Source organism: Nesoenas mayeri (genome assembly GCF_963082525.1).
Source record: "Nesoenas mayeri genome assembly, chromosome: 1".
NCBI lineage: Eukaryota > Metazoa > Chordata > Aves > Columbiformes > Columbidae > Nesoenas > Nesoenas mayeri.
This window is the reverse complement of record NC_137541.1, coordinates 181,155,757-181,227,845: the sequence shown is the minus strand read 5'-3', so window position 1 is coordinate 181,227,845 and position 72,089 is coordinate 181,155,757. Positions and strand designations below refer to the sequence as shown.

The 72,089-nt window shown below is 41.7% G+C and overlaps 1 protein-coding gene across 1 annotated transcript; it reads right to left on the bottom strand.

The window, feature by feature from the left end:
- Positions 1 to 26,964: 26,964 nt before the first annotated feature.
- On the bottom strand, positions 26,965 to 49,303 carry TNFSF11 (TNF superfamily member 11; the record flags this gene model as incomplete). The annotated part of the gene is made up of 5 exons (XM_080350767.1): positions 49,042 to 49,303; positions 41,390 to 41,557; positions 35,072 to 35,117; positions 34,889 to 34,987; positions 26,965 to 27,386 (listed from the first exon to the last, which is right to left on the bottom strand). The coding sequence occupies exons 1-5, from the start codon at positions 49,261 to 49,263 to the stop codon at positions 26,965 to 26,967; spliced, it is 957 nt and encodes a 318-aa protein (XP_080206893.1). The 5' UTR covers positions 49,264 to 49,303.
- Positions 49,304 to 72,089: the final 22,786 nt, after the last annotated feature.

The window sequence follows — 72,089 nt, the reverse complement described above, 5'->3', positions numbered from 1 at the left end:
TGGTAAGGTTGTGTATGTGATCAGTTTTCTCCTGCAGGTTGCATGTTCACAAACTGACAAAGCCTAGACTTTTTTGCTTAGAGGAATATGTGCTTTGTACCAAATTTTCAGGCAGTTTTAAGATAGTCTCTATAATTAGTGGTCTAATTTTGTCGTGCACAAATGACTTTACCCACCCAAGCAGGAACACAAAACTCATATTTGTGAACTCAAATTGGTTGAATGTGTGTGTCCTCAAACAAATGTACTGTGAGTTTGCTGCATACTTAATATTAAGTATGGTAGGCTCTGAAACTGCAGTCAACAAACTAATATGAAACAGTGTAAAATTATATTGGTGAAAAATAGGTGAAGCTAGGAAACAATCAAGAAGAAAAACTTTGACTTTCCTAAACTGTCTCCTTTCCAGATCCCCTAAACATAAGCAAATTCTCCCGAGAGACCTGGGAGCACTCAGATTTCACAATGTCAATGTGTTGCCCTAAAAGGATGTTAACATTTGTTGTCATGATCTCACCATTTCTTCAGCCTAGCAGGACCTATGACACCATCGCTGGACCTTGTCCTTCAGGATCACCTTGAGGCCGTGCATGGAGGTGGTCTATAAGCCCTTGTGAACCAGGGGCTTTATAAAACACCAGACAGAATAGATTACTGATAATTCCATTCACAGTCACAAAATATACTTGCACCACGCATGTTTTTCACTGTCTTGGTCTTCATACTGTGCTTGTTTCTATGTTTTATAAGCTGCCTACCAGTACAGCTCAAGTGCTGTACTTCCAGCTTGATCTTTCTTTAACAATTTTCTATTCCTCTTTCAAAGCTTCCCTCTCCCGTTGAATTGTCCAAATACAACTAAAGGAATGAATAGTGGCAAAAGCACCAGCTGGTGCAGACAGTGGTCCAAATCTTCAGGAAAAGCAATGAGAAATCATTCTGGCAAATAAGGTGTGAACCACCATGGCTTGATTCCATATATGTTTCTTGCAATATTCCACAGGGAAGTATAGCACAGTAGGAACAATTAATCTTATTCATCTATCAAATATGTGGGGGTTATACACCCTTCTGAGTAAATTATTTTATTTTATTCTTTCTGCACCCTTTAGTGCTATCTTTTCTGTATAAGTAGAAATTGCAATAATAGCTATTATTATTATTATTATATCTAATAGCATATTTTTTAAATTGAGGCTATTTTGAGTTAAACACAAAAAGCTTGAAACAGGTGAAATGATTTTCCTTAAAAAATCACAAAATACATATCAAATTACTCTTTTTTATTAAGTTTTCTTTTGAGCTAAAAACATTGTCAAGTTTCACCCTAGAGCAAATTTCTGTGGATGAGTTATAAATCTCTAAATAATGAGTTTTTTAATGAAAACAAGGCTAACTCAGTGTGAACTGTAGCAGAGCAAATTGTGTATCTATAACTGTAACTTAATGGAAAACTACAGAATATTGAAAATGTTTTCTGATTATTGCTTAATTTATCAAAATCATCATTTACAGCACACTCTAAAGGAGGCAAAAGCATATTCAAGGATGTGACAAATATCATTATAAAAAGCACCAAGCAGCCAAGTAATACGTACATAGAAGAGTAAGTCACATGAGAGGAGAAAGTATTATTAAGCCTAACATAAATCCGGGATTTCAGTGGTTATATCAGGTATACGTATGGGAGATGGTGGGAAGAAGTGAGGATGGGGGTTACTGGATGGAGGGAGGGATACAGAACATGAGCAGAAATGGGTTTGTGACCAGTGAGTTAATAACAGAGTTAATAACCTTGTCTGTAATGTTTTCTTCCTGGAGTATGCTGGGGTATGGTATAACTGCTGTATATGTAGGTATTTTTAAGTGGAAGCTTGAGGTGCAATTAAGCAAATGAGCAGGGTCCCAAAATAAAGGAAAGGTTAGCAAATTAGCTCTGAAGTAAATAGCACTCATCATTTGTGCAGCATTTTATGTTTTTGAGGCATTGTACAAACATTGACTAATGAAGGGGCTTTTTTTTTGTTGTTCTCCCTGGAGTTCACAGGAATTATGGCATCTACAAATAAGCAGAAACAAACCCAAAATGAAGTAGTGCATCATCCAAAGGTAACAGGGGAGGGAATACCAAGCACTAGCACTATTAGGTAAACAAAAAACAGCCATTAATGGTGCAGTGTGGAGCTGCTAAAGAGCAAGCTGTCCTGTTACCTGGTGCATTAACTTTGTGCATCTACAAGGGCTACATTGGATTGGGACCAGTTATTTCTCCATCAGCCCTGCCTTTGTGCATCTGCACCTCTGTGCCTCTGAGCCACACCTCATCACACATGAAAGATGTGCCTGAAGCATCACATAGTGCACCAAGAGGACTACAGACCTAGGAATTGCATCGAACAGAAGCTTACACCTACTGCAGGGAGAGCACATAAGCACCACTCTGATAGAATTGTTCTTTACTCTCTCGAAACTCGTCCACCATCCAGGCAAGAATGGCAAATTCATGGAATGGAAAACACTCTAAAGCATAACGCTTGTTGAGCTCACTTGCTAAGGGAACAGCCAGGTTCCTGGGTGTTAATTTTATGTTACTAACTCTTACAATAAAAATACATGAACTATTGTGGGAACAGGGGAAGAAACACTCGCCAGTGAACGCCCTGATAAGATGATTTTGCAAGAGCTCCTTCCAGTCTCACAAATCTTTCCGTTTCAGTTGCAAAATGATCCAGTTTTCATCTTTCTCCTGTTTTCCTCCTTGGATTGTGGAACAAGAAGGTTGAGGCCACCAGAAACTCGGTTTTACCAACTCAGTCAATATTCCAGGAACCAGCTATTTTACAGAAGGTGGCTGCCTCCTTCTTTTATCTGAACAAAACCAGTTTGGATATCTCACCACCCTGTGAGCTCAATAAATGAAAATGTAGCAGTGGTTCCTCTGCTTCAAACCGAGACCAGTCCCCCAGTGTGAATTAGGTGTGCTGTGAACAAACCTACCAAACCTGACTGCTCAGGCTTTTAGACCTACGCAGGCTTTTTGGATCCCACAGGGACTTGACACTAACCCCACACTCAGGTGAGAAGGTAGCAACTCTGAAAATGGATACTAGCAGAACTGTCGAGGCCAGGCAAAAGTGTAAGCACTTGAGTATTCACTTCTACTGAGGGGTTACGCACATTACTTGTGCCTCAGTTCCACCTATGGAGCATTTGAAGGACCTAAGTGTTTTTTTGGATCTGGGCATGAGTGTTAGAGATTATGCTAAAACCACATAAACAGGAGCCCTACATGTCCTGGAGTGCCAAATATTGAGTCCTTAGCAACAAATACCTTCTGAGCCATGAAGGCTGGATTACAGAAAGAGATGCTGAGAGCGTACAAGTCATTTTGTGACTCTAGTGGCTGCTGGTGCAAAGCACTTATTTTCAAGTGTTTCCAGGACTACAGGAGCATTGCAGCTGGTTCTGAGTCATTCTGAGCACCAGAAAAGGTGATGAACATTATAGGAAATGATCTCCAGTTACTTCAAAATATTATTCTGGAATGGAAACTTCTGTGAGCTATTTGCTCCGGGAGGTATTTTGTGGTTATTAGGCTCATTTCTGTTCTGTTTTTACAGAAATGCACTGCCTAGTCCTGCCTAGTACTCTGCGATGATAGGTGCAGCTGCATCCCATGAAGACTATCCAAACCATCATTTAAAGCAAGCCAGTAAACAAAACAACGAACTACAGCTCAGTCAGCAGATGCTGAAGATAATGTCTCATGCTGGCACACAGTGGGGTTCTTACTCCTTATGCCACTAGAGCGAGTATTCACCAAAGCGCTCACATCACCTAAGAGGACCAGCCCCAATTATCATGAACTGAGCCAGCAGATCCCCTTAGCAGCATCGCCACCATTCTGCTGGCAGCTGCCAGTTTTCCTCTCTGTCTCCATGTCTCCAGGATCATGATCTGTTCTTTCCTGGTGTGATTTGTCATCTCAGCTGTTCAGTCAAGGTACAATGTGACACAGACACATGAGGTCTTAGTGGAGATGGGGATTGTTCTCAGATCTAGGAGCTGAGACATACAAGCCAGCAGCTGGGGCTACCTGCTAGTAGTACATGCAGTGAAGACAAAACCCACCAATCTTGCATATTTTCAGAGAAAATTTTCCCAACACTGACTTCCATTCTACTGCAGTCTAATATCTCAAAGAAAATGGTAGAAGCTTCACAACTTTAGGCATTTAAGCCTCAACTGCTGAATAAAACTTAATGAAATAGACTGCACCAAGCAGCTTTACTTTGGCACAAAAATGGCCTCAGCATAAGTGCTTGCCCTCTTGCACATCCTGTGATTTCTGATAGATTATAGTTAGCCTAGTAATTAAGGTAAAGAAAGTAGTTTAAATGGGAATCTAAAATGAGAATTATTATAAACAGTGCAGACTATATTAAGGGATTATAGTAAAAAGGAAAAAAAAAAGCCTCAGGAGGATTGAAGTGTTAAATAGTAGTTAAATGGCAGAGAGAGAGAGAACACAGTCTATTGCCTCCTTTTCTTTTTTTTTTTTTCTTTTTCTTTGTAATCCAGATTTATCAGCAATTTTTGGATGCTTGATGCCCTGGTGCATGAAAATTGGATGCATTTTTGTGAGATTGATTTCCTCAACAGAAATGGGATCAGATGAGGGAGTTTTGTCACTTCTTACTGCCAACCAGCCACTAGGACATCGGTGGGGGTCTTGGTGCAGGTCTTACGCCTTGTTTTTCCCTTTGCTGAGAGAAAATGGTTGCAGGAGGGAATGCTTGTGCTATCTGGCTCGAGCTGAGCAGTATTTTGAACAGCCCTCTTCATTTCGAGTGGGCACAAAACAGTCCTTTTGGCATCTGGTGTCAACAAAGAAAGTCTTAAAAGAAAGAAACAGAGCACTTGTCTGAAAGTGAAGTATAGAGGGCACCTTATATGCCCCCATGGCATGGTAACCCCCCCAAAATAAAATAAAGATGGATTTCATCAGAAAGCCGTCTATGACCACAGCTGATTTACGAGGTGAGTCACTGAAGCACATACTCTAAAAGAAGGCTGTGCCCAGAAAAATTGGCTACATGTGGCAAACCACACGTCAGCCCTGCCTCAAATTCATCCTTGCTGGCCATGCTCCTGTGTCCTCTCCCAGGGCAAGCCAACTCTCGTCTCAGGCTTGGCAACACCTTTGACAAGATTTTAGCTTAGATTCAGCTAATATACATCAAGCTATTTGCACTCTGTGCGTTTGTCAGTTGAATGAGGAAAAGAGACCAGCTGAGAATCTGTGTTTAAATACCATCTAGCCTGTCAAGCAAGAGTGCTCCTCAGTCGGGGGTGTTTAAATAGGAATTGAGGCGCTTGCTGTAAAACAGCAAGGTCAAAGGCACTCCCGCCCCGCTGCTGTTGGAGCCCTGCTTCCATCTCCAGGCCCTGGGGCGACAAGTGCAGAACATCTGAGAGGAGCGGGACGCAGCTGGGAGAGCGGAGGAAGGCCTGCTGCTGGGGCAGATGCCAGCTCCTGGGGCTTGCGTTTCCCCAGGCCAACATCCCTTCTTGTTTTTCCTTTGCTGCTACCCACCACCAGTGAGCCTTTCTGCCTGTGCGTGTCTGTAGCTTCAAAATCAGCCGCCTCCCGTGTTTTTCCCCATGCTCATCTCCCAGGTCTGCCTTGCAGGCGTGGGAACAGGGGCAGCACCAGAGCACCCACCACCTTCGCACACCCTGCTCTGCACACAGCCAACTTGCAGCAACCTAGCTACACTAACCCTTACAAAATCATTCCAAGAAAAAATAGCAGTGAGTGATTTTAAAATGCCACCACACTGCTGCACAGATATGCTCTCTGTGGCTGAAGTTTTCAGTGCTGCCATTCACTTCCCAATAGTACTGAATCTCACAGCTCCAGCTCCATGTATTACTTTGAAAATTTGCCCACATGTATCTTCCAAGATCCATCAGCTCAGTTTACTGACACAATCAAATGTTTACTGCTTTCAGCGCTGCAGAGCCAATATAGCTGAACAGCAAGCTATATCTGTTTCTTGCAGCATCATCAAAATTGCCAGCTAAGTTTTGATTTCTGATGCCTTATTATTGCAATGAAGATGTACAGAGAGGAAAAAAAAAAAAGTTTTCATTTCCAGATACTCATCTCATTCTTGAAACTGTCATTGAAACAAAAAATACCCACCTCCACCATCCCAAAAAAGGCAATATATTTTTACTGAACAGTAAATCAGCATCTAAACACAAGAATAAATTAGATAAGGAAGAACTAATAGGTCATTTTTAATTTTAAGTCCATGTGAAACTAAATTCTCAAAACCAACAGTCAGTATTGTGAGCACAAATTTTGGCACACATGACTGTAGACAGTTAATAACTGAACATTCTGAGGTAATCCATAGCTCGCCTCTTTAGGCATCCTCTATGTATTTAATTGAAAGTACAAATAAGCGTGATCACAACTGCTCTTTGCAAAAGCAAGGCAACCCAAAAACAGGCACCTCATGTTGAAAAGCAAGGCACATCCCAATGAAGCAATCGCCAGGGCACAAGCCAGCACTGTGTTCACACACTGCCACAAATGTAGCTGGTTTTAAGCAGCAGAGTGTCTTAGTCCTGCACATCTGAGCCCACAACACTTCATTCAGATCCATGTTCATGTCGCCCTGAGCAGGAGCAGAGTCAGGAGGGAAGGCAAGCGGGAAATATTATGGACAGGAGGTGAGCAGAAGGGGGATGCAGATGGAAGAGCAATAAATTTAGGACAAGGAGGTTGCTGCTAGTGATGAAGCCCCATGGAGGTCCGAGGGATCAGAAAGATGTGTACGCAATTGTAGCTATTACCAAGAACTCAAGCTTTAGTCTCAAGCTTTACGTCTGAGGGTTATTTGTTCTGCTGCCTCCTGTACTGGTGTTTTGTTTGTCTTTATCTTCATTGAGCAGCTATAACCAGTGCAAGAGGTACTAGGCCTAGGGAAGGTTCTGGCAAGAGACAGAGGCAATGGAGTTTGTATTGCTATTGGGTCCTCACTAGTTGGCATGTTCTGGTTTCATGTAGTAGTCACTACTAACATAATGAAGAGCTGGAGGGGGAAAATGTGGAGTTAAAACCACTGTATTCAGGTATTCTGATACCTGAAGTTTGTTACCTTGGAAATGGCTGGATGTCAGTGTTAGGTGAAGCGATTCCCATGTTGAGATTGTAAAAAGCTTTAATTTGATAAAATGAGGCATTATCTTTGTTGTTGTTATCATTATTTCTAGTGTTGTTATTATTATGATCGCTTACTTGGCACACCTTCTAGTTTGAACTGCCTGGAGAAACCTGACAGCTGATATGGGGATTAATGTTGTCATTTGCTATGGTTACCAGTAAACCTTTCATTAAATTCATATCTGCAAGGTAAACTGTATTTCCACGTTTGCTCTGGTTCTATGGCTGCAGCAAGCTGTTAAGGTAGGACTTGGGATTTGGCTGCTCAAACAGAAATGTGGGCAACTGATTCATTGTAATTTGGCAGTCATGCTATTTGGCATTTGTTGGGTTTTTTTTCAGCACATATGGATAATGATTACTGCACAAGCAGAGATGTTTACACTGACTTTCAGGGACCCTCAAGGCAGAACTCTGGTTCTGATCTATCTCTTTTCAATAATTCTTTCTCTTTTTAACTAACTGAAGCACACTATTCAATCACCAGGCATTAAATGAATGTATGAGATTGAAACATCTACATTGAAAAGACTAGATGGAAATAAAAGGGCAACTACTTCTTGCTTAAAGTATTAGGCAGCATCAATATGCCCATTTCCATTAAAATATTGCACGTTAAAGGTTACAGGAAAGGCCACACTGCAGCAATAGTTTGATTTGTACCACTTTTCTCTATGGAGTATCTAAGTCCTGTCTTAATTTTGTCAGATGATATGCCTGCCTAGAAGAGGGTATGCAATTAAGAATGAAAAAAAGCACAAATAAACAGTGCCATCTTTTGGGCACCGCTTAAACTCCACATTTATTAAACCCCAGATACAAGTAATGTATGAATGCTATACAGGAATGCACATATACACTTATCTGTGCAGCAGGTGACTTTATTGCCTCTTGAGAGGTGGTGATAGGGACTCAAAGCCTGGAAGTCTCCATCCAGGTCTCTGCGGCTGATCACTTTTCTGCTGTGGCATCCCAGGCTCCTGCAGCGTGGGGCGCAGAGCAATGCCTCATTCTGAAGCTGTCCATGGCACCTCACTGGTGAATGCAAGTCCTATTGAGAAGCAGGATGGATGCCTGAGTATCTCTTGAGAATTTTTGTGTAGTGAAACACAAGGAATGTGAAAGTAAGGTGGAAACGCAGTGTTTTCACTTCTGTATGGGGAAAGAACAGCTCCATGTTTTACCAACATGAAGTCCAAATGGACTACATATAATATCAGGCTGTTAACCTCTGGGATAAGTTTGCCAGCCAGAGTTGTGTGGGTAAGTGTCCCCCTGACTGATACAGGCTTTCCCACTGTGAACCATACTTCCACCACTGCTGGGCTTGACTATTACAATACATTGCAACCATGAGCAGAAATTGGGGCTTAGCCAAGATCCAGCCCAATCCAAATGAGTCTCCCAAACCACAAACACCATCAGCCCTGGGCCCCAGGCACAGCCTTAACACTTTCTGAATGCTACAACAAATTCCACTAGTTCGGAACAGCCTGGGCAAATAATTCCAAACGCGAGCACAGATTTTCAGGTGTATTCATATGCCCATTTGAACAGCAGCTGGGTACTCAAAAATCCTCTGAGAATACAATCCTACCCTGAAAGAAGAGTAGATGTTCAGCCACACTTTACTGAAAAGGTACCCACTGAGTTTATACAAGATTAAGGCTAATTACAGGATGTTAGAAACGTATTGCACTTGCCAGTGATCCGTGCATTGCAGCAGTCAACATCATTGCGAGGGACAGCACCATGGCTGGTGGTAGGTGAGCAATCAACCTCCTGGATCAGAACAAGGGATTAAGCAGCTCCTGAAGAATCCAGGAGCACTCTGGCCAAGAAGGGAATGTATAAGGAGTTATTACACCATTCAATCTGCTACCAGCGAAACGCAAAATAATAATTTGCTCCTGATTTGGGTAGTGTGCACATCTTTGATCAAAGTTGTGTTTAGTCCTAAGTGACATAACCTTTCAAAGACTTAATATTCAGTGATTCTGCAAGAATTGAGTACACTATGAAGAACAGAAGGTAGAGCCCTGGCAACTCCTTCCCTGGCCTCACTCTTTGGAGACATGGCATTAAATCCCACAGTGTTGGGAGGTCAGTTTTCTGGGCAAGTCAGGATAAAGAGGAAGGGTGGGGAACAAAGGAAAATTTCTGAGTCCAATGATGACAGATCCAATTTTGGCTTTGTATTAGGTGGTTTCTGACACATGCCTGCTCCCGTCTTCTAATGGTTAAAGCAAGCAGAGAAACATCCCTGTAACAGGCTTGGATGTGAGAGTTTCTTCCATTTGAGAACATATTGCACTTCTGTCAAAAAAATCAGTTATCATTCTCTATAAAATAAGTATCCTACCTCTTGTAACCGTCTGAGATGGTTGGGTCAATACTTTGATATCCAAAGCATTTTTAATGTTCTCCTCCAGGCCTGTGCAGTATCCATCCACCACATTAGCAATGGTATCCTTCAAAGCCCCAAGGTTATGGAAAACCTGAAGAGCAGTTCCCACTTGAGTAGGATACTAGAGAATGAAGTTTTAAAAAATAATTATTGTCTATAATTATTATCAAGCACTGGCATGCACTGGAGTCCTGCCCCCAGCTCCACCAGAGTAACTACGGGCCATAAAGCAGGATATTCAGAGACATAAGAACTCTTGACCTTTGAAAGAGTAAATATCACAGTTAGGACCAGCAGAAATACAGTCAGGCAGACAAAGCCTGAGCTCAAGATGCAGAGGAAAACAAAATAACTTCTTCTGTAGCACAGATTTTTAAAGATTTTTAGGCTCCTAAATCTTGAGAAATCAGTGGGGGTTGACTGCCTCTGAGATTTGGCTCTACAGAACCCAGGTTTCTTTGACAGACCTGTTTCTGTTCATCTCCTGTCTCTGTGCTCTCTCTCCTTTCTTTCACCTGCCCAGCTCTATGGTGGAAAGGCAGTTGTACTGCATTGCATTCCCAAAGAAAGATACAATTCCTTAACATCTGTCTCAGGAAGACCTACACAGAAAGCGATTTTTTGGGGAAAGGAGAATTAGACTATAAAGCACCATGACTTGGACAGGGGTCCAAAACTAATCTGTTGAATTTTGACATCTCTGGGTTCCCACTGCAGTTCTTTACCTGAGCTGTGATCTGGCTGACGCTTCCCTCTTTAGATTAGCTTTCTCCAGCTAATACTGTTCTGCTCTGCATTATTCTTCTTGGCATCCCCAGATGCTGAATTTGTTAATATTTCCCCAAGAACACTGAGATGTTTGAAGCCTGATGTACTCTCTTCATTTCTATAAATTGTTATGCTCTGTTGCTTACTCAGAGGAGTTTGGCAGCAGTAGCCACAGCCCAGTTGTGCACGGCACACATTGCACATAGCAGGGAGATCAGCATATAGATCTGTCTACTCTGCTTGCCAAGCATATTGTTTGCTGCTCTGCAAACAGTGAAAGGCTTGATTAAATTCAGGTTTTGTGTGTTTGCCAAGCTGGCTTGAGGTCGTAGTCAGAGGAATCAAAATCTCATTAGAACTGAAGTGTACACTCAAGAATAAATCATTATCTTTTTCATCTGCAGACTCTTCACTGCCTTACATGCATTGTTTCTGTGTGCAGAGTCCTTTATTTGAATTGGTCCTAAATAATAAACACTATATCCAGTTACTTTTTGGTGACGAGAAGACATTGTTTGACACTGTAGGAGGAGCAAGGGCTTGGCCCCTAGAGGTCCAGCAGTCACTGCTGGGGCTGCCCACCTTCCCCTCCTGCCCTGCTAGCCGGAGATGTGCAGGAGCTGAAGAGCTCACTCTTCCCTGCTGGACACTTCTAAATGAGGGAGACGAGCTCAGATACATTTTCAGGTTGTTCTAATCTATATTATCATCATGTTGACGGTACAGGAACAGCAAGGGGGAATGCCACAATGGGCATCTGCTCCAGATTACCTGGTCAATAAGAGGGAGTGTGTAATGATTTCTTTAAACAAATGGAAGAAGTCTCCTGGTCTCAGGCCCCGGTTCTCAAGGAGAGGATTTACCCACTCCAGTATGTGCTGGAAGGGCAGCGTGTGGGGCTCAAGCAAGCCAGGAGGTTTCTGGGATGTGTTGAGGGCAATTTTTTACACAGGTAATGGACAGGACAACTAGGGAAGTGCTCAGCCAATTCAGCTGCTCGGGGATAATGAAAAGCTAATCAAGGACATGGTAGCTGATAGCAGCCTTGGCTGTGGGGCCCAGGAGCCTAAGATCCTGAGCAAAGTGAGGATTGCAACTCATGCAATATTATTATGAATTTCAGGAGTGTGGACTTCATTTTTTTTTCAGGGGAGTAGTAGGCAGGATGCCATGGGAGGCTGTTTAAAAATCACAGGAGAGCTGGCTGAGCAACCACCCCACTGCACAAGAAGAGTCCATCCCAATGTGCGAGACGGAGCAGGAGATATATAATAGCAAGAGGCCAGCTTGGTTGGATAGGGAAATTAATGCACATGACAAAAAGGTATATAGGGAAGGGGGGACCAGAGACAGAAAATAATATAAGGACTTAGCCAGAACATGCTGGAGGGAAGTACAGTTGCAACTGGTGAGGAATATGAAAGGCAAAAAAGAACAGAACAGCTTGGATGGTCATGACTCTCTGGACATCTACATTCCTGAGAGATTCACTCCACACTGAGTTGTTCTGTTACAGATTATTATGTCAGCCTTGCACCAATAACACAGAGATAGCTGGAATTATTTTACTGGGAAAAGAACATCGTTCTCACAAAAAGGCAATTTTCCATGAGAAAATTTTCAATTTTGCTCAAAAATGTTTTGATTTTCTGTCAAGCAAATTGAGCAGACAGCAGCCCAGCTGCAGACTTGGAAAGCTCTTTCAGCTGTGCTTCACAGTGGCAGAAAGTCAAATTGACCAAAGCCTGCCAAGGGGGAAGCTAAAGGCCACATTCATCCTCTTTGATTTTCAGTTCGCTCATGTCCCTCATTTATGAGTGTCCAGCAGGGAACTGTGAGCAGGGCAGGAGGGGAAGGTTGGCAGCCCCAGTGGCAGCTGCTGGAGCTCTGGGGGCCAAGTCCTTGCTCCTCCTACACCCAAACGTTGTGGAAACCACGAGCTGATTTCACCTGGCACCCACTACCAAGAACCTCCAGGTGAGCAGCCGGAAAACTTTCCCCCTGAGGTTACTTTGGTTTTCGACATCCCTTTTGCAATTTTCACCTCTACTTAGCATGTTTTGTTGGTTGTTTTGTCTGTTTGTTTGCTTGTTTTTAAATGCAAAGGCTTTCCTTCTAAGGAACCACCAGTCTCCAGGACAGAATGACCACAAGTTTCTTCTGCCGAGTACTTCAGGCCACATCTACGCTGTTAGACAAAAGAGTCCCATGGCTTCTGGCCATCCTGCAGAGACATATGACCTGTGCAGAGCAGGGATCCTGCAGCAGCTTTGGAGCTCTCTCTGATCCTTTTGACACTGGTGGAGGGAATCTCTGGGCTCTCATCTTCTGGGGAGCTCAGCAGCAGCACATTTTCCCTGTCACCCTGCTCAGGGAACTGTTTGACTGTTCTGGAAGGCTTCTGTGGGGTGGCCACAGGAATCTGGGATTTGCCAGTGATACCAAAAGCTGTGCTCACCAGGAGCAAACAGGTCCATCTTGATAGCTCTGGTGGGGTGGCCGAGTCTCCTGGAAGTATCTAAAAATTTGATATATACAGTTAATGCCAAACTAACCATGGAGCCTCCATAAGTCAGCAAGATGGACAACTCCACAAGGAGCATCCTCCCACCTTTCCCACCACCTCTTTTATAGAGAATTTGGTCCCTATCTAGGACATCAGCTGTCTCAACTGACTGCTTGGAGAGCCTGGATATAGGCCTCATTTAGATGTCTGAAACCGAGGTGGCTTCAATACTAAGTCAGTATCATATAGTGCTCTTTACTCTGATTTGTGTTAAAATTCACCTCTTTTTAGAGGGACAGCCTGAGGCCTATTTACCTCTTCAGTCTCACCCACACCTCCTCTTTACATCTTCTGGTCTGGTTTATGCTTTTAAATGAGTTTTAAAAAAATGTGTCAGAAACCAAATAATTATGTGACTGGGGCTTGAAAGACCAAGGACCATTGTGCCCTACAGATGGAAGTCCATTTTTCCTAGTCAGTTAATGGAAGTGTTTCTCAGGCATCTATATGTTTAAACATTTTTTAAGGGATGTGTTTTATCAGGCAGCACAAGAACTTTCTTGGACCCATTCTTGCTGATGTGGTTCCAGGGAAACAAACTGAACATTTAGTCCAAAAGTGAAAATTTCAATTTGTGAGTCTGTATCTAGAAAATATATAAGGACATCCATGTATATATGTGTATTTCATCATAACCCTGCTGCCTAATTTACATTGACACTGTGAATTTCAGCTCCTAGATGAAAACTGAAAATGGCTTTTTGGAGAAATAACCCACAGATAATAAAGTAGAGCAGAGTGTGCACGTCTACACCTTTACTAGGAGAATTTAAATGAATAACAGCTTATCACAACTGAGTTGATTTCAAGGACCAGAAGGCAGGGGATGAGACACTCTAGTATGCGCTGAGGTTATACCAGATAACAGCATCATTTGAAACTTTACCAGATAACCCGTTTCCTGCTTCAGATTTTTATTATGCATTTCAAACGAAGAGGAAATTCTAGGTAGTGCAGCTGCCTTGCTGTGTTATGTGACTCCAGCCTGCCAATGGCTGATTTCTGGTGCAGTTTTAGCACTGTGGATGCTGGCTTGCAGTGCAATAAGCAACATAGGTGCAGATACTTCCTTGAGTTCTGCAACTGAGGTCAAATCAGATACTGCAAATATCTCAGTATCTACTCCTTGCTTAACAAGAAGCAGCTGCCAACACACTACACAGAGAACGTCCCTTAATATGGGCCCTTTGTGGTACATCACATTTGGGGAACTTTATTTGTTTTGGGGTGAGGGAGAGATTGGCAGGAAATAGAAGTCTGCTTGGATCTTGGAGATATTTACATTTTGGAGACAAAACAACAGAAGGAGGCAAGGTCTTCCCAGGGACAGTTGCTGGAGGAGTGGGGCTAACATGTCCCTAACCATGGGAGACAGGAGGACTCTGGGAGGACACGTGTCCCTTCTTAGTCATCTAAACCACTGCACTAGTGCTGGGGGGGAAGAGGGGGAGAATAAGTACCCCTCAGTCTCCCTTGAAGGGTTGTGTTGTGTGCTGTCCTGAAGAAAGCAAGCATTCCAGTGTATAGATACAGGAGTCAACAACAATAATAAAACAAACAAACAAAACCAAAACAAACCAAAACAAACAAACAAAACAAAACAAAAACACAAAACCAAAACTTGTCTCCTCTACTGACCCACTGGGGCAAGTAAGCTACTTCAGCTCTGTGTAAAATAATATTTTAGCTTTAATCACAATTTATTATGGTGATGCCTGGGATTAACTAAGGACCCCAGCAGACTATGGGCTGCACTGACATGGTGAGGGCAGGTAGGACTCACAGCATATGCAAAACAAGTCATCAAGGCAACAACCATATCAGTGCCAAATGGATGCAGAACTTCTGCAGGGTGGGAAGGGGGTTGTAGTGGGACAGGTGAGCTAAGAAAGGGTGAGGGAGAGGGACATGGTACAGAGGCGGGGAGGACCCAATCTGAGCAGAGGTGAAGTGATGGGGCGGCAGAGACGCTGTAAGGAGCAGGATGTGAGCAAGCGACCGCCAGCGCAGGGAGAGGAAAATGAAGGTGGGAAAAGTCCCTGGCATGCTTTCTCAAGACTGTAGGATTTCCCCAGAACCCAGAGCAGAAGCAAGATGTGTGTTGACATGCAAGTCAGAGAGGATTTTGAGTCAAGAAAGGTCCCCTCACCACCAGCCTGGGGTGGCAGCAGGGAAGGTACCATTTTGGGAAAATGTGGCCCTGTTTTATCTCTCCCCAACAGCCACTCCAGCAGACACTAAACTCCTGTTTCCACACAGCAGGCAGGAAGATTCAGAGGAGAAAAGCTTAACCTAGGTTTTTCTGAGCCAGTGAAGGAATTTCAGTTCTCAGCTCGCAGCAAAATTAGCAGCTAAACCCTTGAGTTCAGCTTAAAAAATATCAGCCAGATTATTCATTGTTGTTGTTATTCTGTATTCATATACTTTTGGCCAGCCGTATTATTTAGGATGCTAAACAATGTCCCAGTTACTGTTTGCTATGGCACCAAATTAGGACGCGACAGGAATGTTAAGAGGAACCTGAAGATATAAACTCTTTCTTGCACAGAAATCAATGCTTGCAGGAATAAGCAGAGAGATGTCAAGGTGTCAGAAGAGTTAGTTTTGCTCAATTGATTCCATGGACGTGGTGGGCATCTGAGGCTGTTTTTCCCATTAGTGAGTTTAAAGAACTTATAGAATATTCTGCATTTTGATTTGTAATTTCTTAGAGCTACCTGCTTTGCATGGTATTGTGAAGATTATTAATGTTAAAATGATTTATTGATGATTTTAGGAAGTGAAGTTCTAAATTTGTTCTCTGACCTCTGCAAATGCAAGTGAGTTTCGAGCTTAGCAAAGCAAACCTCCCCCTTATTTATGCAATTTATAGGAATGGACCCAGAAAAGTCTGCGTTGAATGTTCCTGCTCACAAAACTTTAAATGACTCAGTAGCAGCTTAAACCACAGGCAGCATCAGTGTTTGCACCACCAATTATTTTGAAAAGGAAATACATTTCCATTTTCATGAAGCGGAGGAAGATAAAGTGATGTTTTATGAACTTCCTCTTATGCGTCAAGCTGGTTTGGTTGATTTTTTTGGATAGCACTTAATCATGTTGGGTCTTTTCCAGAAAATGATAATTTACAAGCTTCTGAAACTCATACTCCCCCTCTTCACTAGTCAGAAAGTATGACCTAGTTTAAGTTACAGCTTGAAGATGTGACCTAGTTTTACAGGTAGCCTGCACCCACTGTGCTCAGCTCAGCATCGTAAAATTCGGAAATCTTCTCTTCGTCAAAAGTGAGCTGGACTGTCACCTTTAATCATTGCTCCTTTTTATCTAGCCCCTGAAAAGTTGACAGTATTGCCTCATTTAGAAAGAGTGGGGCAAAAATTTTTTAGAGGTACTTGATCTCCCAGATTCAGGTCCTCAGAAATACTTTGTTGCCCAGCCCCAGTGAAATAAGGCCTGGGAGGCTCTTCTCTAAACCCTTGCAAAGGATGCTCATCTGGGACCACACCTGAAGAGTGCTTCACCACAGAAGACATGGCTGGGTTGGCCAGTAGTTGAGGAGCTCAGGCACAATGAATGGCTGGCACCGCTGACAAGGAAATAACCTGGGACAAACACAGAGGGACATGGGGAGAGAACCGCTGCCTTTGTTTTTCCTTTTCACACAAACAGTAGAAGGAAAATGCTCCTTGGTTATCTGGTCTCCCTACTTCATGGCTGAGTGTTGAAGCTCCTCTAAACATTGAACAAATACAGTGTTTTATAAAAGGCCTGGACTTATTCATAGCTTTGGTGTTGTCTTAGTACAGCAGTGGGCTTATTTCCTTTGGGGCAAAGAGCACCAGCGTGCTTTCTCTCTACAGTGGGAGTGTTGATGTGCTTGAGAGTAGGGAGACCATACAGAGAGATCTGGGACAGCTTGATTGATGAGCCGAGGCCAATTGTATGAGATACAAGAAGGCCAAGTGCCGGGTTCTGCACTTGCGTCACAACAACCCCAGGCAGCATTACAGACTTGGGGAAGAGTGGCTGGAAAGCTGCCTGGCAGAAAGGGATCTGGAGGTGTTGATTGACAGGCAGCTGAACATGAGGCAGCAGTGTGCCCAGGTGGTCAAAAAGGCCAACAGCATCCTGGCTTGTACCAGTAAGAGTGTGGCCAGCAGGACTAGGGCAGTGATCATCCCCCTGTACTCAGCACTGGGGAGGCCCCACCTTGAATCCTGTGTTCAGTTTTGGCCTCCTCACCACAAGAAAGACATTGGGGTGCTGGAGAAATTTCAGAGAAGGGCAATGGGGCTGGTGAGGGGTCTGGAGCACAAGTCTGATGAGGAACATCTGAGGGAGCTGGGGCTGTTCAGCCTGGAGAAAAGGAGGCTGAGGGGAGACCTCATCACTGTCTATACAATAACCTGAAAGGAGGTTGTAGCATGGAGGGTCTCCTCTCCCAAGTAGCAAGTGATAGGATGAGAGGAAATGTGCTCAAATTGTGTCAGGGGAGGTTTAGATTGGATATTCAGAAAAACTCCTTCATAGAAAGGGTTGTCAGGCATTGGAACAGGCTGCCCAGGGAACTGGTGGAGTCACCATCCCTGAAGGTGTTTGAAAGACGCATAGATTAGGTTCTTAGGGACATGGTTTAGTGGTGGACTTGGCAGTCCTACATTAATGGTTGGATTCCATGATCTTAAAGGTATTTTCCAACCAAAATACTTGTATGGGTCTATGATTCTACAATTCTAGCTGGATTAGGCAGGAGTTGCTCAGATGGGGGAAGTTCTGACCGTGTGCAAAATCAAAAAATTTGCATCCTTAAAAGCAAAGACAGATGGTAATGGTGGGTCCTTCTACATAGAAATGGTCTGGAGCATTTTCTGGAAGCAGTTTTCTTCTTAAATGTTTTGATGCTGGCAGAGCACATCAGAGCTCTAGCAAAGGCATCAAAACCTTAATGAGTATGTCTTAACTGTGAACTACCATTTGCAGAGATCTCCACATGGTCTCCTAGCACTTTTCCAAACTTTTCACTGCATTAAATAAGCTCCTGCCTTAAACACTGGAAATAACTGAGACCACTGTTCATTGACACATCTAAAGAGGTGAACAAGAAGAGGAATAATATTTGAGAGAAAAGTTAGTATTGAATAACAAAGGGAAGAGGTGCTGTGATCAAAATGGAGGTTCTTCTATGTGGAAAGCTATATCTGATCATATGTACCACATCGGGTCTTTGGAGCAATGAGCCAGGCATCTAATGAACAGCACACTTCCTTAGCAGAAGAAACATCAAAACATGTGGCACTGCAATTTAGGAGAGATGCAGAACTTGAGCATTCAGAGGCACATACTGAGTTAATTTTCCTCTTAAAAAATAATTGCCCTACAAACACGAGTATGGGGGAGTCTAGTGATAGTTATGTCATCTTCTTTGCACATAAATAGGAATGAGTTAGGTGAACATTGTATTGCAAGGGTTACATGCGCCACCTGAATCTAGGTCACATCAAGAGATTCAAAGAAAATTTCAGAGTTTACCGATACATTTTTAGCAAGTACCGCATTTCCGAGTATGCAGGAGTTGATAATATGAGAAATACCGGTATTTCGTTTAGCCTGGCCTTTTCTCACTTTAAAATTAGTGCTGTGGTGAACTTTTGGGTAAAGTTTATATGATGCGAAACAAACACGTAGGAAGAGCTTGGGTCTAGCCCAAACTCAGCTGCCTGTTTTCATGGCTGAAGCAGCACAACACTCACTGTCACCTTCACTCCTATTTTACTCTCCATGTGAAGCCGACTGGCATGTGCTGGTCTTGATGTTCAACCCAAACTACTGACCCCAAACAAAAGACCACGACGAAAGATAGTTCATCGGTAACCATTGGGCAGCATCAGCTATAATTACTTCGAGAGGAGGAGCTGGTATTAAACCCATGGTACATTCCTGGTGTTGGTCCTTATTTTAGTGGCTCTTATAGTCTGTTATTTTTTCCTCCCTCTAATGGCCAAGAGGGAGAGGAGATCCTGCCCTGGCAGTGGGAGCTTGCTCCAGCAGACTCTTTGGTAAGCGGCCCATTCCCATTGTTGATTCAGACTGTCTCGTGTTGGGAGCAAACCCACATTCATATACTTTCTTCTTTTTTTTTTCTGCAAGAACTTAAATTACTTTTCACTGAATGTGTCTCCAGCCCATAATGGCCATAAAGGCCATCTGTGCTCCCGGGCGTTTGGCTCACAAGCAGAGGACAGCAGATGTTGACTGGAGCCTCCTCTGCTGTCCGCCTTTCAGTTTCGTGAGCATCATCGATACCTGGGCAAAACCAACAAAAATAAACCCCAAAAAACCTCCCTACCACTAAGCCAGAATTTCTGCTTGCGTCATATTTTACACACATTGCACAAGCAGAGTTGCTAAGGCAACATGGAAGTCTCCGGCAAGTCAGGTGTGTCATGTCACTTCTCCTTGACCAGATTATGGCCTCAAGAGTTAGGATGGAGCAACTATGAGCCCTTGTTCCTGTTCTTGGCCTGTTCCTGGTGCTGACAAAACATGGTTAATCTGGACATTTGGTGAGCAAAGATAACCTTTCCATCACCTGTTCATTTGTTATCGATGCTGCCAAAGTAATTTGGTGTCATCCTTTTAATACAGGCACAGAAATGACAAAGCAAGTTATAATCTTCCTTCATGGCGGATCTCACAAGAGACACAAAGATGTGTCACCAGTGAGCAAAAATTATTCCCAGGGCTTTATTAATATTATTCTCAATTACATGTTGACTACATACGCTGTATTTGAAACAGATACAAGTCATGGATCTTACGTAGAAGAAATATTACTTGCATTGTTGTTATGTTTTAAAGCAGTTTACACTGCACAGAATGACAAATACCAGCATACACTAAAATAGCCACCTCCTAAAAAACACTTGAAAAGAAACTGTCTCATATAAACTATTTATAATACTAATCTTATTGATGTCAGCAGGAAAATATCCACCAATTTCAAAGTGAGAAGCTAAGTCCTTTCTTACCAGTGCAATATTAACCGAGATTAATAAAACTGAATGAATTGTAACACACAATTTATGTATTTGGCGGGAAATTTTCACATTCAGCAAGTCTCACAGCACAGCTGGGCCGATAGAGTTCTCAATTAGCTTTTTTTATGTGAGCTGCTTTGTTTCACAGTCTCACAGATCAGCAAAATTCTGCGAGTGTACAGATGGCATTTACCACAGAACAAGAGTAAACTTGAGGAAATTTGTTTGGATTGTTTCAAATAAATCATGGGAGCATTTCTATTTGGCTAGTAGTTTTGAGAAAAAAAAATATATTTTTTTAAAATAAATTTTCAGTCAAATTTAAAAGAAGAAAAATAGCCAGAAATAAAACCAGAAATAGAATAAACAGCTACTAATCCACAGGCAGCAGAATGCTGGACCGCAGTCCAACACACTTGATATTAATTTACAATATTACTTTTCTGTATTTATATTCAGGCTAATGAGGTTTAAACAGAACTCTCTCTTCTTATTCATAGCGGTATAATAGGATTGTTAGATTTTAGAGAAAACGCAGATTCACATGAGGAGTAATTCAACCACATATTTACAGGTGACAGTAGATGGTAAAGCAGCTGCTTTCAGGAGATGGTAAACAAATTAAAAATGTTTCGTACTGCCAGATTATTCTCTAATTTATTACTGTCAGCAGTGACAGATCAATGAAGAAAAAGGCAGAAGCTCAGGCCTGGACATTTGTTGCCCACATGGGTTTATTTTAGCTCTCTCGCTGGCTCTGTTCTGACCTCCTTAGAGGACCCTTCTCAGGGCGGGCAGCACATACGCTCAGTTTCATGCGATAAAAACACAACTTAGTGGGTTGCAACTTGGTAGTATCTCCTGCTGAAGAGGGAGGCTGGCTGAAGCTGCAAGGCTGGGTGCCATTCAGTGCCTCGAAACTCCAGCCCTCTTCCAGTTAGCAGGACAGAAATAACCTAACTATCCATTTCCAGAACTGCAGTTGTTTTTCCAGAGCAAAGATCTGGAGTCCATGATGAGCGATAAACCATTAAACCAGATGGATCTTGTTTCGTTTAAGCTGTGCTACTGCATGTGATATTGTGCTGCAGAAAAAAACATAATTAGCGAAGCTCACAGGGCAAAATGTTGCAGGTAACCAGGGAGCTGCTCAAGCTTCTGTGTAATACAGAAACCATTATATTTGGGAGATGTTTATTAAAAAAAAAAAAAGGTAAAGAATCTGCAAATTGTTGCTAAATAAAGCAATGTCATTAGTTATTAGTTCCCAGAGGGAAAAATAAGTATGTCCAGGTTATGCCATTTGTCGTACATCAGTCAGCAGGGTGGAGAACCCACACTGAGGTCGGAGCAGGCACAAGAACTTGTACCAGGCCAGCAATAAACCATGGGCCAGCAACAAAGCTCTGCTCCCAGCTATGACTTCACAGCCAACATCTGTGGCAAACTGATTTTATCTCCCTCCATGGAAAGTTGTGATTCTGGCATCTGGTGGTTTTCTCTGACACAGTAAGGAAAAAATAATTCCAAAAATTTCACTCCATCAGCCCAATTAATAGCAAAGACTAGGTTAAAATCCTTCAGACTGGTGGGACATGAGGTAAAAATATTGTGTACAAGAGAGCATCTGAACTTCCCAAGCAGTTAACTTCCATATGGTCATGTTCCAGCGTTCCAAAATCCATGACCTGCTGGGAAGAGGACAGGTGGAGGAGATCCTCTTTGTGAATCCTCCCCTTATGGAGCCAGGGTCCCCAAAACTGCCCCCCAGGCAGCCTTACTCACACCTACCTGGTAGTCCAGACTTATGGACCAGGGATTTTGGGACCTATAGGATGAGGCAGCAGCTGCATCACGGTTATGAAGGCATGATAGCACCTAAAGAGTGAGCTCAAAGAAGGCATCTGCCATCCTCTGCTAAAAGAACAACCAGGGATCTCTCACAGGGTGAATAAAACAAGAACCAGAAGGCTGGAAAAATGAATCTATTATCTTGTGACTTGCAGCATGTAAGGAGATGAAAACAAGTGGAATTCCTGCTTTTCTTCTGCCATAGCCAAACATAAATTGATGGGAGTTTGGTGACATGGTCTGGGGAAAAGCGATGTGTTTCACACAAAAGGGCAGGCAATAGAGAGCGTGTGGCTCAAATGCTGAATGAGCAGCAGGAAAATATGCCCTCCCTAAACTTCATTAAATGGATTGTGAACAGAGAGCAGTAATTCAAAGATACCCAGCCCCTCACCTCCACACCAGCATAAATACTTCTGTGGAAACACTGCTAGAAACCCCAACGCATTCAGACTTCAGGCTAAAAAAACAAAGCAGAAAAACAAAACATCCAAAGCTGCCTAGAAATTTGTGAAACCTGATTTCGATATCCTCAAGCTGACACAGATTAATCAGCTCTTCACAACCAAGCTTTGCCTTGGAGCTAATCACAAACGATAACATTAGGCAAAGGCATGGGATCTGCAGGGTCAGTCCTCAAAACAACAGAACATGACAGCTGGCAAAGTCCCCAGGTTGTGATCCCAAATACCAGCAACCGGGAAATCCTGGACAAGAAATCAATACGGAGAGAGAGAGAAAGACCAAGAAATTGCCTGTGTATATGTGTACGAACACTTTCTGCTTTGATGTGAGTTTTCTCAAGGCATTGCAGCAAAATGCCGCGTGTGGTCATGTTTGTGAAGTTTTGCTGGAGACTCATGACAGCAGAAGTCTAAGCATGTGATAATTGTTTGGAGCCCTCCAAAGCCGGTACATCAAAGCAAAGGGCAGCATGGATGGTCCTTATGTCCAATCTGCTGGTTCCTTATTCCCCAGTTACTTTTCTCTGTTCCTATCCAGCTCAGCCCTTGCATCAACACTTCAAAAATCTTCTTTGCAAACATAATTCTTACTGTTTTTCAACCAAAGGCATGGCAAAGCCACCTGAACTGGGGCCAAATCAGGGGAAGTATACCTAGGTCTGACCCAAGGCTGTCGCTGCCAGCAGGAAAAAGAGCTGTAAGTCAGCGAGAGCCGGGTGAGCAGGAGACACTGGCAGCTGGAAGGAGCCAGAGAAAAGGAAGTGGGATAGACAGAAACAGAAACACTCACTGGCTGGGAAGAGCTTGGGAAGGAGGGGGGAGGAGTACCCAGGTGCCAAAATATGCAACTGTAACCCCATGTATGAAAATCTACTTTTTTAGCAAGAACACAGTAAGAATATACGGGTGTTTACATGCACACAAATACACTGAATTCCACATAAACCATTACCAAGTAGGATTTTTTTAACTCCAAATTTCAGCAAATAATCATCCTCTGTCCACAGACCAAAATTATCTTTGGAAGATTATGAAATAAGAGTCACATGTACCTTTCTTAGCCAAGAAAGCATTACCTTCTTCTCAAGGTAATTACCTTCTTCTCTTTATTAATTGATTAGCCCACTCTTTTCATTAATTGTGTCCTGATGAAGAAATCAAATGAAGCAGACAGAAAAGGATGGAGGCTTCTAGGGGAAGCCTTGGTTTTAGGAAGGTCAGTGCTAGAGCAGGTGGTTTTGCTTTATCATCTTGGCAAACTCTCCCAGGCTGCCTCAAACTACTACCTGAAAGGAAGTTGTAGCATGGAGGGTGTTGGTCTCTTCTCCCAAGTAGCAAGTGATAGGACAACAGGAAATGGCCTCATGTTATGCTAGGGGAGGTTTAGATTGGATATTAGGAAAAAATTCTTCATGGAAAGGGTTGTCAGGCAGTGGAACAGGCTGCCCCGGGAAGTGGTGGAGTCACCATCCCTGGAGGGGTTTAAAAGACATTTAGATGAGGTTCTTATGGACATGGTTTACTATTAGAGTTAGGTTATGGTTGGACTTGATGATCCTGAGGGTCTCTTCCAACTGAAATGATGCTGCTGAAGCTTTTCAACCTGTGGCTGCTCTGGTATAAAACAAAATCAAACTGCACGAACAGCTACTTGAGGAGTTTCCTGCTTCCCTTTGAATGCATGTAAGAGTGAGAAGGGACCAGGGCCAGACAGGCAGAACAGGACCTATCATGGGCTTTCTATTTTGTAGAGTCACTACCCAGAGCACAGCTCCTAATTATAACCCCCAGGGTAACCTATATGGCTCCATGGGGCCTATTTTATTACATCCCTCCCACCTAGTCTGTCACATAGCTGGACAGTTTGCATCCAGTGGACACTGGCAAAAAGTAAAAAAGATAACCTCAAATCATTTAGGCCCCAAAGCCATCACACAAATTTAAAGGCCCACGTTGCATAATGAAACTCAGCTGAATTTCTGAGCCTCAGGAGTCCTCTTCTAACCTCTGGTGGCTTGGGATGTGTAGGTAACCAACGAATTTCTTCACAGGGGCTCAACACACGCTCCAGGTGCTGTGATCTTCTCCAGCACATGCTGAGCCCGCAGCCACCGCCATTCAGGCGACACTGAGTGCTGGTGGTTCCCCTCCTGCATATAATGCCATAAACAGAGCATTTGCTGAGGTCAACTTATACATGCTAAGTCTACCTGGACTTTCAAATCATTCAAACACCCATCTCTATCTCCTCAGATGGTGACTTAACAGACATATGGAGTAGATGTTTTTCTCCCAGACTGCCATGTACATCTCCACAGTGGAGAAAAAAAGTTCTTTAAGTGTGACCTGTAGCTCCTGAAATTTTGAAACAGTTTACCCAGCAAATAATCATTTCTGGGTTTGAACTGACAACTGCTTGTGGTAAAACATAAATTAGAAGCTAAATTTCCAATCCCTGATGGTATAATCCTACGTGAAAATGATGGATGCACATTTAGAGCCAAATCAAACCTCCATAAAAGTCATTGTAGTTATCTCAAAATAGATGATCTGTGCCTCAGTTTTCTTGTGTGAGTTATACCATACCCGGTCTGAGTGTTCTGAAATCTGATCAAAATCATTGAAGCTGCATAAGAAATACAGGGATACAGAAAGATGAAGAAATCACAAAGTTCATTTTTTTCTTAGAAATATATTTTGTAAGAAAACAATATTAACATTAAAAAGAAATGCTTATTATACAGTATAAAATAATTGCTTGAATTCAACCCAGTTCCTTATTTAAAAAAAAACGCCTGAGGATTTGTATGAAGCCTCAATTCCTACAGGTTTGAGTCTTTCACTTTCTGTGATTCCTACTGCATTAAAGAGCAGGTTTTCCCCACATCACCCTTAGAGCACCCAGAGAAATGCTCCTAAAACCTCCCTCAGCCCTTCCCCAGCTATTCCCTGCCCAGATGTTCTCTAACCCTCACCCACAGGACTTGCAGCTCCACCCTCAGTTTCCATCCACCTCCCTCCTTTGGCCAAGCAACTACACAAGCGACAATGCGTGTTGCAGCTAGCGAGGAGCCTCCCCGTATTAATTTGTTGGCTAACATGAACAGTGGCCAGCCACTGACAAATAACGTGTGATGCCTGAGTTGTTCTCAGCTGTCTGGTCTCACAAAACGTCTACAAACATCTCTTAGCGCTGCCATTCACCTGCCAAAGCTGGCGGAAGCATGTGGAGCTTTACAAGCTCAAAAGGGAGACGAGGACAAGGCAACGCGATGACATGAACTCCACTTTTTCAGGAAACTAAGCTAAGCCAGTCAATGCTCAATTGCAGAATTCACAACTTGCAGATTCTGTTGTAGGAAAATATGCCTGTTCAATCACTATAAATACCCCTAATACATTTCTGTGGCTTATTATGTATGTATTTTAATTTCATGGGGGGTTTTTCTAGGTAACATCAGCTTTGTAATGTCAATTACCCTCCAGATTTGAAAGGAGCCCAGTGACCAGCATTCTGGTGTAATATTCATGACATAGGTGTGATTCCCCCCTCACAATAATACTGACATGTTTAACAGAAATCTATTAAGTTAAAAAGAACAAAGATATATATTACATTTGCTAATTGCAAACAACCTCTTTTAGCTGCAATTTTTCCCATTGGGATTAAAAAGTGCACCAGTTTGACATGTCTGTACATTAAAAACAGTTTAAAACATTAAATATACAAACAGCAAGAGATTTTAAATATTTTGTATCAAATACTATAGGACAATATAATTTACATATTTTTTACACAAAACATTACACCTGAAATAAAACTTTAGATATTACAGAATATAAAAATACATACTTTTTGTCTAAAAAACGTCTTTGCAGGTTCTGGCACAAGGTAATACTTTAAAGGCACACCATATTTTGGCAATCTAGATTTGCAATTAACTGTGCAACAATAATAAAAATGACCTGTAATTTACTTTTTAGAACTGCAAGGCCAGATGACCTCCCTCCTTCCTGGAACAGCTCTTTTAATCAGGTGAAAACTTAAGTTTAGGTGCTCTGCAACTCATTTTTGCCATGGCCTGAGCCCTCCAACCCTAATCCAGCAAGGCAAGAACGGGCTTAACTAAGCCTGTGAAAAGCCACATCAAATGCAACGGGATTAGTCATACTTTCAGTCTTTGCCATCTCTAGGGTCAGGACGCTCAACCTCAAGCAAAATTGAACCCTAAATGCAAGTTGGGAGCCAAGTTCTGTCCTGCCTTACGTTTGAGCCAAAACTAGTAAGAGTAGCACGGGTTAAAAAGTCAGGCAGAACCTGGAAACAGAAGTTCAACAATATTAATTGCTCTGATTTCTACTACACCAATGTAAAAGTCATAATGACTCTAATGAAGCCAGTGGAGACACGTGATATAAAACCACTATAAGACTGGATCAGGAGAACTATGTAATTTTACCCTTCTGTGCATTTGTGGGACTCCCTCTGGAGTCAGCACAGGGCAAAAACGTGTCTTTAGAGATATGTTGCTTATACAGATGCAATTGGGTTGCAGAAGATTTTCAGTTCTGTCATCAAGTTGTTTCTGGACCACTAACCCCCCCTCCAAATTTTCAGCACACTAAAGAAATATTCAGTCTAAATCCCTTACTTTAAACGCCCCAAAATAAGTTGCTTCTTGCGATGAATCCAGTAGCAATGGGTTTGATACCTGGATACTTATCATTTCACCAGATTTTAATTTAAAAAACCCTCCTACATTTACAGAATAAAAATGAAATTCTGAATTCCCTGACCAGTATTTGGTGCTTCCTCCCTTCATCAACACATCAGAGCGCCTCATTTTAAGGTTTGTCTTAGTCATATACACCATCAGCTGGAGCCCTCTTTTGGTCAGGTTTCCTGAAGTTTCATGATGTCGAAAACAAATGTTGGCATAAAGGTAGTAAAATCCATCTTGATTAACAATTAGCTTTCCATCATTGAACGTCATATTTGACAAGTTTGCTTGGCCTTTGTCATGATGCCAGGATGTGAGGTTCACTTTGCGTGTTCCTGAAGAGAGGGGAGAGAAAAAAAACGACCACGATTATTTATGAACACTTAACAAAATGTAGCATTTAGAAAGCAATCTCCAGGTTTTTAGAATGAACAGCAACTATAGTTATATAGGTTAAAGTGAATATTAGACAATTATGATAAAAAATCATGAGAAATTTCCTTTTTTCATCATGTAATGCCATATTTGGCTTGCTATTTATAACTGTCTGCCCTCACACCAGAACAGCTGCTGGACCATGGTACAAAACATTTGCTTGGCCAATGGTTTGATTATGTTAAGCAACCATGCAACAAGCTCTGTATAGAATTAGTGTCCTACCTAAAACTCTATTCAAGTAGCAAATGCTTGAGAGGAGTTGAAAAGCAAAGGTATTAATGATGAAAAAGCAGTAAATCTTGTTATCAGTCTTCAACCGGTAAGCATTTGAAAGGAATAACTAAACAAAATATGAAAACAAGTTAAACTGATAAGTCCCCAAAGAGAAAGTTTATGAAACCTTCCTGTATTTTATGTTCTTGTTTTTTACCTTTGAGAACACAAAAAAAAAGGGGGGGAGGGCAAAAAAAAAATCAGTATAGTTGTGCATCTGTAGTACTCCACAGTAAGCTGACTAGATTTCAGATTGCACTTCAAGTATTTATGACAAACTTTTTCATGCAAAAACGTTTTGACTTAGCGCAGTGCTTGCGTATACCAGAAACAAGGCTCCACAACTGGGTTCAGTCACATCCCAGATATCTAAAGCACAATCCTAATTATTTGATAATTGTACAAATTTTGGTTGGGCAGTTACAGCTATGCGGGAGGTTAACCCAGATTCTTTGTCTAATATCTAGTGGAAGGTCTTGGAAAAAGTGCTTTAGGAAGACACATGATTCTAGATGCATTGCTATATTTTCTCCTTTTCTTATTTTTAATTATTTATTTTAAAGGATCCTAAGTTTCAAACAAGAAACAATGAGCTGATATCCCATGCTGGAAAGAAGACAGTCAGCCTCAAGTTGTCTTAAGCTGGAGATCCATAAATTATGAAAGAAAATTATAATGTTGTCTCTGTCTCTCCATAGAAATCAAAATACATGTATAACAGTTACCAAGTCTCACTACCAAAAAGGATGGATTAATAGAATTAACAGATGTAAACAAGCATTCTTAAATTCCTTCTAACAGTTACATATAAGCCTTTTCAGCTCTGCCTGCAGGAAGGTGGCCTGGTAAACAGGAAGCTGTCCCTTATCTGTTAAGGTGACTGAATGCTCTGTGAAGAGAACAAAAAGGAACTGAGAGACTGGAGATGTTTTGATTAGTTTGTCAGCTCGGCGCTGTCACTGAAATCTAACCACAGAAACAGCTATAAATGTCCTCCAGGAACTCTGGCCTGAAAGGCACCTCCTGGGTGCTATCATCAAATAGCCACATCGTATCATCTCTGGGATGTTTCAAGCTGGTCAAATCTCAATATGTCATTTCATGTAGATCCTGGACATTAGAAAAATGGGGTTTTGTGGAGATAAGAAAAAAGTTCTTCACTAAGAGGAGGTGAGACTGTTCCACTGAAGTGGTCATGGCACCACCCTCTCAGAGTTCAAGGAGTGTCTGTACAACGTTCTTAGTTATATGGGTTAGTTTTAGGTAGTCCTGTGAGGAGCAGGGCGTTGGACTCCATGATCCTTATGCGTCCCTCCCAGCTCAACGTGTTTTATGATTCTACTATTGAGGCTGTGCTAAGAGATGGCCTGGGAGGAGGTCAGAAAGGCAATGAGAGAGAGCATTTGAGTCTTCCTTCCAAATCTGGTCATATCTGACACCTCAGTTTTGTTTTGGTGGCACAGTGTCAAGAAGCAGCCTGCAACACCAGCCTAGATCGCGTTGCTACTACAGTACATGTATTGTGCAGAGGTTTATCAACAGCATTTTCATTGAGGGGAATGCCCTGCAGCACACATTCCGCAGACCCACCTCCCCAGCTTCACCACCATCCCACTACAGCACCCACCTCATTTTGCAGCCTCTGCCTGCAAACATAGAGGAATAGGGAACAGTGGGAGGAGAAGGTCCAGCCAAGGCCCACGGGAATGCCCACACAGAGGAAACAGCACAGTCCTGAGAAAGTCACACAGGCCGTGACCCCTCCTGATGGGCCCAAGCCACTAACACACTACCATTTACTCAATGTAATACGCAGGGCACAGCACAACAGAGGAGAGTTGGCCAACTTGTCCTCCTAACCACTAGCCATTTTCAGCACACAAGACTCACTCAATTTGCTCCCTCTGAGGTACCCACCACAGTGGGTCCACACAGCCACCAGAAGACCTTACATCTTGGGCTTCCAGTGTATCTAAATGCCTACTTGGAATGTTCAGTACCTTATTCTGCCAATATCAGACCAAAAGTCTATTCCCACCAAAATTTCCACAGCACATGGCAGGGCCCACTGCCTCTTCCTTCAAGTACGTATCAAGGCATTCCTGAAAACCACCAGTGCTCACAAGTATGCTGGGGGAGAGCCACAGGTATATCAGATTAGTTAAAAGGACACCTCCTGGATTTGTTAGTGCAGAAAGATGTGAGGGGAAGTAGGGACAAGGGAACCTGAGAGCTATGAGTCTTCCCTAACTGCCAAGGGCAAGCAGCTTTTGCATGTGAGAGGAATACTTTAATAGTCCAGAACAAAAAAGCTTCTGGTGTTCTTCCACAAAGACCTGTGCAAACCACAGGCTGTCAAAGGCAGATCATGAATAGTTGCTCCCCTATGTTTCCAGTACAGCCAGGTAGATATTATACAAGCAAAATCATACAGAGAAGCCATCTTCTGTGCAGTGCCTCAAAAAAAACCTTCTGGAAACCATAAATTAAGTGAAGTAATACTAAGATCTTAAGTCTCTTAGTCTGCAATTATTCACCTGCAAGAGACACTGAGATTGGGTACCAGAGTACATCTCTGAAGCACTTGAGATAGCTAAGAAAGTTGTACAGCTTGTCATGCACAGTGTTAAGTCTGCCAGAAATACTGCCCGGGGAGGCTGGGCTACCTTCAGCATGAGGACAATAGGCAAGAAATCACTGCTTGGATTGGAGGAGAAGCACATCAGAGATATGGGACAGGAATATATATATATATGACAGAAAAGAAAGGCATACTGGTGTGCTGTGACTGACTGACAGCACACTGGGTAGGTTGCTAGGCAGGTGAGTAAACTTTTTAGTTGCCATTCTTAATCAAGTAGCAATTTTGAAGAAATCCTTAGTGGGAATGCATGATTGTCTGTTGAAGAAGGGGGAAGAGAGAAAACAGGTGCCACAGTTTCTTCTAATTGAGATGCTGAGAGGGACTGTGGGTGAAGTTTGTTCACACTGTTTTGGTGTTGAAGGGAATATGCATCATTCATCCACGGTTAGAAGGAAGGAGAGGCCAAGAGATGATGGAAGATGACCTGATCTGTTTTGAGCAGGGGATTAGCCTAGATAACTTCTGGAAGGCCCTTCCAACCTAAATTATAGTGCTGTGATCGTATCAACTGAGGCAGATGGGCATGCCCCAGCCAGCAGCACGGCACAAAGAGGCATTGCTAGGAGTTATGCCATGCAAACCGGAAGGCTTTCAGCACTTCTGGTGGTAACACATTCAAATAGGGAGGCACCAAAACAATCAGTAGCCCAAAAACAAAGGCAGAGGAGAAAACTGGAGCATAAGTGCCAAATCAGCCATACATATATAAGAAACTCAAACATGACCCAAGCCACAGGAGAGTCAAAATGCTGTGATAAAATTTACTATGGAGATATGAAAAAAATAGCACAAGTCACACTGAGAGAGTAGGAAGAGGTCAGAGAGATAATGAGTAAGATAACCTTCCAGATAAGGTAAAAAGCATTATAAAAAAAAGTGGCAAGAAAATACACAGTCTTTCTGGTAAGTGAAGACAAACCAAAACAATGTCTTGGATATTTGTGAGCATGAAGACTAATACAAATGAGTTTCAATAAAATTAATTATTAAGAAGGAATATGATGGGAGGGAAACAGAGGAGAAAGTAGCCCTGTATTGACATTTTTTATTGCATCCTCACAGTCTTCAGGTATAAAAAAAAATGCCTGGGGGAAGGACCAAAGCACTGTTTGCTCTGAAAAACTGTTTCTAGAGGAAAAGGGCAACTAAGCTGAACCTGTAGCTGTAAATAGCTCAGAATGCTACAGTGTTTCCTTAGACAGCTAAAGGTATCAATTCACATCGCAAACGATATATTTAACATTTATATTTATTTCTGTTAGTGATTTTCTCCTTTAAACTGTGAGTAATTTCTATAATCAATTTATAAACCAAAATTCACTGTTTTCATTTAAAACCTAGGTAGCATTTATAGTGAGCTCTGGTAAAAACCAACCAGCAAGCATCCAGCTTTTAACCTAAGGCAGCAAACCTAAAAATTACACACAGCAAGCCAAACCACTATGGCTTTTGCAGCCAAATGATGGGTGGGGACACCAAGATCTGGGAAGGGTTATTTTCTCCCTCCATCGCACTGCCCCCAGCTGCAAAAGTCCATTTGGGGCTTGATATTATTGTGAACCAGGTAAAAGAAAAATATTCCCTCACGGACGCTGCTCAGTGCCTGCTCAGTTCATGAAGGGTGCTCAGTGGCAAACTACTTAAAATAAAATCCTGTTTGACAGTGATGAAGACAGATGTTTTTACCCTGACATTGTTTATTCTGGATCAGAACGATGACAGTAGAGAACCTTAAAATACTAAGAACAGATCTGTCCAGACTCGTGGATGGCATAAAACAATTTAAAAGGATTTCAGGCATGCAGGGTGAGGAACCAGAAAAGAGAAATTGCCATTTGCAGTCAGAGAAACAGGATGGGAGAGAAAAATTGCCAGTGACCTTCAGGCAAATTCTTCATCCTTTATGCCTGTCATTAACCTTTGTGTCACCCAGCCAAGAGGAATACTGTCTCAAACCAGTGAGTATGATACTGGAGTGCCTCTCAACCAGTAGGTTGAGGCCTCCAGCTACGCATAAGAATGCAGCCCCTCACTGCTGCAATGCCCACAAGGACTGCAAACGCTGAGCTCATGATTAACATCCTGCAACACTCTTCCGAAGGAGATCAGGAGACACTACGTCCAACTCATCACATTGGAAAGAGGTTGATACGCTCCAAGGAGAAACAAAGCAGCTTGTTGTCCCAGACACTGTATTGCTGAGTTTCCGTAGCCCATGCTATTAAAAAAAAAAAAAGTGAAGAGAGCAAGCAAGAACAATGTCTCCCTTGCCATTACCCACAGATGTGCTACATCACACCCTAGGTGGTTAATGCAGTGATGCACAACAGTAAACATTATCAGCTGCAGCCCTGATAAAAATCCAGTTTACAGCAACATCAGGCACACAGAAAATAAATTCCCCAAAGGAAAAGGTGGATTTCACAAAGTTTGACACTAACACACTCCACTTCTGTAGATATAAGTCATTTGTCTCTACAATTAGCAAATTAATGGAATCTTTCCAAAGACAAAATGCTAAGACAAATGTACTGATATTGCATCTTCTACTACTGACCTATGTCAAAAGCCAAAATCTGATTGAAATAGAAGCTTGTCAGGAGGCATTTGAGCTAATAAGAAAGCCTGTAGAAGTGCTGACTGCCATCGGACAAACTGCTTAAACTCTCTGATTATAAAGTTCTGTATCTTGGCAGTGCCAATGCATTTGAACGGAGAAAGCATCTTATCCCTCCAGGCAAGAAGCTAATCGCTTGTGTACAGAAGTGCTTTGTCTTTAAATAGAGTAAGAGCAAGGTATTACTATGCAGGCTGCTGAAATCTCAGATTTCAAGCCTCAACACAGCATCCCCCTTTGGTTTGGTTACATAAAACAGAAAAGCAATGCACATAGCTTAATTAGCAAGGAGTTCAGCACTGCAGAACATATAGATCTTCAGAGGAAAACAGTGGTGATCAATGTCCCCTCCCATCTCGAGATCCTCCATCTGATATTTTCAGAATAAATTCTGCTTTACTTCTACCACACCAATGATGATTGTTGCATTGAGAATACAGAGAGAAAAATCCCAACTGACAGCATCCCAGGGCAAAAAAAGGAAACAGCACTAAGATATCTTAAAACTGTAAGAGTGAATCTTTTCCTCTGGAGAGTGTTCCAAGGCAGACTCATATCTTATTCTCTCATATTGTACTAGTGTGGATATCCCCAAAGCCATCCAAAGGTACTCATGGGTAGAGAATAAGAGCTCTGATAAAAGAATGCCATCCTCTTACAACAGGGGCAGATAAAATCCACAGGAACATTTTTTCCCCTACTCAATAGCTCAGAAACATACTGCATCCCAGTCCATACACTGACCAGAAACCTTGTGACTCAAAGTACAATGTTATGGTCATTGATCTTCCTACAACTCAACTAGATGGATAAAGACAGACCCTTGTGAAGCTTTGGCATATTTGAACACCAGGAAGGCCTTGGGAGCCTTGTTGTGAAAAAGTCTATACCAGTCCTGCAGCATAATAATGAATGGAATATGACAAACCCTTTTCAACATTACATTCGCAAAAGGAAACTCTTGCTATAAATTCAGCCCTATGCAATGAGAGTGCAATACACCCACAGAGGGCAGGGAACTAGTGGGCAAGTTATAATGATGACATTGGGACTGCAGTGCTAGGTTTTTGACACCTCAAAATGAAAGATGTCCTTCCTTTATGGCAAGTTCTTACACTGATGGGCACCTGACATGTGTTGTGTATCCATATAAAATTCTCAACTCCCAGATCCACTCTGAAGATAAATACTGTGTCACCCAGTACAGACTCAATTACACTTCAGCACACAAAGGAAGTGGTATTGTGAAGGGTTGAACAGGTGGACATAAGACATTCTTGAACTTCACAAAGGAAAACCAACACATTTCTTCATCTGACAACAGGACAAAAAAATACTAGACTCAATGGAAGGGAAACACCTTCCAACCTGCAAGATCTGGATTCTGGCCAATCTTTGTGCTCGTATATCTTTGTATGTATGTATGCATACATCTGTGTGTATGTATACCTACAGTTGATGTCCAGCGTGAGTGAAGAACTCCAGATGGGCCCTACCAGTTAAAGAAAATAAGAAACTCCAGAGGAGAGTATTTAATGCTCATCATCATTTCTCACCTGAAGACACCATGAAGAGGCAGGCCAAGCCCTCAGAGCTTCATCACAAAAACTGGTCATTTGAAATGGCACCTATTCAGCCCATAACAGACAGATGTAAGCTACCTGAGACAAAAGGGAGCTATCGTCCTCTTAACATGACCCCTGCTCCCTCTCATATCCTTTAATGCATCCCATTTATTCTCATTTAAAAAAAAGCCACTTCTGAAATCCCAGTCTGTTGCTGGTATTGCTGAACTATTTTAATATACTTCACTGTTTAATATATTTATAGTTGCATTGAAAGTATTCACTTAAAACTGAACTTACCAGATGGAATATTCCTATCGTCAATAATAAGATGGGCAAAAGGCTGCTTCTCAGGTTTGTTTCTCCTATACAGATCCATTCCTAATGCCTCCAGCGCAGCTAGAGATAAAACAATCACGTTACCTCAGAAAGACAAAAGTTTAGCAGAACTAAAATATTTCTTCATCATAAACTAGCACCTACCTTTTTCTGGTCTTGGCGGTGTTCTTCCCATGACACGCTGGACTTCCTAAAATGAGAAAGAGCCATTGCTCTGATGTTGTCGCGTTTTTGTAACATTACGTATTGCAGGTAGTTTGCACAATTACAACATTGTATATATATGTGGGAGTTGTTCTATTTACAGCATATTCAGATGTCTGGGATACATGTTCTCTTATTTACATGATGTTTAATATGAACACACACTTTAGCTGCCACAATCAAATTACTTCCTCTGTCCAATACTTCAGACAAGGGTGGATAGGAATGATAGTGTGTATTATCACCGCACTATTTGTTGAAGAGGTGGTGACAGGGCATTTACAACCTTTTCTACTTATAGCATTTGGAATATTTGTTTAAGTATAAAGAAACAATGACTGCTAAAAACATATCACATAAAACAACAGAGTTTATGAACTGATTTAACTGCTTGGAGTTAAAAGGTTATGAAAGAGGCATTTGTACAAAGGGACTAGTGTGTAATCACACTAAACACTAAGGAAAGCTAAGCTCTGAATTTCATTCATGATGAGATAAATTAAAACCTCCACTTTCACACTTGACTACTAACAGGGGGGGTTGCAAGACTACAAAACTTTATAATCATGGCTCACTTCTAACATGTACGCAGGAGCTGAAGAATTAAGCATTTTCCACATCTGCACTGGGCCAAATGGACTGGGTACCAGAGTTTGGAAGTATGCATTCTTTAAAACTGCAGATTAATTTTAACATGATTGAAACCCATGTTACCCAAAACCAAGAACACCACAAGTAACAGACATCAGGCACCACAAAAATCCTTGCCTTTAATAATCCACTCCTGTTTTCTTGAGAAAACATACAAATAGCAGTTTTCAAAAACCTAAGCAGCCTGTTCTTTTTACAAGCCTGGACTTCATCTTGGTAATGTTAGGTTCAGTCTTCTGTTCTGTCTCCTCCTGTGACTCTCTTCGTCTCTGTTTTCTAAAACACAGGGCTAATATTCTACTTGCTATTCAGAATACCTCATACCATGGAGCCATCAAGAAGACATTTATTAAAACAAAACATGTTGCTGAAGATAGAAAATCCTATCTCATCTTTGAAACCTAAGAGTGGTCCTTTGTTTGTCTTTATGTCACACCTATTGCTGGTCATCTGGTTCAATACCGTGTATATACAATATGCCTCAGATTTGGCCAGATCAGCAATGTTCCACTGTGTTTTCAATCACTGCGGTGTTTTAGAATGTGAAAACCTGCTTTGCAAACACCTAAAGTCCCGCTTTTATGTAATTTTGCAGCCACAGTGAAATCTGTAACGCCTCAGTAGGTGTATTTATTACTCTCACTTTCCTCTTTCAGTAGGTGTTTAAATGTTAAACTAAAATGAAAAGCCACAGCAGTATGGAAGTTGTAGTATGACTATCAAAGCATAATACTTCAGCAGACATATGCTGATTTTGTAGATAAGAATCATTAAGGTGCTTTCTGCTGTAGAGACGAGAAGAAAAGCAGAAGAATCGCAACTTCAGAAGAAGCAAAACTCATGTCCACCTCCCCCATTTACATTCACTTCCCCTCTCTGATCTTCCTACTTCAACATCAGTTCTAAGAGCATGAAAACGAAGCTCAATTCTAGGAGCTGCACACCAACATCAGCCTCTAGCCACACTTGAGCTCTTTTAACTTCACCAAAAGTAGGAAGATGAAAAAAAAAAAATCGCAAGTACTAGGTACTGCAAAAAGTGGCAGAAGCCTCTGAAGAGAAGAGGACATAAGGTAAAAGAAACTGGGGGACGGACCACTCTCAGAGATTACTACACCATATCTACTCCCAACCCTTTCCTTAGAAAGGTGCAACTCTAATTTTCTTGCTTTCTTAATGGAAACCTCTCAGATGTGGAGCCTGTTTTCAGATCCTTTCCTTCTGGAGGATGTGATACAGTACTTTTCTTGAGAGCTTACTGGGCAGATCCAAAAAGAGCATTTTAATGTACATTTTAATCTGTCTGTTGTCTAAACTTATACTAAAAAAATATCCCATGCTGCTAACTGTGCAGCCCTTGAAGTCCCTGAACTGGCAAATCGCTATCCTCCTCTTAACCTACATTTTTCTTAGGCATATGGTGTTCTGCTTCTGCACATTTACAAAGATGCTCTAGCTTGAGCAGCTGGGTACCTCCCCTTCTGAGATCTAGCAGCCTGACTCAGCTCACCTTCCATGCAGAAAGGCTGTGGTCCTCAAGAAATACAGTCTGAGCTGCTTTCTTTCTAACCCTTGGTGGTGCTGTTCATCTGCAACGTCACCACTTGGTAAGCAGAACAGCTACCCAGGAATACTCGGGTCCCCAACTCTCCTTGTCCTGATAGTCTTAAGCCTACTTTCCTGTTTCCTAGGAGCATCTGTCTGACACAACCACTTTCTTGTACACCTCTTCAAGCTATGCTACTATGCAATTAGGAATGTAAGGGTCATTACAACAAAAGAGAGGTAATAAGCATGACCCCAACACTGACACATTGCGAAAAGCTGGAGACTCGCTCATGTTCACTGACTCTTTCTTCTGTGTGCTTGTCACTGGATTAGAAGTGGCTAGCCTGTGGCCAGAAAACATCAGCAGAGCTCTCCAAACACTGGACTAGTGTCAAGTTCTTTATTTGATTTTGACAAGCCCCACAAAACTTTTACATTCTTTTCTGTTCTGTTGCCCAGGCTTCCAAAAGGAAGCTGAAATACATGAACTAGTCCCTAGATAACAGAGATGGAGCTGTGAGTCTCCTCCTGAAGAGCAAGTATTTTCAACACTTCTCTTGATTATTTTTTTTACTTCATGTTTCTACAGCTCCAAGGTGCTGGTGGTACATGACCTACCTTAGAAAAGCATTTTAGCATGTACTTGCTTCTGACCCTCAGGGACTCAAGTACCACATTTTTCAGTGGGTGTCTGAAGATATCCAGATGTCTAAAGATGGCCTCTTACTGGGATTATAAACCCCCCCTGGTATCCTTTAAGATAAGGCATGAAGAGCTAGGATTTTCCAAATCTTTAAAGTATCAACTGCATTCTTTAGCACCTGAATGTCTTCAATTATCTCATACTTAACCACAATGCACACTACCATTAAGAAAGCATAAACAGCTCAACAGAGCCTGTCACTAAGACACTGCTATAATGGCATGAGAACTACTGACAAAATATTATCAATCACTTCTCTTACTACTTTCACTCACAGAACCATGTGCTACCAAGCTGTTGAGTTATTTTTACAAAAACTGTACACCAAAATCACACCCCTCTGTTAGTCTTACAAGCTGCACTTCTACACCTTCGCATCATTTGCACCCTGCCCACCAACTCAACTCTGCTGGTCTGCTTCCCACATTCCAACCTCCTTCATATAGTCACTGTTTAAACAACAGACAAGCAGCCAGTCACAAAAATGAAAAATGTGTCTTCCTTCATCCAAATTACTTAAGAGCCCATTAGGAAGCTGAAAAACTTACACATTTTAAAAGCTAATATCATGCTTTAAGTGCCTGAAAAGTTGGGAACTGCTCTTTCCTCATCCACAGCAGGCTGAAGGTTTTAACCCTTAGTATCTCAGCACCTTCAAAACAAAAACAACTCTTGCTCTTCAAGTTATGTCCAATGTTGAGGATGCAGAGGCAAGGCTACATTTGAACATGTGACATTTGTGAACAGTTTTTCCTCTCCTTTGGCTTTACAACATCTCAGTATCTACTTTAAGCAGCTATAAGCAGCCTTTTGAGACCAATTAGAAGAGAACTCCTCTGGACATTCATGTGTTGCTTCAGCTGTGACCTTAAAGCTCCTTTATGCAGCTGTTTCTACTACCTGAGTGCTTTAAGTCCAACTAGTACCAGGAAGAAGTAACTGATTATCTTGCCGGAAATTCAGCAATTTGAAGAATGTTAATCAGGAAGGAAGTGAAATAAAAAGCACATGAACCAATATTCATCAGAAGATGGTTTAGAGATCAGCACTACAACCTCTACCCAAATGAGTAGTCTATTGTTTGCAGAAAAAAAAGGTACGCAAGGTTGTAGGATGGAAACTGTGAAATTTTAACAACTTATAGCAATCGTCCATGAAACCTTGACCTTGTCCATAACTGTGTCAACTTGAAAAGACTGCTAAGTATACAGATCTCTTTATAAGCACTTTCCTGGAGGTCTAGCAAAGTACTCTGTTGCCATGTGGGAAACTAGTTTACGCCTGAACTCCGCAAGCTGCTAGAAGCTGGGAGTATTGCCAAGGAAAGTTGCTTATGAATTGACCCAAGTCGTTTCTACTTCAGGCTCATAACAGACTTCATAAAAACTGTGGTTAGTGCATCTGGACTGTCAAAAGGTTTTTAGGGTTACATGCAAAAAAATTAAGCAAACAGACAGGCTAGGAAAGTATATTATTTGTCTGCTTGAAAGTTTATATGCAATAACATTGAAAATGTGCTTTCTATTGAGTAAGCTGCTCCCTAAGCAGTATTTTTATCCTAGAATATGTTAAGGAATTCACTATTAGATTTTGATTAAAAGAAAATCTTTAATTATTATTTTTCCAGAAGACAAATGTTTCTACACCTGACTTTGCAGTCCTACTACTCTGTTTTTCGTTGCAGCACTTTCACTTTCAACATTAATCCCTGCTTTAGATTTAAGCACTAGGTCCACAGGTGTGCAAAGAAAACAGATGAGAACCAGTGCAGCAAGCTAAAAGCTGTAACCAGACCATACACTTGAGCAAAAACAAGTTGTCTATTTTCACTTCCTGAACGGCTTGTTTTGCAAAAGACAAAATATTGAAAAATCATAAAACTTAAACGGTATTTTACTGTTCCGTTTCAGCCACTTAATATGCTGCCAGTTCAAATAAGGATACTGGTTCTTAAAACACACAGGTTAGAATCTCCTTCAGAAAAGCGAAGAACATACAGAAGATGGAAAACCCCTTTCAAGTCCCATTAGCTGCATTCCCACACATAAAGGATTAGCACAACTAGAAGTAAAATTCAGGTGCATCTCTGCCCTTCATTGTACCAAAGCCAATGAAAAGCAGAGATTGCAGAAGTATATTTTTGCCTTTACACTGTTTATTTCACATCTCTGATATACCAGAAAGATGCAAATGTAGCCCCAAGCAAGCATTTTTCTATTTTTCTCTTTTTCTCCGTGTCATCAATATATGATGACAAAGCATCCAGAACACTGATCCAGCTGCTTAACACGTTCTGTGTTTCCAAAGGAAATTCAGATTCTGATTACTTTGGCAAGGGAAATTTTATTGTTCTCAAACTAACGGTCATCAGCCAAAAAAGTTATCCCCACTCACTACTTATCTTGGCCACGGACATTGCAGCATTTAACCTCCATCCAGAATGGCAGGATATGCAGCCTCAGCTCCAGCCAATGCCTTTGTTGAGTAACCAGCAGCGAGTGACCAGAATACAGGGCTTCCCATTCACTTACTGTAACCAGCTCCTTACCCTGTCATGGGAGCTGCATGAACGAGTAGTCCAGCACCAGCACACAGAACTAGGTGTAATGCCTATAAAACGCTGGAAGATGGAACTAACACTACAGAGTTAAAACCTTTTTATTTTTCTTTTTTTCTTTTTTTTAAGCTGTTCAAGGAGGTGGATAGCAAATGGGACAAGACATGTACTTCTAGGTTTCTTTAAGTTTTATTTGCAAAAAGATCTGTCACTCAGGGTACTCTATCAAAAGCAAGCTTTAGCAGAATTAAAGTACCCTATAATTAACTCAAGTACAATTAACTCTGTAAAGTCTACACAAGTTCAGCTCTAATGTAATACAGTATCTTTTATCAAAAACTGACAGTCTTATGTAGATGTGAAGAGGCAGTAATGGACCTAGTAAGCCAGGAAAACCAAATACCACAGCAGACATTCAGCTGTTAAATAGCCCATAATTAGCACTAAACACTATCATGAACATGCAAAAAGATCAAAGGCACTAACTGCTGCTAGAGGTGATTACGACATACATCCAGCTTGCCTACGCTTCTTCATTATGGCAGACTTCTTCAGCTGACTACTTTTGTTATTTGTGTTTGGGAACAAGCTGTCATTCTCAACTGCTGGGCAAAGACTGCCTGGTTATCACGCTATGGCAAAGCAGCTCTTCTGGATGTAACTTCATGCAACTTCAGATATTATTCAAACACTGTAAAATACTTTCTAGAACTTACCTCTGAATATAGATGTTGGAAAAACTGTTGCAAGTTCAACAGTAGCACAAAACAAAGGAACACGCAGTCTGTCTGCTACTTACCTTCTGCACAGCTCTTTGGAGAGCCTGTTTCATGCTTCTACATGATTCTGGCATTAACTTCACTTCTTGATTTTCAAAAGATGCCTCATGCAAATCTGTATCTTCTTGATGTCCAAAAAGTGTTCTGACACAGTGTGCATGTTCTTTTGAAATTCTAGTAGGGTCCATCTGAAACAAATATAAAAGTACAACCATAGTTTTAAGCGTCTGTCCAAGAGACATTACGAGCATTTAAGTCAGGGAAAAATTTTCAACCATTTAAATGTTTGCCACCTAGCCAAGTTTATTATCTAAATTTTCATTGTAAATGATGAGGAGAAAAAGTTACCCACATGGAGGTTTATTTCATCCAACAAGTGTATGAGATAGGAGAATGAATTATCTTCTGGAGCTGGCCAGTATATTAGCTTAGACTGGATATCTGACTTTCAAAAGTTAAACCTAACTTTTATGGTAAAATCAATAATCCTTTATTCAATTGTTTGATCAGTCTGTGCAATATCACAATTATTTTAGCAGGCAACATACATAGCCATCCTATCTGTAAAAACTGTGGTTTTCAAGTTGACACACAAATACCAAGTAGAGTAACTTGGGAAACATTTGTACAACATCTAGCACATTATTTCCAAGAGCAGACACCAAGGAACAGAAGCCAGTTATCACTGAAATTATTTTGTGGGCAAGACATATTGCTGTGTGTAACAGTCATTAAGTAAGATAGCACAAATTTAGAATAACAAAAAGATTATAAAACCATATCATAAATTCCTTTACTTCATGGGACAAAGACTGGAAAATTTAGAATATCTGCAAGATATTTTTAGCAGTCTTCATGATTGAATCAAATATACTGTTAAACTGTAAGTTTAGAATACTCCTGAATCTCATTAGTTAGATAAATTGGAAGGATATTACAAGAATTAGGACTGTGCCTTGGCAGAGTTAATTGCATAAACATTATTTAAAACATTTCACCCTCTCTCCCCACATTCCGTATACTTTACACTTTCTTTCATAGATGGCTTAAGAGTCTCAGCGATTGTTCCCAACTAGTATTTATTCCACTTTTATTCAGGCTTGGAGAAGGGCTTGTGCACTCAAAACCTTGTTTCAATTCTCTAACTGTATCAGCTGGTCTAATAAAATATATTTACATCTATTTTTCTGCATAAGATGGAAGGAATCATTTTATCTGAGAATTACAAAAGGTAATACATCATTTGTAATCACAATGAGGGAATACCAAGACGTTGTGGATAGAGCCTGACCACGTTCAGCTTCCTTTAACATAGCACTGAACAAAACAGATCATAAAAAGGAATGTTTGCAGAATACAAAACAGCCAGAGTGAATCAAATGTTATATCATTTGTTCACATTAACATAAACTTGACTCTGTAACCCCAAGAAAGAACCAAGTTAACTTAAAAGCATAAGGTTAAGATTACAAAGGTGAATTTAAGTCTACACCAGCCAGGCAGCCATCCAACAATCACACACTGTTGCACATTTTGTTGAACATGTGTTGCACAGACAGCAACACCAGATGCTGCTCCTCCATCACTATCCTTCTGCTGGAGTCTCCAGATGAGACCTGTTTGCCCAATTCATTCAGACCAACGCCAGAACCTGTGACTTGGTTTAGTTGTCTCAGTTATCCCTGAACATTTACAATAGAACAGGTCAAAAAAGGTTCACCTGAAGATCAAAAGATGTCACAGCTTTGAGCAGAAGGGTAGAGATAAGTTACAGAATAGCTTGGAGGAAGTAATATCTTCCTAGGGTGGCCTGACACAGGTGAATCCAAAATTACCTGTGTATAGCCACTACAGCTCTATGAATTAAGTACTTAACATTACCCTAATGACTTCTGAAGTCAGCTAGTGCAGTGTAGCCCCATTAACTGTTTAAGCTGATCTAAACTAGCATCTCTGCACTCTCAACTTCTTCACCACAAAACGTCATCCCTGGTTCTCAATCTCCCCTTCTAAATCAATACTCTGGGAGGAATTTTTGCTGATTTAGTTTCCTGAAAAATTAGCCCCCTGAAACCAACCCACTTCAGGTACCAGACAAGCAGAGCCAATACAGGGACAGGCACAGGAATGAACAAGCAGGAAGGCAGCACTAGCTTAAATGACTGTGAAACTGCACCCTAAAAGCATCTCTTCCAGTATCTTTCACTAGTATCCAGAACTCAGAAAATCAACTGTAAACTGAAAGCACAAAAAATTTACCAAGAGCTGCCAAACAGCAGTTAATACAGAATAACCTAGGTTGGATGTTTCTGGTCCAGACCCCTGCTTAAAGCAGGGCCAACTTGTAACTTAAGTCAGGTTGGTCAAGGCCTCATCTAGACAAGCTTTGTGGAATTTCCATCAATGGAAATTTTCAACCTCTCTGGGCAAACTGGTCTACAATCTAACCACTTTTATTGTATAAAAACACTGGTTTTGATGTCCAGCTGCAGTTCTTGCTGTGATTTATGACTGTGCCTCTTGTTTTTGCTGGACACTCCTGAAGAGCCTGGCTCCATCTTTAGGTAGCTAAAAATGGTGATTTGATTCCCTCACCTTAGTCTGTTCTTCTTTAGGTTCAAAAAATCCAGTTCTCCATCTCTAATACACTACAGTCCCTACCTATCACTGGAGACTTCTGCTGGACTCTCTCCAGTTTGTTGATATGCCTCTGGCACTGAGGGACCCACAACAGGACACATTATTCCAGATGCAGCCTCTGAAATTGGGATTGTCAGAGACCTGAGGCAACTAGGGTCTTCAATAGGATCCGGATGTCTCTGCCCCCTCCACACATATCACAAGAGGGAAGATAGAAAGCCACAGCAAATAATTGCCAGTAGATACTCATTTTTATCAGTAATTCTACTAGTGAGAGACTATTACCCCAGTTTGGGATTTCTTTAAACATATCTTCTGAAAAGTAGACAGGAAATCAAGGTTTTACAACATAAAGATCATAAAATTTGTAAAAGCCTGGGCATCCAGCATGACAGATTATCCACAGCGTAGACTTTGAGCTATCACCCATCAGCAATCAGTCAAATGTGTCACAGAACACTCTGCTAGAACAGTAGCAGCCGATTGTAAAGAAGCACTTACTAGGATTACAGTTTATCTGTTGAAGGCTTAAGACAGAAAACCAAAGTGTCTACACCTACAGTTAAAAGATTGAAGGCTTAATGGAAACACTGTAACTGATAGCTTCAGCAACCTAGAGCTGTGCAGCTCATCCTGAGAAACTGCAGGTCTCTAGAGATCTAGTGTTTGATAAGGTAAAGCTCTGATCTTTGGGCTAGCTAAGCTACTTGATTGCCCTTGCCTTTTTCACAGCATACCTAGTCTTCACCACATTTAACCATGGAAATAAACTCACTTGTCTGAAAAGACATTCTCAGAAATCCTGCATCTTACATCTTCTTTATAAAGAACATGCACTGAACTGCCATGGTTGTAAACCGATATTACTGAGTACTGAGACCAAACCTGAGAACAAGAAGTGATGCACAGAAAAACTTTGAAGTGTTTTGAGAAGAACTTCTAAAGAGCCAGATGAAATACCAGAATGGTCTACAGGAATCAGCTTGCTAACTTGTAAGGTACAGAGGGTGAGCCTTTGAATTAAACAGAGACCTTCAGCATGAAATCCTGCATATTTAATACCCGGAAGAAACATCGAAATGCAACCAAAAATATTGGTGAAAGCTTCACAACACATTAAGTAAGCTAAATATCCTAGAGGAATTAACCTATTTAAATAGAGGAATGTCTATCTTATTTTTTCTCTGTTACTGTTGTATATACATCCATTGTTTCTGACCTTGTAATCAGATGAAATTTTTTGGTGCCCTGTGATTTTCAGCACATCTAATCATTTAGTTGCATCTCCAGACTCCTTTCACCTAAATCAGGGCAGTCAAAATGAGCTAACTCCAGCATTGTGGGTGAGACCAGCTGAATTCACAGAATTATGAGACAATTTTCTGATTTTAAAAAGATACATTTTGATTTTAAAAGATACAACACATTCCAGCCAACTTTACCCATTAAATGTTATCTGAGTTATGCAGTGTTACAGTATAATATTCTGTACTTACTCCTTACAATAAATGTTTCCCATTTATGGTTGTACTTATTTTCAAACTTAAACCAACTTCCAGATTATCAAACACCACTTTGCACTCCACAATCTTTCTTAACCTCCAAGGGCTTCTTCCAGGCTTCCAAAAAGTGCTAATGACCTCAGCAAAGAGTTTTCTATTAATCACTGCTCTAGCACACTCGCAAAACTTTAGATGAAGTCTGAAAGGCACTCGTTTAAACACATACTTTCATTAAAGTCAGAGTTCCCCAAATGCATGAAATTATGATAAAAATCTGTCTTCCAGGTTTCCATTTATCCAAGTGTGAATTCTTCAGTGTGGTAGAATACTTAACATTTGTACAAACATTTTTTTTTAATGGGAAAAATGGACAAGACGGACAAGCTTGGAGCTCCAGGTTGAACTATGAGTTAGACATCCAACCCCCACATCTGGATTTGAGCACTTCAATTTTGTTCTACCGCCCTCCAGTTCAGTCAGTGTTGCACCAAATTCCTACTCTTTTACGATCAAAGTACATTACGGAAATTAGTCCAAAATAAAACTTTAAAAGCAAAGCTTTTGGAGACTGTACTTCAGCATTTACCAGTGAAAGTTACATAAAATAATTCACTCTCTCACCTTGTGCTATTACATGATGATCTCCAGCTGCCCAAGTATCTAACTACATTTTCATGGCATTTTCATTGACCATGAGCAAATGTTCCTCATGAAGGATAAGTAAAATAAACACATAAAACCAATACATTTTGTTATTGTTTTCTTTCTTGGATTCAGTACATTGCACAAGACAGTCCGGAAAGAAAAGCCAGCACATTTTAATGTTTTTACATGTCAGAACAACATTACCAGAATATTGGTAAAATTCAATTTTTAGCTTTTTCTTTCCTTTTAGATATACCAGTTCATTGTCTCATTTGCATTGTGCTGCATTATTTCTCGGCCACAACGTATGTTTATCTATGAAAATCTAGTGTCAGTCTTAGTTATGTGTCTTGTGAAATTCCAAATGCTCAAGCCACAAAATAAACAAGACTAAGGAAAAACCAAAACCTCAACTATTGTCTCAGCTCATACTGTGTCATGATCCAGCCCAAATGATTTTATGCAAATACAGATAAAATGTGTATGGTAAAACTGAGTCAGAGTTTACTTGATCTCTTAGGTAAACTTTTAAAGACCTTGTAAAACATATAATTTCTTAATATCAGCCTATACAGTCAGTCTTGCTAGTTCACCAACAAAACAATTCAAATATTTCGATGCACAGCTTCTGCTACTAACGTTTCATTATTTATTGAAATAGACCACAATACTTAAGTTCTGTTATTAAAGTACAAATTTAGACAGCTGAAATTTGTACTGAAGAGTAGAAATTGAGATAGCTTAATATAATACACCTAAATTGGGCAGCAGTCTTTTCAAAGGAAAGATGTTGGATCATGTCCCATACAAATAAAAACAATCTGCAAGACAGTTAAATGAGACTTAACTTCTCTAGGAACTATTATATTTTTCCATCTGTCTTATCTCACAATAAGAAATTGGTAAACAAATATGGACTACTATATCTTATTACTGTGATTTATGTCCCTATTTCCAAAGTATACTTATTACTCGATTTTTCAGCGATAGCAAAAAAACGCATTTTCTCCATCAGAAATTTTTCAGGCAATGACTTCAATCAAGTCTACATCTAGCTACATTGCCTCTTCTAGATGTTTCAGAAGTTCAAGGTTAGAAAGGACTCCATCCAACAGCATTACTCCAAATCTACAGGAACAGGAAACTGGCAAGAGAATTAAGCTGCCAAATGCAGAATTAGACCCGGCCTATAATTTTTTAAATCAAGGAAGAAGAAAAGCAGTCATTATGGTAAGAAAGCTCTTCTTACCCTTTGTCAGGCATGTGTAAAGCACTGACACAAACCTATCAGAAAGAACCCTTAACAACGGGGGAGGAAGGTAAAGAGAATGCAAAAATAGCTTTTTCACAAAGTATACTTCAATTAGTTGTTTTGACTGCAATGGCGCTCTAGCCTACTAACCAATGTATAACTATGCATTTCTATGAATTTTGTTTTGACAAGGATGTCTTCTCAAGCTCATGTAGATCTGGAGTGAAAAACATTTCTCTGCCACAAGCTGAAGTAGGCATTCATTTATTTCACTGTCAGGCAAACAAGTAGCTTTAAGCTACTCTACAGTGAGCCCCAGAAATTAAATGTCACTCTTCTGAAGCATACAGGATATGATCACCTAAGTACTGTATTGCTGCTCCATTTTATTTTTCTAAAAATGGCAAACACAAAGCCACTATCGGTGAGAAAATACTTATCGGTCTGCATAATAAACCATCGGCAGCGTTACTGTATATTTGACAGGCATTAGTCTGTTTAAGTGGGCATATATTTGTGCAACATCTGGTTTCAGAGTGCACTTTGTTAAGAAACCCAGTCTGCTACCTCAAGATCAAGTGCATCTGCCTAGAAAGCAAACCGAAAGAAACGTGTTTCCACTCCCTGCTGACTTCAAATGAAAAGTGCACACAACAGAAGTACCATTGCCATGACTGCAGTGAGACCCATGTTAACAGAACTGATCGGCACCTGATGAAAGTCAACACTGAGTGCCAAGAAGCCACCAGCCCACAGCCCCCCACTTCCTCGAAGAAGGCTCAGCCATGTGGGGTGAGAGACACAGCAGTGAGCGAATCCAGCCAGCCAGATGAGCCGTTTCCAAGAAGCAGGCTCCTCTTCTCTCCGAAAGCCTAACCACTCATCACCTCCTCTCCCCCACAGCAGTACCTCGCTGTGCTCCTTTCTGCACACACCCTGGCCTCCTGAAGCATCCCCGGGCAGGTGAGGAGCAGCTCTCAGAACCCAGCTCCTGAGGCACAGCGGGCACCATAGCCCATGCCCGGCTTCACAGTGCCCCTGCACGCTCTGAAGGGCAAACGGTCCCAAGTGGTGGCGTGTGGTGGCTTTTGTTTCGTCCTTAAAGACGTTTCTCGCACTGCTGAGACATTCATGGCAGCCAAAGACCTCAGCCACGTCAAAACCGCCTCCAGTGAACAACCAAAAACTGATCATAGAAACTCAAAGCCCTGCAAGACTTGGGGTGAAGGATCACTAAGCTGCCCCCCGAGTCAGAGACCCCTCATGTCCGACCTCGCTGAGAAACCCTGCACCCCATTATGCACCCGCAGGCCAGAGCAGCACCTGCAGCACCTCAGACTGAGCAGCTCCAGCGGGTAGCACAGGCCAGGCAGGGCACTGGGAGCGTCCAGCCAGATCCCCTCTCAAAGCTGGGCCAGCTTCAAAGCCAGATAAAGGTGTTCTCTCACCGTTTTTGTTTTTTTTTTAATTAATTTCCTCAATCCCACAGACGCGAGGGCCTTTCCCGCTCCTAAAGGTGCGAGGCGGCGGCCCGGCCGCTCCCTCACAGCGCCCGCCACCAAGGCGCGAAGGGGCCGCAACTGCCTCCCTCACCCCGCCACCGCCTCCGGCCGCGGGCGGAGGCGCCGCTTACCTGAGCTCGGAAGTAGAGGAAGAGGGCGACGCTGCAGACCACCTGCCCCAGCCCCAGGAGGACGAGGGCGGCGAGGAGGGAGCGGGAGGCGGCGGGCGGGTGCGGGTGGGCTGGCAGCGGCGGTGGCGGCGGCGGCGGCGGGGCGCTTTCGTGGGCGGCGCCGCTGCCCAGCTCCTCGGAGCCGCGCAAGTACTTGGTGTAGTCTCGGCTGGCGCGTCGCATCGCGCCGCGGGCAAGCTGGGGGCACCGCTCCGCTCGGACGGCTCCACAGGCGGCCAAGCGGCTCCGCGCAGCTCCCCGGCCTCGGCAAACAACCCCGCCGCCCCGGCCGGGGCACCCCTTATAAACTGGGCGGCCAATCAGCCCCAGGCGGCGTGCCTCTGCCTCCCCTCCCCGCCGCCGCCACACACATCACCACCGCCCCCTCCTCGCCTTCCCTCTCCGAGCAGAGACCGGCCCCCGCCGGCCCGCGGCGGGAGGGTCGGGCCGGGTCGGTTGGGGTCGGGCCCGCCCCTGCCCCCGGAGCCCCGGCCTCCAACGCCAGGGCGGCCGCCCAGCGGTCGCGGTCAGGGCTGCTCCTCCTGGCGGAGCGAAGCTCTTCCCCTCCCCTCCACCATAAGGGAACAGGGCAGCCCTGCCTCGGCTGGCTCCTGCCGGCCGCCGTCTCCTTGCCCCTTACTCGCCCTTGCCCTCGCTCACGTTTGCGATGCACCCGGGCAGCCAAAGCCTCTCTGACAGGTGGTCGTGTCTGGAGGGTCCTTGCCCCCCAGATCCCGGGGTACCTGGAAGCAGTGGGACCTCTCGGTCATCCCCTGGGCGCTTTGGCGAGTCCAGGGCCACAGGGGACAGAGGGCATGTCAACCCATCAGTGTCTTCACAGAATCACAGAATGTCAGGGGTTGGAAGGGACCTCAAAAGATCATCCAGTCCAATCTCCCTGCTGGAGCAGGAACACCCAGATGAGGTTACACAGGGAGGCGTCCAGCCGGGTTTTGAATGTCTGCAGAGAAGGAGACTCCACAACCTCCCTGGGCAGCCTGTTCCAGTGCTCTGGCACCCTCACTGAGAAGAAGTTTCTTCTCAAATTTAAATGGAACCTCTTGTGTTCCAGTTCATACCCATTGCCCCTTGTCTTACCATTGGTTGTCACTGAGAAGAGCCTGGCTCCATCCTCCTGACACTCACCTTTTATATATTTATAAACATTAATGAGGTCTCTCCTTGTTCAGGCCAGTTTAAAATGACGACAAATGGTGTTGACTTGCACTGTCCAAAACAGGCAACACAGTTCAGAGTCCTTTTAAAGGACTGGGGTCAAGAAGTAGCAGAAAGCTGTGCTGGCAGCTGCTGGTGAAACCAGCTCAGAGCCTCCCCATCTCCCCTCACACAGCTGATCGGCTACAGAGGTGTTTCCCAACACTTGGTTAGGAGCAGCATCTTCTTGCACTCCCCATGCCTCAGTGTGCATTCAACACAGAAACCTCTTGCTCGTAAAGTCATGCCACAGTTTGTAGGTACTTTATTTTGCGTGGTCCTCTGGAAGTCTCGTTTAGATCAAATCTCCCCTTTGTATATTTGCTTATATAGTGTTTGTCTATTTATAGCCTTTCCTGCCTCCATGTAGTCTTTCCTCTCTCTGGACTTTCGCTCATCAGATTATCTACACTTTTGGAGATGTGACTATCTTTTCAGTAGGTCCATCTTATAGGCCTGGCCTGTCCACTGTGTGGTAAGCATTCTCCTAAATCCTATGAAAGTGCTTGTTGCAAAGGCAACTTTTACACGTCTGCAGCCCGGTAAAATGCAGTGGGGGAAATGGTCAAGATATAAAAGCAAGTGAGTTGAAGTTGAGCTCAGGCTTTGAAGAACATTTGAGAATGGCACAGATCTATGTAGGTAATTTTGACTGTAGAAAAACAGTCTGATTTTTGACTCTTCATACATGACAGAATATCCTGTTTAGGTCTGCCTAAGGTAAGAAACTGAGAAACTTTACCTCCCAAAGAGGTTGACTGACCCAGACATGATTACGTGCTCCAGCAAATTAAAGGAAACTGTCTGAAATACGCCAAACCACCATGCAACAAATTACTATCAAAATAAGCTGATATCATTTAACACTAGACCCAAATAGTGCAATAACCATTACTTCACCAACAATGAGACATATCTGAGAAATGATGGTGAGAGCACCTGCTTCCCAACATTACCTACCAGGAAGTCATGGAGCAATACCCTGATCTTGAATGGCAACCTATCTCTTTTGCCCAAATGCTTACATTTATGCTTGCAAAGATGGGTAACATTGTGGTCTGTAGAGAACTGGAGGAATCATTTCTCTAAGTATGTCTCAACTTTTATGAAAACAAAATGAAGGTAAGCTAGCCACCATCTTCTGTAAAATAACTATGAAAATAATCTCACATTATACTTAGCTGGACATCCTGAATGAATTTTACATTGATCTACAATAACAATTTTATCAGAACAGAAGTAACAGTGAAATATTTTTTAAAAGATACAACTGTTTATTTTTAAGAGTCTACATAGTTTTTAAAATCCAGTCACCAATTAAACAACTGATAAAGAAGTTCAGATCACATCAGTGGTGCTAGCAGATTCTTTTTAATGCTTTCATATGAGAAGGAACTCAAGAAAGACATCTGTTCTTTTCACCTTGGAGCTCGAATCTCCTCCTAAAGAAGAAGAAAAAAAAATGTGTAAACTCTTTTGCCACCTTAAGACTTTAATGTGCTCTTCTAGATTCTTACAGAGAGAAACCCGAGGATACTATCGCTGAAGAGCTATAAGGATCTGCAGATACCATCTTTAAGTGCTGTGTTATGTATGAAAGCTGCTTTCTCCAGAAAAACATGCTTCCTGCAGGAGCACTGCTTCATAAACTATCTTCTGGCTGGCACCTTCTTTCATATTATCATCACTATGCCACCCTGGGGAAGCATGACACCTGACCTGCATGCTTACATGTTAACAGCCTCTAACGGGCATCTTACATATTTCAAACTCATCTATTTCATCTTTGTCCACAACAATTTCATCCTCACAAAATCACAGATGCAACTATGAGCAGCCAGGTACTTGTATCCAAGCACCAGGATATCAGGCTTTTCAGGAGTTACCTCAAAAAAAACCAAACACTTTAACCTTGCCACAAAACCAGCTTGGGTTCCTAGGATACACAAGGATACATAGATGACATCTGTACCAAAAATTTGGATTCCCTCACTAATTTCTACCACCAGTTCAGCAACCGGAATTGTCCATCAAGCTATCTCTGGAAAACTTACATCAGCATCAACTTTCTAGACACCAAGGTCAACATAAAAAATAGCAACCTTCAAACTACCATATGCAGAAAATCCACAGACCAACACACCTCCTTCCACAAACCATCAGCTATCCAAAACACAGCAGAAAAACTGATATGCAACCAGCCCACAGACATCACCTCATTTGCTCTGAGGAGAACATTCATGACACGCCCTCACAAAGCTACAGATGATGTTCATCCAACAGTGACACGCCTGTCGGATCGCATAGTTGAAGAAGCCTCCTAAACCTTGTACAAACTTAATACAATGCAGAGAGAAAATCCCGTACTGGGTGTCATGTACCACAATATGCAAGAAATGTATACTGGAAAATGTTAACAAGCTGCAACTTATGTTGGAAGAAAATCATACCTTGTAATTATTTTTCCTAGAAACACTCCTCCTTCCCTTCAAACAACACTCGTCATCATTAGCTACATCATTGAAAGCAAATTTCCGTCAGACCAGCATATGCTGGCTAGAACCAGATAGCTCAAGAAAATCACATCCGAGTCTTGCCACAACCCTCATGATAAATGCCTACTACAGCAGAACCACCAAAATCCACAGATCCTACACATGTGCATCCCAAAATGTCACAGGCATCACAGGATACATTCGCTGCTCTTAGGGATCTCTGTGGGTGAAACCAAGCAACCGCCATGTGCTACCTAATTAGGAAAGAACAGAGACACCCAGTTACCAGTTGGAAAATCGTATTCCCCAAACAACCGCTCCATCTCTAATCTTGCAGTCCTGACACTGCAAGATCAAAGATGGGCCAGAAAACTAAAAAGTGTAACTCTGTCAGACACCAGACACCATATTAGACGGATTTGAGACAGACCTCTGAGTTTCCCCACATCTCAAGTCTTGCTGATCTTTGTTGGGAATTACTGTTTCCTCTGATCTTTTAGCTTCTGTCACCTCTTATGCTTTTCACAGGTTCAAGATCACACTCTGCTTCTGAAGTAGCAAACACTTTCTCTCAAATATCTGACTAAAATGGTTAAAGTGCAATTCAGAGCAATTAATTACAAGTACCTTCATATTCTCTCTATGCTTTGGACCCAAAGAGTAGTTTATCTACCTGGAAGTGAATCTGATTCATCTAATAATCGCTTTAGCCAGCTTTATCTGTTGGCCCAATAAAAGATATTCTCTTCCTAATTAATGTGGCTTTCTTTGGATTGTGTAAGGACTAGCGACATAGGTAGCGGTTCCTGCGAATAAAGTTCTGGCTCTGTGATGTGAACTCTTGGCCTCCAAGAGGAAAATGGCTCTTTGCTATTGTCTACAAAATATTTGTGTTGCAGGAGACTTGCTCATGAATGTAGTACCTGTTGTGATAAGACTGCCGAACTGCAAAGATTTTTTCATCATTTTGCTTTGAAGCAAAACAGGAAACATTGTGTTTACATAAAAGGCTGTGTTGAAAGTAGGTTCTCACTGCAAAGTCAATTCTCATTGCAAAGTTGAAAGTCTTGAAAAATCTGAAAATGTCAAAGAGCAGCAAGGCTGCAGTTCAAAGTAAAACATGATGGGGGAAAAGTCCCTTTTTTATTGTAGTTTGTTCTTCAAAATAGAGAAAATCACTAAAAGTTCTTCTTCTGACCTACACTTCAACTGAGACAGCAATTTATTAACTCAGGAGAGATTATGTAGCTGAAATATTCCATTTCAGTAAAGCAATAAGTGCATCCCTCCAACTGTATCTTTTTTTTTATCATGCTTCATTGAACAAGCATTATATTCTTACATCAGCAAGATTTTATTCTGTGGAAATATGTTCATAACTAACTCTTCTGCAATTACTATTGATTGGAATATTGTTGGCAAATTTATTTTTTCAGTAAAAGGTTGATTCACACCTTGTGCAAATATTTCATTGAGATGTATCTGTTTTGAGCATATTTTGGACAGTAAGGTTTCCAAGGAACGGAACAGACTCTTAAGGGGGTGTAAAGAGAATCCTGTACTGAAACTGATCTACTGAGTATGAATAGGGATATTTCAATGCAATCAATGAAAATATGCAGAGAGGTCTTTTCCGTGCATGTTAAGAGGAAATGAAATTCTACAGCCTCCAAAACTGTCATGAAATGGACTTACCATTCTTTTCACTTCTCCACACATTATAGAGTGATTAATTTAAGTAAATTTGTAAGTGTAAAAAGAAGGGTGGCAAAATATGGCCAATACCACAGAATGCCTCACTGAAAACTTACATTAAAAACAAAAATAGTGTTCTAGAAAAGGCTGGGAAACAGCAATTGATATACCAGGAAATAATTGCTATATTTGAAAATAATGGAAAAATGCATTAATATGTCATTTAAATTTCCCAGTGAATTGCCATTCAGCTTCTTTCTAGTCTAGTGGGTATGACAGAGGTCAAAACAATGAAGCTGATTTTGAAATCTCAACAGAAATAATTAGTATATTAAAGTCTTTTATAATTCTGTAAAAACTCTTAAATTAAGCTTGTAGAAATAGGTTTTTTCCCTGTTCAGGAAAAAATTACTTGAAACAAAATTGTAGGAATATTCTTACATTGTTTTACAACTGAAGTCAGCAATGGGATTTGGGGAAAAATACTAGGCAATAAGAGAACAGCTCACGTCTGTCTACATTAGGTAAAACCAAAAAAAAACCTGTCCTGGTTTTGTTAAAACCAAGTTTCTCTTTTAGTGAATTTGCCTGTCAGCTAAAGCTTTCATATTAGCTGCATTTTCCTGGAAAACCAGATACATGTTTTGGTAAACATAACAATGGAATGCAAAGTTATTGATAACGAATTGATGCACATCTCGTGAGAGGGGCAATGAGAAACAGGTGACCAAGAACTGACCAACTGCGTATAACATCCCATTCATGTGATACTTCATATAAAAGTGGGAGATCATGAGGTTCTCATCCCTTTTTCCTTATGGCAAATATTAGGAGAGGACCTTGCGAGTCGTCCCTGCGAACTGAGGCCTAGTGACAGACTGAATCCAGCTCCGGTTGGCTGCAGAGTCCAATCCAGGACTTCAGGTGCCAGCTCCGCAGTTGCTGTGACTTTCAAGATTGGTTTTGTATATTTTGTATTATTTCCTCTATTCTTATCAGTAGCATTAGTAAAACATTTTTAATTTTTCTAAGTCTCTTCTCTCTGTCCTTCTTTCCCTCCCGATCGCCTGTTCTTAGTGGGAAGGGGGGAGAAGGAGAGGCTGAAGGGGGAAGAGAGGGGAGAGGGGGTTAACAATACATCTGCCACGGTTTTATTGTCACCTTGCAATCAAAACCTCGACAAACCCCCACATTGCTTATTAGTAATTAGAGTCCTCAGGACCTGTTAAAAAGTTCAAAGAAGTTGTTGAATATATTTTTGAGGATTTTAATGGGTTTTGGATCAGGTTTCTCTGGTTGGGAGGCTCGAAGTCACCTTATATGAATTTGGACAATTTATTTCTGCATTGTACAGGCTTCACACATTAGGCTCAAGGCCTCAAGGCCTCTTGCAGAAGAGGGACTTTCTGGATATTTCTTTAAGCCAGATATGCTGAAACATTTCTGAATAGAAAAGATTTCTTTAGCATTACTTGATCATCATATCACACCTCCTTATAGTGCTGAAGTTCCAAGCATCCTGTGTTAGGTTTGCATGGGAAAGTTTTGGTGGCAGGGAGGCTACAGGAGTGGCTTCTGTGAGAAGCTCCAAGAAGCTTCCCCCATGTCCCATAGAGACAATACGAGCCACCTCCAAGACAGACCCACCCATACCCAAGGCTGAGCCCATCAGCAAAGGTGGAAGTGCCTCTGTGATAACATGGTTAAGGAGGAGAAAAATCTGTGATGCAGGAGCAGCCAGAAGAGATGAGTGAGAATATGTGAGAGAAACAGCTTTGCAGACACCAAGGTCAGTGAAGGTGAGGCAGGAGTTGCTGGAGCAGAGATTCCCCTGCAGCCCATGGTACAGACCATGGTGAGGCCAGCTGTCCTTTGCAGCCCAGGGAGGTCCACAGTGGAGCAGATGTCCACCTGCAGCCCATGGAGGACCCCAGGCAAGCATCCATCCTGGTGATTATAATCCATCCCAGGAGCACAGGCACTGAAGCACTTTGGTCAGAAGAGTGATATCGGATATTGGAGACATTTTATTAAGATCATCTGCCTAGAATTTAAGATTTGAAATTGCAATCCACTTAGGAGCTGTATAATTTCACCTTATTGTGTCCATCTTCTGAGCAACTGCTACATGTCCAGTGCTTTCAGCACTGCATAGAAATGGTCGAATTGCTTTGATGCCAAGGAAGAACCTATTGCTGTTATTGCTAGTCAGATTTAGTTCAGATAGATAAAATTGAAACCAAATGACTTGTTGATAACGTTTGTGCAGAAGTAGTTTTCTCACACAGGCGGATAAGAAGAGCAGTACTGAGTCAGATAGAGATCCATCCAGCTCCCACTCGCCTGTGTGGGTGGCAGCTGCTGCAGAATAGGAGTAGCCATGTCCAGCTGTGGCAAGCAGTGTGGCTAGCCCAAGCCCTGCTCCTTGGAAACCAGACTGCAGCTCCTCTGGGGACTGTTTTTCACAGGGACAGCTTTGTTAATCAAGTGGAGTCTGGAAACTCCAGCCACCACGCTGGAATTTTTGGGTCTGAGACTCTCGACCTTGCTGGAAAAGTGGTTCAAGCAAAAAAAAAAACCAAACAAAAAACAACAAAAAACCAAACAGTCCCAGGATCATACCCTAGAACCTGCAGTTCACCATCCAGAGTAACAGGGCCTAAAACAGTTGCATGCTCATTCAACATCCAGGCTCTCTTGCTGCCCAAGAAACCAATAGCCGCAAAATCAATAGTGAGTAAACCCAACTACGGCAAGAGAATAATGTTCTGATTTCAGAAGTAGCAGTGGCCAATAGTCTATGTCCAGGAAAAAATAAAAGTACAGGGCAAGCATGTAATTAGACTTCCCAGTACACTCTAGCAACTGTGTCCTAAGCCAGCGGTGGTATTTTTTGTGTTTAGGACTATGCTTGAAGATGCTTGAGGATTCTAATGGTGTGTGTACATGTGATGGAGCCTCAGTGGGAGCTGAGTCTTGGATGGGGCACAGGCAAGTGGATGTGACAAAAAAAAAAGACACAACACAGCAGCGATTACAACAGAGAGTATGAGTCAGAAGCTGTCAGACGTCCCCAACAGTGCTTGTGGCTCACAGGAGGGCACACAGAGTACCAGATGATGTAGCAAATATCCCTTAGAGAGGATACTGACCAGGGAAGATCTGGAAACGTTAAATAGTGGACCTGGAAACATTAAGTAGTGGATGAAGACCTATGGGAACAGAACAAGACTGAAACATTGGAGGCCAACACAATAGAGAAGCTTCTTCTTTAAAAGTGACATCTGTAAATATGTCTGCCATTGTTAGTACTAAGTACAAAGTGATATTTGAAAGGAGGTTGATTGAGATAAATTAACTGTCTGCTTGATGTAAACAAATATTTATCTTACAAACGGGACATGGCATTCCCAGGGCATGTAAGAGGAGGAAAGAGGATCTTTTGGAAGAGAAAAGGCTGTGCCTCGGTTCTTCTCATTTAAGTTTTGACAGTGCTCTCATCAAATTTCAGAAATGATGTTTTTTCCGTTAGTCACACTGGCACCAGTCACGTCGGTAGGTGCTCTCAGAGCACTGGGCTGAGCTTGGCACAGAACAGCCCCTGGGGAGGAGATGCTGGGCTCTCCCACAGGCACAAGGTTTTATCTACTAGGTCATGAATTAGAGCCCTCCACAGGATGTGGGAGGTCTGCCTTCACATTCCTCTTTTGCCAGTGGGATTCGAGCCCACACATATTCCAGGATCGCAGAGAAGAATTCCTAACCACACATCTGTGTGCTGGCTGAAGGATGGGATCTCCCAGTTTGCGTGGCAGTTTAAAGATTTGGAAGAGGAAAGGAACAGGGGGAAGGAGAATATATGTGTGTGTGTGTGTGTGTGTGTATGGTGTGTTCCCATAAAAAGCACAATCTGCCTTACCGATAATATCTATCATCTAAAACATCCATCTTCATCTCTCACTTCCTCTTGTCTCCACATATTCGGTGGTTAAAGCAAGGGACAAGAGCATCTGGATTCAATTCTGTCTCCATGAAAGAAGGCACAGCAGCATGTCCCACTTCCCTGGAAAGTGGCACAATCATCTGTTCTTCTCATGTGGGAGCTAAGGGATTTGCGTTAAGACCACCTGTCAGAGCCACATCACTTGGAATAATTAGAAGGAAAGAAAATTGGGGCTTTCTGACTAGGTAGGATGCTCAGTGCAAAAAGGAGTCATGACGTGATGTTGAATGTATATCCTGAAAGCAGGGCTGAGGTGTCTCTTCTTCGTAGATGCCTGCCCATATTATCAGCCTCTCTTTCTTTTTCTGCTTTTGCCCCACAACACAAGGGAACTCACCACTCAACACCAGTCCATTAGAGTTTTATTCCAAATACCTGCTGTGGAGAACACAGGCTACAGACTCAGTTCGACAATATCTGCCAGTGCTTTGGCAAGGATCTCATGAAGTTTCGTGTCACAGTGCTCAACATGGCAGTCCCAATGCACTGTGGATGATCAAAGCCCATGTGGTAGCCAGAGTAATGTGCCGAAAAACACATCCACTGTTTTTTTCTTCCTTTATCACCTCATTTGATCCCGCAACCAGTGCCACTTAGCAGGTCAAATAAAGACCATGGCAAAGTCTGCTCTGGAGCATTCCAAAGCAGCAGGATTTACAGAATGAGACCACCTAACACTCTAGCATAGTCAATAGCAAAGAAAAACATTTATACTTGTTACCTTTTATTTGTAATAATCAATTACCATTAGGTCAGTAGTGCTAAAACTTGTATAACCTCTTCAACAAGTGTACCAAGAGTGCACAGAATCAGCCGTGGTTTCAGGTGCAATGGAAGTAGAAACCAACTCCCTCAGCATCATAGAGCATGGAGCCTAAAGAAACAGGATTATTTCTTCCCCAATAACTATTTGCAGGGTTAAGGCCCTAATGACATCTCACAATCTTTCTCAGTCTGGTATTCACATTCAAGAAAGACAATTTCAAACGGGAAGCAGAACAGAGAAATGCTATCAGAATACGAGAGGACCAAAGAGCTTTCAAAGTCAAGGCTGAAGGTGTATAGTTGCTAGCCATAAATACAGTAGGGGAATAAGAGAGGAAAAATAGCTTATTTAAATTAAAGGTCTACAGGCAGATGAATATAAACTGGCAAGGAATATATTTAAGAAGGAAATCAGAAAAAGGCTGTTATAGAATCACGGAAACATTTAGATTGAAGAAGACCCTGAAGATCATTTAGTCTGACTGTAAAACTAACACTACCAAGTCCATCACCAAATTGTGTCTCTAAGTGCCACATCTACACATCTTTTAAACACCCCCAGGGATGGTGACTCCACCACTTCCCTGGAAAGCCTGTTCCAGTGCTTGACAATGCTTTCAGTGAAGAAATTTTTCCTAATATCCAATCTAAACCTCCCCTGGTGCAACTTGAGGCCATTTCATCTTGTTCTGTCACCTGTTATTCAGGAAAACTGACCAACATCCACCTTATTACAACCTCCTTTTAGGTAGTTGTAGAGAGCAATAAGGTCTCCCCTAAGCCTGCTTTTTTTCAGACTAAACAGCCCCAGTTGCCTCAGCTGCTCCTCATCAGACTTGTTCTCTAGACCCTTCACCAGCTTCATTGCTCTTCATTTATCCGCGTAAAGAGTTATGTTGTGGACTAAACTTCCAGGTAGAGGGGGCAGGGAACCTCTCTAGAAACCTCACTAGATAGACTTCGTCTGTGAAAGAGATTGTTTAAGTAGTTTATAAATCTTGCACTAGCAGGGGTCCATCTAAGAAGGTCCTTCTTCTGTGTTGAGTTCTGCATATGTACGTTAAACACCTTCTAATACTAAAGGGAAGATGCTGTCATATTTGCGCGAGGTGCGTGTATCTTGAAGCACAGTGGAATTATGTGGTTTCTAGCTTAGGGGAGCAAAGTATGTGGATTTATACAACAACTGTGTTTCTTGTGATTTTAAAAAGTATAATAGGAAAGAGTTTGTATTGGACAAAGGCTCAGCATCTAAGCATTGTTATCAACATGAATGGAGAGGTTTGGAGGTTGAAATGGCAATACAAGACTGCAACTTCAAGCTTTATGCAGCTTTTTTTCCTCAGAGACCAGTCCCTAATCTGCCTATAAATGGCACAGAACTGAATCCCACAAAGAAATGGAGAAGTTTAAGACTCTTGCAGTAAAATAAACACCACTGGCAGAAAGACCTCCAGGTTAATCATTCTGCAAATTGGGAAGTGAATCTGGAAAGGAGCACAGGGACTAATTTGCTCCGTGCAAATGCTCTGGCATTGGAGCCAACACGCACTGCAAGTCTTGGACTGTATATGCATATGTGTATGGTTATCCCCCACTTTGATAAAGCAATGTCATTCCCTGGTAAAGGCAACAACTTTGCCAGCTTAGCACTTTTACTTATTTTTGCTCTTCAGACATTTTTTAATGAAAAAAGAAAAAAAAAAGCAAAACACTTGGTCCAAGGTTCATTTCTAGTTACAAGACTCACCATTAATTAAATGGCACTTTTTCAATCCCATCGCCGCACTTATGGACAGCAGAGTTCAAGAAGTTCATGAACTGGTTCCCCACAGCTATCTTGAACATGAACTCACTGTTTAGTCAATGGCTTAGAAAAACAAGGCTGGACAGCTGGTCTCTGTGCTACTTACCACAGTCTCAGGGCAGGGACCGAGGAAAGTTAGAGAATATTTCCAAATACAGTCTGCCAGATTATTTGAATCTACAACACATCCGCATGGACGTTTGGTATTATTTGTTCTAGATTTTAACATACACTGTAATGAGCTCTCTGTTTTGTGAAGTGTGAAGGCTGACATCTGAAATTAGTTCTGTTTCATCCCCTGGTATTCAGTTGCTACATCTGGCTGTGTCATGTAGTCTGGGGAAGTGCCCTACCACAAGGACTTGAGCCACAGAGGATGGTGAGACAGATGAAGCTAGATAATCTTTTTCATGTCCATGAGGGTCAGTCTTTCAACACCAAGAAGAACTAAGACAAACAAACAGAAACGGGACACACTGTAATTAATGGCTCCAGAACACAATAAATCCAAGCAGCTGCTTATTTTTGAAGCGTGGCTCGCTTCAGACTGATGCGAAAGTTTAGAGGGAAAAAAAGGTAACCTTGTCATGTCTTTCCTCTTAACTATCGAATTGGATCTTTCTGACAGAACCACTTTCAAATTAAATATGCATGTAGACAGAGCACCCCCAGACCTAAATTCTCTGAACATATGTATGCGTGTCTGTGCCAGTGTGTCATTTGAGAGGCTTCTTCCTCTCTCAGTGTTTCTTCATCCTAAGAAAACATCATGTCCTCATGCTATAACTGTATAAGAGCATTTCAAAGTTTTGCCACGTGGACTTAGATATCCAATACAATTAGATCCTGCTCTTTTTTTTTTATATTATCTGGCAATACACACTGATTTTCAGTTTAAAGTCCTTAAACATCAGCCTTGAGGAAGAAAAGGAACGAATGACTGCAAAGGTTATTTTCAGCACAGGTTACCAGATTCACACACATCAGCTGCAGCTCTGCAATATGACAAGATTTGCCTTGTAATAAACTAAAGATGAATTCAATAGGTTGATAATCATGATTGATTTGTACTGTCCCCAGCCCCTAAACACATGCGTGCACACACACATGAAAATTGTAGTCTGGACTCAGTGACCACTTTCATCTTCCTGACTGTATGATTCTGAATCTTTCTTTATTGCATACTGGTCACTTTTAAGTTTGTTAAGTGATTCAAAACACACTGAAGCCAAAGAAATATTTCTGATTGCAGTCAGAGTCTGCCTCCTTCTCTTTTACACTCCGCGGCATTGTCTCTCCTCCTCCTCTTTGGCTTTGGCACTGGAGAAAGAAGGGAGGAATAGCAGGGAAGGGGAGGAGGGACAAAGTGAAATTCCCGGGGAAGGCTGTGTCACTCATGCAAGCTTCATGTTCTGATGTCTGTTCAGATCAAGCCTGTGATTCTTCACAGTAGCTGCCAAATATATACTGCATGATTTGAATAAAAGCTTCTGATTAAACATCACTCCTTGAGGCAGACTCTTTAGTAGCATGCTCTTAAAAACTTATTTCAAAGTAGTTTATCTAATTTTATTGTCAAAGTTCAGTCAGCACCTCCCTGTGAGATGCATTAAATCCCCCCCATAGTTTTTGGTTGTTGTTTTGTTTTGTTTTGTTTTTTCTTTATTTCGAAGTGTTCAACTCATGTGGATTGTCAGTGTGCCAGCCCTTGTTGCAAATAGCACACTGTCCTCCTGTGCCCTGGGCCTCCTGGTTGGTCTGGGAAATGCAGTGTTCTAGGAGTTTCTGGCCTCCTTTGGGGTTAGGTATGATGGTCTCCGTTGTGCGTAAGCAAGTGGTTTCAATCCTTAATTGCAATGGGGAAGTGGTCAGACAACATACAGTCCTGGCAGGATAATGGCAAAATGCCTTGGAGGAAAACCAGAAAATAACAAATACATTACATATGAAGTGAATATGTATTTCTAACATAACCTGGAAAATGTGTAACATATAGGAAAGCAAAATACTTTTTCTTTTTTTAAGGTGCTTATTTGAAGCCAAAGCATTATCTCATGCTCTTCCCTTATTCCTCTTTACAGAAATTAAAGAAGTGGTCTAAACATTTTCTTCTTACATCACAATTACACAAATCCAAACACTTATTATGAAGAAATGGATGTGGGTTTTGACTATAATTATGAATTCAAAGTGAGTTGTCAGTCATCAGTAGTGAAGCACCAAGTTACAGGATTTTGGCTTGTTTTATCTAGGAGAGATAATTGCTTCATCACAGCAGAACACTAATACCTTGAACTAGACAGCTCACCTCTTCCGAAGAGGCAGGAAATCTTTCACAATATCATTTTGGTAACTCACTACATCCTTCTGAGATATGTTTTACTTTACTCAATTTACAGAGGATTAAACAGAGACATGGAAAACTTACCAGCTCTAAGTCTCTCTATAATTCAACATGACAGCAGGGAATTACTTCCAGGAATTGTGTTTCCAGTGCTTTTTTACAATCACTTTAGTGATTCTCTTGAAAATGTGCCAGCTAGAGTAAAATCCTCCTCACGTTCCCAATCTTGTTTGTGAAGCTGATTATCTGAATAAACACCAGCCATCATGCACATCCCTGAAGGAAACATAAATAAATAAATAAAAGGAAACAACCTCTCATCTGAGTTTTTCAAAGGAGGCTGCTTGGCCTCACAGCTCTCACTGGTACTTTCAGACAAGGCTGCACATCACTTATATTTGGGCACTTCTGTGCCTGAACTGGTTATTTTTTTTGCATTCTCCTTCCTGCTGACATCACTTTGTACCCATGATCACTTCACCCTACAGACAATATGGTGCCAGGACGTAATGTATATAAGGTAATACAGGTAATAAAAATGCTAAAGATGTTGGTTCCCATTTCTTAGCTGGCACTCTTCTGTCTCCCATGAATCTCCAAGTACGTTTAAAAATGCATCAGAGTCACTGTAGTCATCTGACAGACAGGGAAACTGAGGCATGGTCACCTGAGGGATGGTTGGGACACTATCACTACCAAGAAGTTGGGAAATATGAAATGAAATGAAATGAAATGAAATGAAATGAAATGGAGATTTCCACTGCCAAATCCCATAGACATCCCATTTGGCAGTGCCCTCTGCCCACGTAAGCATTTGAGAGCCAAGCCAATGCTACCTCAATACAATGCATCAAGTATATGTATACAGATATTAATAAAGCATCAAGGCACTAATTCACCCTCTGAAGTGATAAACAACAGATTTTTCTTCATCCTGCTCCTTTCACACCTGCTTTTCTGCCCATTGCAGAGTTGGACTCATAAACACATAGGAGAAATGGTACATCCATGAGCAGCACTGCTGGTTGTAGATCACAGGCTTTCCTGGCTATGTAGTAAATCCTCTGGCTTGTTCAGTAAAAGTCCAAGGCTATCTCTGATTCTATGTGAGAAATGCACAAATAATAGTAACTCCTACTTGATCCCAGTCCAAAATAAAATATCATTTGGAAGATAATCCTTTAAGACTCCTTTTGACAGTAGAAATGATTCCTTTATTGTCTTAGAATATATGCACAGAAAAAGGCACAAGGGTTGTAGCTTAATTCAGCAAATGTGTTAGCTTACATCACCTGAGAAGTAGAGACAATAATTCTTACTGAGTTAGTCAATGTTTCATCCTAAATCATTTCTGTCTTCAGAAATGAGGGAGCTGGCACGTGGTGCCAGTGGGACTGTGGAGTCATCTTACCCTACCAGAAGAGGTGCATCTTTGCCTCCAGCTCCTCCAGGACATATTTTACTCTAAATCTACCTTGATTCTAAGGGATGTGTGGATCTTTACAGCTTGAAAAATATTTATAGCACCTTGTGTCACTGTGTGTTGCTTGTTTAGCTATGGCAACATGAACAGCATATTCTGATATATCCAGCATTGCTCCAGCTACTCCAGGAGAAGCCCAAACCTGAAAAAGAGTCTTTTCTTAGTCAAATCTGGTGCTAGGTAAAAAATTCTTCCACACTTCCTGCAAGGCAACACCCCTAAGATATTATAAAACCTGATATACGTGGAAACTGCTACTGCAGGGCTGGTTTGGATCTATTTCCAAGTTTCTATATGCACCTAAAATTTATAATTCACCTGAAGTGCACTAGCTTGTTTGCAGCTCAGTCACCACCATATGGGGAGAGAGGAAATATCAATTGAAAAGTCATGCGACTCTTCACCTGCCCGTCCAAATGCCTTTGCTGATATTGAAGAGCTTATATTTGGAGAATAGCAATTGAATGGATTGTAAGTGTGGCTGGTGTTTTGTCTGCATTTTATAAGGAAAACAGGAGAGGAGAGGTTATTTTACTTCAGAGTTATATTTCTGGATTAAAAATACATCATTTTAATGAAAATTAGAATTCTTCTAGGAAAAAAACCACACACTATATGGGGGGGGTGGGAAGAGCAGTTCTACTGAGGACACTGTTTCAGTTGTTTATAATCAGAGCCCTTTTTTCTCTTCTCACTTAGGACTGACCAAGTATTGCACATAAAAAAGCATACTGGGGAAATGTCACTGCCATTTTTCAATATATTAGAATGGTTTCAGATGGCTAGAGAAAACTGCTAAGGCATTTTCTACCCAAGATGACATTCAGAGCTCTGGAGCATAAGTGAAAACAGCAAATTGGTTTGTGCAGTTTCCATTTGCTCTTTTCGCTTGCTTGCAATACACCATTTTCAGTATTAGACCTCAATACCTGAGGAGTTAGTTATCACAAAACAAGTGTAGCTCTCCACTCTGGCAAGAGTTTCCCAAAGGTCTAGTGTTGTTCACTCTGAAACTGTACTATAATTTAAGTTTCAGGTATGGTTTTTAAAGGTTGCATTATATGGTCTGGATGGGTGTCACTATTGGTTGAAGTTTTAGGGGGAAGAGGTGAGTCAAGCCTTAAATTAACCTGAAAGTAGTTTTGCAAGGTAAAATCAATGTATTTAAAAACAAATATATATAGAACACACCACACGAGAAAAAGTGGGCAATTCACATTCTCTGACACATTTTTAATCACCAGGTTGCAGATAACTGGTGATACTCAGGAGACATTTTAGAAATCTTCAAACCAGACAAGTTTGAAAGCAAAAAATGAAAATACTTTTTTTTGCAGAATTTGCCTTCTGATTTTGTAAAGTCCTGTGTAGCTAGTTTATAGTGGCAAATGAATGCTTGCTCTCCATCCCTTTGTTAGTATTGAGAAGTCAATTAATTTGGCCAAGAATATATAGGGTTAGATACTAAATGCCTGCTTTAAAAATATTTATTTTTCCATGTTAAACATACTGACATTTGTCACAGAACCCAACCTTTTTTACTAGTACTGAATATCCATCTGTCAATAAGAGGAGATATTATTTTAATGAGGAAAGATAACTTTCCTGAACACCAAATGGTAAAGAAATTTAAAATGCTGAGAGACAAAGCTGACAGAACAACATAAATAAAGACAATAGCATAATGTTTTGGTTTTTTAGTTCTTTATAACTCAAGTTCCTATTCTGTAATTAATTGCTTAACCTTGTACTGGATTAAACTCATTTTCATCATTAACCTTGTCCAGTAAAAGTGAAAGCAATGTGGCAGATGCAGGTTAGTCAGTTCCCACAGTAACAGGTATTCTGCTTAAATTTGCATAGTTTCGATGAGTCTGCAAGCCAGCGTGTCTTGCAGAACAGCTGCAAGAGTCAGTTTAGAGACAGCTGACAATGGGGAGGACTACTCTGCCCTGGTGAGGCTGCATCTGAGGGGCCTGAAGCACCTTTCTTATGAGGAGAGAGTAAGAGAGCTGGGTCTGTTCAGCCTGGAGAAGGGAAGACTGAGAGGGCATCTCATCAATGTTTATAAATATCTCAAGGGTGGGTGTCAAGAGGATGGGACCAGACTCTTTTCAGTGGTGCCCAACAACAGGATGAGGGGCAACAGGCACAGACTGAAGCACAGGAGGTTCCATCTGAATATGAGGAGAAACTTCTTTACTTAGAGGGCGCCAGAGCACTGGAACAGGCTGCCCAGAGAGGCTGTGGAGTCTTCTTCTCTGGAGACATTCAAAACCTGCCTGCACACATTCCTGTGTGATCTGCTCTGGTGAACCTGCTTTAGCAGGTGGGTTGGACTAGATGATCTCCAGAGGTCCCTTCCAACCCCAACCATTCTGTGATTCTGTGTAACTGTGGAGGAAAGCTCCCATTTCCCAAGCACAAGCTAGAGGGCAGAGAAGGGATGGTGGGAGGAGAGCTGATTACGTAAAATATGCATATATACCTTTTCTTCTCAATCTCTCCTTGAGCTTGCTGGTTTATAAGGCAGCAGGGAGAAATCTGCTTTGTCTATAGCAGAGCGTGCAAGCACACACAAAGAGCCAAAGAACAGTACATGAAGTCTGGCTTGCAGTTTTCTGTCTCTCAGTGTGAAGTCAATTCCAACTGGGGTCTGTGCATCATTAGCACCTTCTCTCTGTTTCTTGAATACAAAGTCATATTTTGTCTTTCTCAGGTAACAGATAGCCCAAGTCAAATCTCATAGAATCATTTTGATTGGAAGAGACCCTTAAGATCATCAAGTCCAACCATGACCTAACTCTAGCACTAAACCATGCCCATAAGAACCTCATCTATATATCTTTTAAACACCTCCAGGGATGGTGACTCAACCACTTCTCTGGGCAGCCTGTTCCAATGCTTCACAACCCTTTCTGTGAATAATTTTTTTCTAATATCCAATCTGAACTTTCCCTGGCACAACATGAGGCCATAAATCTCATTGTCTTGAACTCGTAGACTGTGGTAGTTGCAACACAAAAGTAAGGCAGCTATAGCAAGAGATCTGAATATGCTCCAGCCTCACCAACACCACCTTTGGAATCCAGTTCTAGAGACCTTGCAACGAATACCAAAGAATTCAAGAGAACAGAAGGGAGAAAGGTCAAGAGAGGAAAAATAAACAGTCTCAATGAGATTTTGCACAAAGCAACGTCCTTGTGACTTAATCCTGAATTTGGAAGTGTATCTGAGTTTGTTTTCTCACCTAGCTGGATGCTGAAAGTGGTTCTGCCTATCGCCAGTCTTGCTTAACACTTTTTGTTATAACATGCTGATTTAGCTTCTTGTTGGTCAGCAGATCTTTCATTCTCCAGGTTGAAATTGTTGATATTGGATACCTCAACTTAAGGGTAACTTGAAAAAAAAATCTAGCCAAAACTATTTATTTTGGACATGGCTAGTGAGATACTGACAGCTGGCAGAGAAGAAGTCTTTTGCCACTACAGATGTTTCAGTATCTGGCTTTAAAGGGATTTTCCCTCAATTATGTTAAATTACCCACGAACTCAGTTTCTCCCTTAGTTCAAATGGCAGAACCCCGTGTACTGGATCGAAATGTTCCAGTCCCTCAAATTCATGTTGCACAATGCTGCTGAGCACTGGGATTTCTATCCTTTCTGTTTCCTTTTTTGAAAATCTAGAAAGGAGATACAGAAATCTGATGAGTATAAAAAAGATTGCAATGGGAGTTAGGAAACATGCCACTTGTATGCATATTGTAGCACTTTCTGTACACTTCAGAATCATATACTCTTGTCATTGTTTGAGCATTTTTTTATTGTTTATTTTCTGGCAAGCCATATTTGGAGATATCAGTGTTTGGGGGAAGGCGTCAAAATATAGAGTGCCCTGCAGAGCTGGAAAAACTCTCTAAAGCCTCAAGCAATTAAAGAATGGCTCCCAAAACAAAAAAGTATTGTGCGACCCCCCATGGAAGCGGGCAGAAATGTGCACCCATGAATTTTTTAGCTCAAAACCAGTGGGACTCACCTGTGCACTGAGTCCGATTTATAGAGTGATGAGACATTCATTAATATCTCCTGGCTTTGAACTCCTAGATGTCCTATTGTATCTGTCACTCCAATGTGTGTGGTAAACCTCCTGTGGCTATCAACATGATGAAGATTTTGCTGTGTGGTTCTGCACAGGGTCAGGAGTATTATCAATCCCCATTGTAGTGGCTGTGCATCTGCTGCAGCAGCAGAGCAATCAAGGACAACCTGCTGCCACGGTTTTGTGACACAGCTGGCTATAGTAGAAACTTTCACACTATTATGCTCTTGCCCCAGTACCTGCTTGTGTAGATGGCAAGCTCATCAGCTTGCAAATGGGCTGTAGGAGCCATTCATATAGTGCATAAAACCAAGCAAACTGGCCAACATGCCTGACTTTATCTGCCATACACCAACATCATATGCACAAGAGCCACAGCATATGAACCATAGATGGTTGCAGGAGTCATCCACGGGCAAGAGGTGAAATGACTTCCCAGCTACAACACTGGGGGGTGAGTCAGGCTGGGGCTGCACCCTTGAAACAGGGTGACCATCAGTCAATACCAGCCCCTGCCAGGTTGCTTTTTCCCCAGAGGTGGAGATTTGGGTTACCAGCAGCTGCTGATCCTATGGCCTAAAATCCCAGCAGAAGACTTGTGATCCATCCCTGCTACAGGTCATCAAAAAGCAAGAGGTAGTGAACCAATAGAAGGGAATGCTTGTGTATAAGGACTGTAAGATGGTTTCTGGTACTAATAGCAGAGTCTTAAAGCAAACACTAGCTCCCATGCCAGGGGCTGAAGATGCTAACTACCTACTGTACAATTTCTATGAGCAGAAATTTGGGGTTGTAATATTAATTTTCATAATTTTCAGCATCACTTTTGAAATGTAATTCGCCTTTCCTTTCCTTCCCTTCCCTTCCCTTCCCTTCCCTTCCCTTCCCTTCCCTTCCCTTCCCTTCCCTTCCCTTCCCTTCCCTTCCCTTCCCTTTCCTCTTTTCTCCTCCCCATGACCTGGTTCAGGGTCAAATGTGAATTTGTTGGCAGATTCAGGAGGCTGTAATGACAAATGTAAATACTCTTTCAATGTCAGTGCCTTCTGTATTTAATGTCTACAAGTGTCTCATTCTTTTTATGTTTTCTACTACATTTTACTTAAAATCAAATACAAAGATAGGTTATATTTGCACCAATTTTCCAAAAGTCCAATTTTTGTCTCAGTATATATTGTTTCCAAATGTTATAAGATCCCATGAAAAGAGAAATTAATGGCGAAGGAGAATATATATTCCCATGGCCAGAGAGACAGGGATAAAAGATGGAGAAGGGGAAGGAAGACAAGATTGGGGAATGAGAAAGAGTGACGACATTTGTTTTCTCAGATGAAAAGTTATTATCCTTTGAGACTTCTTAACATATTTATATTTTAACGGAGGAAAAAGAATTCCCACTAGATAGACTGAAAAATTGACAAAGGTCTGAGAAATAGGATCTTCTCAGGCTCTGTCTGTAGGTGGGTAAAGTCATAATAGCTCTGTTTTTCTTGGTTTTCTTTACATGAGAAAAACTGAGTAAGAATGCCTTACTATGCATAATTGTAAGGATATTCATTTCTTTGAGACTTTTTACACTGCATCTCAGTCAACTGAAAGGTCAATTTAGTTATTTTTCCCTCCCTCACATCCTATACTGAGGAAGAAAAAAAAAAAACACCAAAACATGCAGACAGGTCTTTCAGATTTCAGTGAAAATAACAAATGTTACCCATCAAAACAGCTTCTACCCAGAGCAAGGGTAACATAGCCACAGAGTGACTGAGATTTTCCTTCCAAGAGACAGAGCTTTATCTCAGACAGGGCCAGGCAATGCTTTTGCTTAGCAGAAACATTTGTCATGATTTCACCGTGGAACATCCGCTGCTTTGGGACTGAAAGGAAATCTTTGATCTAACTGCATCTGCCTGGTTATCATGTGTATGATGAAGCATATAGACTACAAACATAACTAGGCTCAGCATTTGTTTGTTTGGCACTGTGCATATAGAAACTTTGGTTACATATTGATTTGGTCACATGTAGGTTTTGCATTCTCTTCATGCTGCCTGATCAGAGCTCTGCGAAGACCACCAGTCTTTTGGGTAGGCTCTAGAACAGACTCTTGTTTCCCAATTTATTTACATTCAAGGCATGAAATCATCATCACAAACTCACAAAAAACAGGGAGTTCACAGATGAATTAAAGCCTCTTCTTCAGTGGCTTAGATGCAGTTATAGTATAACGCTAAGCAACCAAACATGGTTTAACAGGGACTTAGTTCCTCCCCTAAGCCAGGGAATAGCTAGGAAGACCGTGACTTCACACGTGTGCCTAAGTGCAGGCCAAGCGTGGATGCAGTACAGCAGTGATCTCAAAGTCAGTCTGTGTTCAGGCTCATTGAAATTAAGCTGCTACTCAAACAATTTCAGAGCACAACACAGAAAATTTGAGCTCCTTCTTCCTCTATGTGGACAGCAGATTGAATAAACTTGAAATAATCACAGATTTCCATACTGACCTTAGTCCATCAGCATGTGTCCCATAGGGCAGATGTGAAAATCATAAAACAGAGAAGCTGGCTATGGGGCTGTGAGATAGGTGGGACATCTGAACACAGGCAGGTCATGCACGGACCCTGGGGTAATTTTACAGCTCCTCCACCCCGTTACACCAAATCATCTGTGTTATAAAATATATTTTATAAGAACCTGTCAGCTAGAGGTTGTGAAGAACACATACTGTGTTTCCCAATGATGCTCAGTCCAACTGTCTGTAGGTTAGAAGAGAGTAATGAATTGCATCAGAGCCATAAGAGATACTCAATTTTAATAACTAAATGAAAGTAAAGCTCTATAAAAAAAAATCTAGGTATAATTGGAGGTGCACATCATGCTTGAAATCGGGTTCAAGATTCTCAAGACCAAAGTGTTGCTACTTCAAGCTGTTGTTGCAATAAAAAAACAAAGGCCAGTAATAAAAAGGTTGGTTGTCTGTGTTAAAAGGCATCATCACCATGAATTTTTTCTCCAGCTGATGACTTTCTGACAGATTTTACTTCAGCCTTCAGCAGGCTCCTTTGCCTTGCAGTGCACTTTTGGGTCCCCAAGGGTGTCACCATGCTGTT